At 37.9% G+C, this 65,825-nt stretch overlaps 4 protein-coding genes across 4 annotated transcripts in view; 1 reads left to right on the top strand and 3 right to left on the bottom strand.

Annotated features, from left to right (window-relative positions):
* Positions 1 to 5,805: 5,805 nt before the first annotated feature.
* LOC139708721 (NAD(P)H azoreductase-like) lies at positions 5,806 to 9,463 on the bottom strand. Its single transcript, XM_071620655.1, has 4 exons — positions 9,169 to 9,463; positions 7,350 to 7,507; positions 6,560 to 6,773; positions 5,806 to 6,116 (listed from the first exon to the last, which is right to left on the bottom strand). Exons 1-4 carry the CDS (start codon positions 9,461 to 9,463, stop codon positions 5,806 to 5,808), a joined length of 978 nt encoding a protein of 325 aa, XP_071476756.1.
* Positions 9,464 to 15,507: 6,044 nt separating this feature from the next.
* On the bottom strand, positions 15,508 to 22,618 carry LOC139708720 (endoplasmic reticulum-Golgi intermediate compartment protein 1-like). Its single transcript, XM_071620654.1, has 7 exons — positions 22,519 to 22,618; positions 20,991 to 21,115; positions 19,804 to 19,911; positions 19,301 to 19,361; positions 17,841 to 17,941; positions 17,005 to 17,127; positions 15,508 to 15,824 (listed from the first exon to the last, which is right to left on the bottom strand). Exons 1-7 carry the CDS (start codon positions 22,616 to 22,618, stop codon positions 15,717 to 15,719), a joined length of 726 nt encoding a protein of 241 aa, XP_071476755.1. The 3' UTR covers positions 15,508 to 15,716.
* A 19,942-nt stretch (positions 22,619 to 42,560) lies between these two features.
* Positions 42,561 to 54,749, bottom strand: LOC139708742 (aspartate aminotransferase, cytoplasmic-like). The gene is made up of 9 exons (XM_071620675.1): positions 54,593 to 54,749; positions 51,747 to 51,928; positions 50,214 to 50,322; positions 49,283 to 49,392; positions 46,804 to 46,908; positions 46,243 to 46,393; positions 45,600 to 45,765; positions 43,589 to 43,731; positions 42,561 to 42,787 (listed from the first exon to the last, which is right to left on the bottom strand). The coding sequence occupies exons 1-9, from the start codon at positions 54,732 to 54,734 to the stop codon at positions 42,633 to 42,635; spliced, it is 1,263 nt and encodes a 420-aa protein (XP_071476776.1). The 5' UTR covers positions 54,735 to 54,749; the 3' UTR covers positions 42,561 to 42,632.
* A 5,122-nt stretch (positions 54,750 to 59,871) lies between these two features.
* Positions 59,872 to 65,825, top strand: part of LOC139708719 (condensin complex subunit 3-like) — a 21,054-nt gene continuing 15,100 nt past the window's right edge. The window contains exons 1-5 of the mRNA XM_071620652.1: positions 59,872 to 59,922; positions 63,558 to 63,720; positions 64,350 to 64,556; positions 64,929 to 65,157; positions 65,816 to 65,825. The exon at positions 65,816 to 65,825 is cut by the window's right edge and continues 136 nt beyond it. Coding sequence (XP_071476753.1) covers positions 63,613 to 63,720; positions 64,350 to 64,556; positions 64,929 to 65,157; positions 65,816 to 65,825 — 554 coding nt within the window. The 5' untranslated portion in view covers positions 59,872 to 59,922; positions 63,558 to 63,612. The remainder of the gene's footprint in view (positions 59,923 to 63,557; positions 63,721 to 64,349; positions 64,557 to 64,928; positions 65,158 to 65,815) is intronic.

The following is a 65,825-nucleotide window of genomic DNA, read 5'->3' as shown; positions in this document are numbered from 1 at the left end:
AACGAGAAGGAAGAACTCATATCTTAAACATATAGCTTACTGAAACATATATTACTATAATTACTATTATCATTATCATTATTATTATCATGTAGGCCTGATCTATGATGGTAACAGTAATAGTTGAAATTACGTTTCTCTAATGCACTGTATTTTTGTTGCCTTTTCTTCATTCAAAATGTGTTTTTCTTCACTTTGAGATCATCAACGACATTACGACAGAAATTTGAGTTTATTTTCTCCGTTAAAATAATCAGGGAGTAAGTCACCATATTGGTTTATGATAACCAAAGATAGATATAATTGAAAAGACGTATTTCCCTACAGAATTCCTTCAACAATAGTTCTAGAACAATTAAATGTTATTTTTATCCACGCACATTCTCTAAAATATCCTTTTTCAATGACATGAATTGATGAAACTTACGTTACCAAAACTAGAAACTTACGTTACAACATTAATGCAGGGACCTGGTCCACTAGTTTTGAAGTAGAGATCTGTGTAATCTCTAATTTTATTAGCTATTCATTGAATTTTCTTAAAACAATGTTAAATTCATTGCTTATACTTGAAATATGACATCATTAAAGCCAAGTTGAACATCAACGCCCACCAAACGATTTTTTTAAAAGATACTATGATTATGTCCCCTTTTACTGCATCCTCCAAACAAACAAGAACATACAGCTGTAAATGAATTTGATATGTTTTGACGCAGAAATTCATCAACATCTGCAACAATTAAATTGTCTCAGATTAAACGGGCTTTTCCGTAGATTGTCTGTTATCAACATGACAACATCTTGAAACTTACGTTACCAAAATTTGAAACATACGTTACTTAATAAATTGAGTGATTTATTTCAAAAGAATAAGCCTGTACAGCAAAGTAATTACTGGATTTTTACGGTGGAATATACTGACTTAATAAACACACAATAAACAGAAGTAATGCATGATTCTATGAAAAACAACAACACATTTCCAACAATCAAATACTTACTCAGTTTTTCAACACATCATGTAAAGGTATTTTGCGCGCTGCCAATGCTCAAGATGCCAGTAAAAGAGGTTGCTGAGCTATCCCATGGCCTCAAATCGACGGCACAGATTCGAGAAATATACATTTAGGTAGTAATTAATGGTGTAATTAAGCTTTCTGTCATTTGGTGGTAACGTAAGTTACATCACGTATGTAACACTTGTGGATTAAATCGTATAAGTTAGCAACATAATAATGAATCTTTTGCCACCCATGGGTATGAGGACAATCTACTCCATAAGTCTCAACTCTAGAACAATCATTCAGAGCCATACACCTTCATACTTTTTACAAAGATGGTAACGTATGTTACTTCTCTTAAATCTACCTTTTTAATATCTATATTTGCGAGATTAGCAGTCGCATGTCTTTTGAAGCTGAGTGATGAAATATTTTTTAACATAAACTTAGACCCCTTTTGGTCAGAAAAACAATACAATTGTGTAGTATTCACTGTAATAGCATTACCAAGTTTGCAGTACAAAGATGGTAACGTATGTTTCAGCAGATCTGGCGACACATTTCCATCAGGTATTTTGTTGTTAAAGAATGATAAGCTTATAAAGTTGTGTTAGGTTTTCATAGAACGTTCGGCTACTTTTCTGAAACTGTGAGTAAGCTTCTTCTTTATGCTCATATTTTCCCACAAAGTTGAGAAAACATAAAAAATCATCGTTGGCGACATGCACTTTTGAGCCTGTTGGCCGAACTTAATCCTCCACCAAAGGCTTAGTGGTACAATCTCGCCTTCGAAATGATTTCAGTTTTTGTCTACATGTCCCTTGGCATCACATAAAATCACAGGAGCATTTTGAAAGAGCTTTTTATCTCTCCTAGGTGAGAAGAAACATAAGCGACACGATTTTTGACCAATTGCGCCGAAATAGTGGTTTTGGGCCATTCATCCAGATCCAGATCCAGACCTACTGTGAAAAATGCAAGAAAAATGTAGGAGATGAATTTCATTAGTACATGGTACTCGAATGTAGGAAATTGTTAGTTAAAAGGCAACATTTTGAAAATTCATCCACCTTCAAGCAAGAGGTAAAGGTTTGATTAATTTGTGCGGATTTATACTTTATGTAGGCCCTATATATTACCTGGTATACTAGGAATTTATCAATATCTAGTTCATCTTCCCATGACATTTATATATAATTTCCCCTTTTTGATTTATTTATTTTTGTTGTTGGTTGCTGTTATAGTTATTTTTGCTATATTGTTATATAGGAATTCCATGGGACCATGATGAAAATCATCTTGTGTCAGTTGACCTGTGGTGCCTAATGGAAAGGCAAGTTAAAAGACTGTAAAGTGTTTGATCAGCAGGGTCACCTTGGTGTCAACATTTTTTTTTTTCTGAACATTTAATGACAAGGTTTCATTGCATAGTAGTTTGATATCAAAACATGTTATGCTGTTTATAAACTTCGAGATTGTTACCATGTTCTTGTGCCTTTAACTACGTTTTGAACAATAAAGAAACTTGAAATTACTACTCCCTGTGAACAGGGAGTTGGAAGAGGAGTGGTATCCGCGGATGTTGTCGCTAGCTGGTTTGAAAGGCTATGCTAAAACGGGGTTACATAGAGCCTATATTTCCTCGCAAAAACAAAACAAACAAACTTCAAACGTACAGCAACAACTAACTAGTGTGCAATCCGCACGATGGGTGAGGAGAGGAACAGGCTATATAGTTGAATAGTTTTTGCTATCATCGATCAGTGGAAAAGGTAATAGTTTGACCAACCTATACTCCCATTGACTCCCCGGACCTATTCCCATGAGAGAAAAACAACAACAATTAAGGAACTTACAACAACAAGGACGAGTCGATAACAAAACAGAGTGGAAAGTATAGGCGCCTCTCAGGCAAAAAGATCAATCAGTGCAAATGCAAATATTTGTACAGAATTAAGTTATCTTTCGTCCAAAGGGAGAGAGAGGGGAAAAAAGAAAAATGATTGCATCGGATTGACAAATTGCACAACATCGAAGTAAATTACGTCGATATAGGGCAATTTGTCAATCAGTTGCAATAAGAAAAACTCGATGGAATAGTTTCATATTGAGGGAAATTATTGTTCAATGCGTCTTGTCTCGTGGTTAAACTTGTAAGTCACAACGTAAATCTACAAGTCCTATTACACTTGAAAAATATATTTTATGTGATAGTATACGCCCTATTGCTTTGTAGTCTAGTTTATGCTTTGGAGTATATTTTCCTTGTAAATATAGAGCACCGATCATTTACCCGAACTTGACGAGACAAGTACAGCGAGCAAACGATTGGCTGTCCTCTAAATGTTGTTAATTTTCTGGCTCCGTCTTTGCTTGCTTGAATGTAAAGGTTAGTAAAGTGGTCTAATCTTAGCGAGGAGCTGATATTGGCCTTGATTCTATGATTGAGTGTGTCCCCCCCCCCCCACACACACACTTTTAAAACACCCTCCCCCCCCCCCAAAAAAAAAAACCAAACAAACAAACAAACAAACTACAACAACAACAACAACAAAACAAAACCAACAACAACAAAACAAAACAAAAACAAAAACGGAATTTGGGAAAATTTTTATACATGATTGGCTGAAGGTATGTTCTATCATAATTATGATAATGACACCCAATGTCAGAAAATATATAATGCTTAGGTGAGCACTGCCCACCTTTGTAAAAGACATGAAAAGTATAGTTAGAATTGCCGCCATGAGTGGACACCCATTGTTCACTTCTCAATAAAACCCATTCACCAACACACGCGACATTATACTGCAAGCTATATACACACATTAATCCGAACAACACAAACACCATAAACACACACTAGTCAACGAGGTGTTGAAAACATAAGTACTTATTGCAGATATATCAAACGCCTTCCTTAATACATTAACCCACTAACTTCTATCAAATAAATGATGGAGAATAATTCAAATATAGAATAGACACAACACAATAAAATTCGATTTCTTCAATGATGAATTTACAAATTAGATTTTAATTCCAGCACGAAAAATGATAAAGCCCCCAAATACCATCACAATTCTCGTACATTGTACACACATATATATACATATGTATATATATATATATATATATATATATATATATATATATATATATTTAATATTTTTATTTATCATTGCACAATAAAAAATAACGATGTCAGAAATGACAATGTAATATTAAGAAGCCCACTCTGTTCTTTTCACGACTCCATGATTGATAACAGTATCTTAAAAAAACAACAACAAAGATCTCATTGACAATACTTTGGTCATTTTGCTGTAAGATTGATATCTTGGAGAAATCTTGGCTATGATGTTTCCCTTTTTTTACTCCTCTTAATTAACACGTGACAAATACGTATACTTACAGTAATTAGTCAGATATTAGATCAACAATAACGATGTTTTACAGGTCCCATCAAAATATAGTTAAGTAAAATGCTGAGAGGGATCCTGGATCATTTAGTGATGACTGATTGTCGCTATAGGAAAGTATGTGATTATCTATATATATTCAACCAAATTGACGAAGTTTCTCCAAACTTTAAAGAATAATTTATGAAGAAATAATACATTCATCACAACTAGTGCCTAGATCAGGTGTGAGGTTTATTTTCTGACTGACTTCAATAGTTTTACTATAGCACGAGTGATGAATTCAACTTCACACAGCTGTAAGATTTCAAGTAAACTAACATTTCGGCAGACAGTCCGGCTTGAACTTTCATACCGGGGATGTACATAATAACAGGAAATGTTTATATACAAACACGCTCTTTCAAGCTCTTTTCTTTCTTAACCCTTTTGTTATTTCTTGTGATCATAAAGTTATGATTCGTCGTCGCTGTTGTTGTTGTTGTTTTGTTGTTGTTGCTGTTGTTGTTTAGAGACCCAGAGCCACCTAATATAGAATTGACTATTCTTTGGTGGTTAAATCGTCAAGACTGTCCGAGGTGTCTATAGTGATCTATACGTGTAAACAGCGTGTTATGGTATATTATTCTAGGATACTCAGGCATCAGTAAGCAGTAAAGGTGTCAAATTTAAACGACATCCCCATTTTGTTATTTTATCCTATCAGCTACTCGGCATCTCGTTTGTTTGCCCCCCCCCCCCCCCTTCATCATCAATCTATATATATACGATGCCTTTGTACAATTTGTGCTCAACAACAACAAAACGGGCGAAAACGTGAAGATAGGGAGATGTGATACTATTTCCCCTAGCAAAATATAAACAAGACAAAATGGATCCGCAACGATCAATGAATTGCTGTACAAAATCAGGGTAAAATATGGGCTTTGTGTCGCAAAAATCAGATTTGACAAATCTTCAAACTTATGTCATCGGCAGTAACAGGTTGGTTATGTTGCTCAGAAGTGTTCTTAAAGTTGTACATAATATTTCCTTGCATGACATTACATTGTACAACAATGATATAGTTTTACATCTCCCTTGTCCCTCGATCTTTCACACAGATGCACATATACACAAACGCTTACATCTAATCTGTTCGGTTACAACAGTCTCTGTCATTCACGCGCACACAAAGGATAGATGCGTGGTGACGAAGATTTAATTCGTCGCTTTCATTAGGCGTACGATAATTACAGATGAGCAAAATGGTCTAAATGTTTTTAAAACATCAATTTGGTTTATATTATAATGCTTCCAATTTACCTTTCCTCTTATGAACAAACATCATCGTCAAGAATATCAAGAACCATGTACATCGTTCTTGATATATCTTTCTTTCATTCTGCCGCTTGAAACTCGCTCTTGACGCTCGTCACCCAAATCTTCAATTCTGTCGGCTCTTCCCCGGTGATGCTCTTGAAATCTCCCGTCTCGGCGATGTCGGCCTCTGGAGCGCCCTCGTCGATGAGTTGCATGACTTCGACGACGCCGGCAGCCTGCCAGTCGTCCATGCCCGCATTGATGAGGGACTGCTTGCTCGACTCGTACGGCACGCGCTCGTACTCGATCTTGTGTTCGAGCACTTCTCCGAGAATATCAACGAGTTCGCCGTAAGAGTGACGAGGGCCGACCAGGTTGTAGGTCTTATCTGTAGAAAAAAGTGACCCAAACAGAGAAATAAACACCAGAGAAAATAGAAAAAGGGACATAATGAAAGAAAGAGAAGATAGGATGGACAGTGACGAGAAAAATACAGAATACACATGAATAATATTGCTTGAATGCATATAAACCACATGCACTATTATTATCATCATCATCATTATTATTATTATCATTATTATTATTATTATTATTATTATTATTATATCTATTTACAGATTCCTCAGCTATCGACATGCTAAATTATGTCTGTTTCCGTCAAATTGTAACAATTCTGACAATATCTAATAAATGAACAATTTTCATAAATGACTAATCGTGGCAAATCGAATAAAGTCTAAATAAAGATCCCGTAGTTCCGTATTCAGTATCTATATTCGTCAGTATATATTTCAATTTGCGGAGAAAAACACTTCCCCCGTATTTTACCAGCGTGTTTCTCAAACGACGACATGATGGCGGAGGCAGCCTTTCCTACGTCGTCGACCAGGACGGGACAGTGCGACTTTTGCGGATCGACCGGACAGCAGATCTTGGATTGGTTGACGATGCCGTCCTTGAAGCCCATGTAGCTGTCTACGAAGAGAGGAAGTCGGACGACGGTGCAAGGGATACCGGATTCTTTGACCTTGGACTCGATCTCCTGATGGAGCGAAATAAGATTGAAAGCGAGTTCGACACTTGGTATACCTGCAGTCACACGCACGACATAACGACCAACAGGAATATCACTATGGCAACGACAAGATACAAAGAACTGGTCTTATGAATTATAACGATGCACGAAAGGCTTAACAAATTTCAAACTGAAAAAAAAAGTGGTTTTGCTGGCCTGTGTAAGCACATGATCACAGGATATTTGCAGGGAGACCTTCTAAATTGCAGGGATATTTCACTTTTGTTTGATGATTAATCTCATTTTCTCTCTTTTGGGTAAGGGGTAATAACTATTTTTTCACTCCTCTTTCCGTGTGTTAACAAATTAAAGAGATTGAGGAGAAGAATGAGTATAGTATTAGTTTTCAACGGCAAACGATAATGTGGAACAATGGTTTTCCATTTAAGAAGAATATAACAAAATAAGTTTTTACTTTCATAACACTATGGTATTTCTTTCAAAGGTCAAGACTCAATTACTCAACAACAAAGCAATGACAAAAACAACGGTTTTTAAAACCCCGGAAAGAGTTTTAGTTTTGGGAATCTGCAATAAACCTACTCCACACTGTTTTCCGAAAGCGATGTCGAGACCAGCCGACGTCGAGGATGCGATGACGACTTGATTCACTCCCGCCTCCTTACAAGCTTCCAAGGCGCCGTCGATGACATCGACTCGGTCTTCACTTGGGGCCAGGGTTATGAATACAACACCAACACCTATGTATCAAATTGTGAAGAAAGCATTGGTTTGACCATGACGTGAAACTTACCATTTTCGGCAATTATAGTGGCGATAGTTTTTTTTCTTCCTTTCCTGCGGTTCTTTTTCCCTTCTCTGACAAATTCAATAGTTACTTTCTGACAGAAGCAAGCCGAACATAAAAGGCCGCAAATATTATTTTTCTTGCATTACACAATAATGTAGGCCTACTAACCTTCACTGCATCAAGCTTTTACAGGTAAAATTAAAGGGATGGTACAGTTTTGGTTGAGATGAGAAATAGGCTTTCGAATTTTTGCAAGATACCAAGAAAACACTTATGATATAGCACAGAGCATACCATTTTAAGAGGAATTCAAAGTTTATTTGATGAAAATCGGGTTTGGAATAACTGAAACATCCAAAAACAAAGTAAAACAAAGCGATCGTTACAAAGTGTGGGTCCCACACTTTATTAGAATCGTTCTTTTTTGGATATCTCAGCCATTTCAAAACCAATTTTTATCAAATAAACGTTGAATTCCTCATAAAATTGCATGATCTTTCATATTTCATATGAGATTTCTCATTATCTCACCTAAAAATGTTAGAAACCTGAAATTAGGTCTCAACCAGAACTGTACGATCCCTTTAAGGTATTGTTCAAGTGTCCTTAGCAATAACAAGTTCTACTAATGACAATTATAACGTTTGTTGTTGATGACGATTGATGCTGATTATTGCAATAAAAGTGGTCACAGAGACTCGATGATGATCGACTTTTATATATAGCACTATAGCTTAGCTTTATAATAAGACGAGAGTAGCTGAAGTTACACTGTGGTGTGCGTACGATGACCGCAGACAAAAGTTACTACACTCACACGTGGGTAGCGAATTTCATTGTCATTACTGTGATATTGAAGCATAATGTGCACTTGATATACCAGGACATAAAGACTGACCAAGTTCTTTGGTAATTGAGAGGATGGGAATTCAGTCAACCTCCCCTATCTAGTCGAATCAAAAGTGTCGGCTTACGTGAATTTCGATTCACACAATAATATTTTGTGAAGAACATCTTGTGTTAATTATATCATAATTAACACAAGATGTTCATACCCATCTGTGTAAAAGATTTCTTCGATTTAAGTCATATTATTTTCAACTTGTGCGAGTTGACTTGGCGAGGGTAACTGTACATGGGTCCTACGCAAACTATCATTATGGGGCTTTCAGAGAAGGGAAAGGGTTAGTATGCACAGAATACACCTTAGAATAGATTGATGTGAAAGTGATACGAAGAAGCAATTAGTTTGGCTGACTCTTTTCTTCAGAAAAGTACCCTGAATAAATGATATATGCACTCCAAATACCATTAATTTCGATCTTGTGTAGACTTAATCTATGATAAATGATGCTTTCTATACTGCGTCAAATCTATTTGAAAAACATAAGTTTCGATGAATTAAAAACAGAAATATACATATAAAAACTTGCTGTCGGATGTTGCTTCTTCAAGCCTCATATATCACTGTATTCGACGAATAATTGGTTTTGGGAAGTGTTGACTCAATATAGTGCTCACTCTCAATCGCAGAAAATAATTCCGGTTATACACGTCATGTGCGTCAGAAGAGAGAGAAAGAGAGAGAGAAAAAAACTACATAAAGTCTACCTTCGAGTGCGGTGCCGAGACTAGCTTTATCGGTCATGGTAATCGTCACTAAGGTGACTCCCGGAAGCTCCCCGAGCGGCGCCACCTTTTCCTTGTCGCTTTCCTTCGCTCCTCCTCGGATGCTGACCGTGTCCCCGCATTTTCCGGAAAGGGCGCGAACCGTGGCCGAACCAACCGAGTCCGCGCAGTCCAAAACGCAGACGACCACCTTTTCCTGCTCCCCATCACCATCCCCCGAATTACTTTGCTCGTCATCGGCAGGAGCCGTCGCATTTTTCCCTCCACAATTTCCCATGATTCCGAAATGAATGTACTTTGTTCACTCCTAACACTGGTGATGATGACTTCTACACTTCAACTGATAACATTTTGCTCCCCTTCCCCCTTCTTCTTCCTTTTTTTTGTGTGTAAAATTACCTGGCGTATTATCAACTCGCTGGCAACGCACTCTTCTGTTGGTTCATGAAATCAAGTTTGTCGCATCTGCACATTTGATTTGCGCATTATTATGATTGACACAATACACGGCTATAGGCAGATGAAATGTTATGGGTTTGTTTGCTGTGGTTTCGAGAGAAGTCACTGAACACAACGTTGAATGAAACTTACGCCGTGCTTGCACTTACTGAACTATTATAGCGATCGATGTTTTTCGGAACATCAAAGTAAATAAAACCAGGACAAAGACCAAATGTGGAAAGCAATGTCGAGCGTTATACCGAAAACATAAGCAATTGAAATCACTCTAAACATTTCCAACGCGAATGTGAGATACCAAGATAATTCACAATGCTAGTGAAACAACCTTAATTGTTAGAAAAGAAGCTAACGTCAGGACATCTATGATGTAATTTCTCCTAAAAACCTAGAAAAAGACATATTTCCACATCAATGATGCTATGATGAATGCGATGTTCCTTTCACATACAACCACCTCGTCAATGAGAAGTGAGCATTATAATGACAAGGCATGGGTATATAGGGAATAACAATCTGTCATCTAGGCCTATAAACGTATTAACAGCAGAGAGAGGCGTATGTCTCCTCACTCTGGGCAGTATTTCGTGAGCATTGTAACTAAAAAACAGCCAGGCATGATTCGGCGATCGCTATTCGTGGTTGTTGTGACGGGATTTTATATGTCTTACGACTCCAGTTCCTGTTTTGGTTACCTCCACGGTAACAATCCAAATACCTGTCAGGAATGGCCGCAAAATTCCCATCTCAGTTATTGTCGTTATGGAACACATTCGGGAATAATATTGTGGCGCTGCCTAGCAACCTTTGAAAACCAGCGACGAGACGAATGAACACAGCGAAAGAAAAAAATGTCTGTCTGTCTTCTCCTGATAAATCCGAATGTTGTCATTCGCAAGTTCGCCACAAAAGGAACAACTCGCAAACTCTACATGCCAAGCAGATGTAATTGTTACGTGGATCATCGAGCAGCAGCTCCCATAATCATCATGGTATTAAGGTCAAACCATGACGGCCATTCTTCAAATTCACGGGTACATTGAATTATTACGTTTCGCCAGTTACAATGTCAACACATTCGGCAGACTTCACGCTACACTTCCCCCTCCTAACTAGGTGTGTTCATACCCCCCCCCCCCCCCCCCCCCAATTTTGATACAAAAGGCAGGCGCTGTATATTCACTGCATGGATTTTTATCATACTAAGATTTTCCTTTTTTTTTCTTTTCTTTTTTTGTACTAATTTGCACTTTGATCTAAAGTTAATTCACTTCAGCCAACATCTCGCTTGTACAATGAGTCATGCTCCGTTGGTTCCTCTGTTTTTAACAGTCATGTTTCTTTCCACCACCTGCCTGATCGCACACTCAAAAACGCGCCGCGGAGCGCTGTATTTCAAAGAGCTCAATCAACCGACGTGTGATTTTCTCAGAACAATCGATAAAAATGATACTGATAATTTACTGATTGCTTCGGATCAAGGTTCTATAAAATAGTGGACGAACAAATAACATGAATTATTAGATATCTCAATATCAGTGACAGATCACAGTTGAAGATGAGACCTTCTACACTGCAAAAAGTCTGGTGTTAAATACATGTATGAAACACCGAGCTGGTGTTAAATTTCCGATGCTTATTTGTGGTGCTGTACAATTGTTTGTTGTTGTTTTTTTTAGTTACTTAGTTTCCATTCTTTTTGTTGATTTTGAACTTCAACAAGACGATCAAGAATTTTCCTAGAGTACTTGATTTTTGAAAAAAGAGTGAGAACACATCTACACAAGAGTAACACCAGTTGGTGTGGTCTCCTATTGACACTGGGAGGGTGTTATACCATTGACATTGACACCAGCAATATCAAATCAACACAATTCGGTGTCATTTTGGATCTACACCAGTGCAGTGCCAAAAATATCACCAGCTACAGTTTCAAATTAACACCACAAAGTGCCAGGTGAACACTTTCCACACTATCACAATACTTTCTATACCTGTGGGTGGGGTACTCTATTGACACTTAATCAGTGTTAGATTTAACACCCATGGTGTTGGTGTTAGATCTAACATCGATGTTTTTGCACATCTCCTTGTGCTTACTGTGCCATGTGGTGGATATCAAATGGCTGGAAAAAAAAAACCCCAACAACAAACAACAACACTCTGCCACAAAAAACAAAAAATTTGTGAACTTTATGCTGTCACTGCCAAGATACAAATGTACCTATGAAAATGTCATCTTGCCTGTAAATCATTTATGAATTCCTTTATCTTGTTTTTACTCCAACACAACTGTCTCTTTGAAAAAATGAGGAAGGTGATTCTGACAACTCACTTACATATTTTAACTTTTCACAAACATTTATCTATCATTGCAAACAGCAGTTTTGTGACTTCATTTTTCCAAACATCAGAAACACTTGTGGAACACAGGACCCTGCAGCTAAGATATCTAAATCTTAAAACATTATTCAAAGTGCCTTTAAAGTGAGAAGTAAACCACACTTTTCTGTGGATTATACGCATTGTATGTGTACACACAGTATCTACCTCCCTTCTTACGAAATATAGGCCTAGTATAAGCATGTACATCTCTCTCTCTCCCTCTCTCTCTGTCCCTATCATAATGGCAGTAAATAAAGAGGGTGCACAGGTGATTTATTATAATCTTGAAAAGAATTTATTATCCCAATAACCAGTCCCAAAATACTCTTGCAGAAAAAAAATAAAATAATGGTAAAGAATATATACACTTTTGCACATAAACTGTCTTCAGAAGGCAATATACTGCAATGTCATCACTATACACTAACTGAGCTATCAAAATGTCTAGACAAGATAAATTACAATAAGCAGGACTGCCATATAATACGGCAAAATAGACAAACTTTCCTCATCCCACACACACTAAATATCATTTTGATTGTGACCTAATGATATTTTTGCTCAACATGTAATTGCATGTTTTCCCATGTGATAAAGCTATCAAGTAATGCCACAAAAGATTCCTAGTGTGTGTAGCTGTTTCATTTACATGTGTATCATACTACATACACGCCATCAAACATGCAAACCCATCCGGAGCATATGTTTCATCCCTTTCTTTCCTGAATTTCAATCTAGACACACAGTGTATTTCTTACTTGGGATTGCAAATGAGAAGAGAAGGATTCTTCCCACATTACATAAGAGTGGACTTGCAAATCCACTTTCCTTTTCCCAATGAACAATATTATCCCTCTAGAGAGTATCAACAAATATTGCAAAAGTTGTTTAAGATGGTCAAATACACGGTTGAGCACTGAATTATCACTGGTATCAGACCTTTAATCAATCACAGCTGCCCGTGATAGAGGCTACTCTTTCGCTTGCTTCACTCGTAATGATGAAAAGTTTCTTTTTCCAAGCAATCAACACAGTGGGTAAGGAAGGCAAAATCTCTAGGATATCCCTCAATCAAGACTGAATAACACCAACCTGCCACAATTTCTAGCAAGAACACCCAACACAAACCTCTCACATGACTTCAGAGAGGAGAAAGGGTTTAAAACATGTAGAGTTAACAGTTGCATAGGTAGTAGACTCAGTAAGCTCTCACTGGTGATGTTGACTACAATTATTGGTGTCCAAAATTTCAGAAAGAGGTTAAAAATACAAGTGTTTCAGCCATGATTTGCTTTGCTAACTTTCCCTCTGAAAAGTACCTTGAAAGGTGTAGGAACATATCTGCTTGACAATCAAACCTAACAGAACATTCTGCTGACTTCACAGAAAGGAAAGCAGAAAATGCCACTATACTACTTCCATCAAAACTTGATACAGTGTATCACTAGACTTTGAGACAAAACAGAGAGTTGCTATCTACGTCAGTATTCTACAGTGACATGTCATTTTCTCCTGCGATAATTGCTACTGTCTTATTTACTCCAAGGCCTTCCAGTTAGGTTTTGGGTTGTGGTAGGGCTTTATGTTTAGTTTGATTTGAGGATTAGGGTTAGGGTTATGTTTGTGGGTAGAATTTATGTTTGGCTTAGCGTGCAGATATTTCATGGGAGCAACTGCCACAGGTGCAAATGTCATGGAACATAATCTACTCATGTTAACCTTCAACTTAGTAACATGTAAATAGTCAACGCTTTATGAAAACAAAAGAATTTGTTACATGAATACACATATTTCTGGATGCAATAACAGAAAACAGAATCAAGGGAAAGTATATATCACTAGCCTGCAATGAAAAAAAGAAAAGGTATTGAGACAAAGGAAACATTGATATATTCTTTACATAGATATGTACGTAAACTAATTTTGCAAACTATTTGTATTCCTTTGGGGCAAAGGTATAAATATTACATATAGTTTAAGGATGATTCTTCCTATTTTTCAGATCCATTTGAAATACTGTATACAGCACTAGAAACATGCTAGGAACATGCATCTTTTAAACAAAATACATTTTACTTGCCTATCTCAGAGTGAGACATTATTTGTTTGCATGCTTGTATAATTCGAGCTGAGTACATTCGCATATCATGTACATATAAGATTATTTTTTAAAGCCACTTTACTACTAGTAAAAGGGTAACATTCAGATTTCAGGAATGTGCAAATATCATCAACACTAGAAACATAAAAATTAAATCACATTCCTAGTTGATTCACTTGTCAATACCTTGCCAAGCAATAACATTACAAGGAATTACCAAATCAAAGTAATACAGCAGTAGCAATGCAATACAAAGTTATCATGATGTTGTAAACCCAAAGTGTAGAAGAAATATAACTTTAAGTTGAAAACTAACATTGAATAGTAAAGTTTCACTATTTACATTTAAATTACATGACAAATATGTTCCTTAGAAAAGCAAACAATTATTCTCAATTTGAAAAACTGAGATAGATTTGAAATCTGGGATATACAAGAGCATCAATGACAGTACCATGGACAGTTCATGGAATGTGGAAATGGTCGTATGAACACGTGTGGTAAGCCACAAAGATACAACACTGCTTGGCTTTATCATTATTTTATCATCCATAGCCCAACACAGTACATTGTATACAACCTTAAAAGGAAAATTTATCAATGACTTCAATGTATGTATTCATATGTCTGAGTTATTCAATTTTGTAAAGATTTTTTTTAAAGAACAAAATTGAAGTGATCTAGCTAAATCAGAGAAGCAGTACAAAAACAGAAAAGAAATGAAAATTCTTTTCATTGTCAACTTGTGATTTATCAAGATAAAAACAAAACAAAAAAAAAGCCTCAGAAGGAATTGAAATAATAATCAAAAGATATTTCCAGTTCTTGCATGTCAGTTGATATAGCTGAAGTAAAAACTGACTTATTAAATATGGAAGAGCAAACAAACAGTAAAATGAACAAAAACAAAATAACAATAAAACTACAGACCTGAGAACATAGCAACAAAACACACAGTTGGAAAACTGTGCCATTACACATTTACGATAGTCATATCAACATATCAGATGGTAAATTTGTTTTTAAAAAAATATGTATGTTTCCAGATTTGCAAATAATACAGATATTATTTTTCACTTCCCTATGACATAACAGCTGCCTTGAAACTGCAGAAAATTAATTTTGTGACTAAAGCTGGCAGTTAATCTCTATATTTGTGGGCATTTTTGCTCATCTGCAACCATAATGGAATTTTGAAAGTATGGCCCAACCTCTCGGCAAAAATTATTTATTTGACTACTTTGGATGGTTCTAAAATGCTGACCATGCAAGAAAACTGTAAACAAGGACATAAACAAAGCATTGTACACAGACTGTGTCATACCAAAAATACCCAATATATATCCCCCTCCCCTTCCCCCCCCCCCCCACAAAAAAAAAAAGAAATGAAAGAGAGGAAAAGAATCATAACCTAGGTGGCTGCTAGCAGCATAACGGACAAGTGAAGACGTATAAACTCAACAAGGGAAAAAAGATGGTGACAATGAAACTGGGTGATGATGATGATGATGATGATGACTACGATTTATGATGCAGACAACCAAGGCAGAGGTGGAATTACACACAGATTGGTTTACAGGGGCCATTAACTCAGCTTGCCCAGCTCTGCCTTCTTGAACACTTCAGCCGCCGTGAATATGAATGAATCAATAATGCCTGCTACTGTAAATGTTCCTCCTACGATGGCACATATCTGCAAAGAAAAAGAAAAAGAAAACAAACATACACACAAACAGAATAATTCATTGATCTTAGAGAAAATTCACTGGATTTATCAAATGAAACTCGGTTGGTATATTGATGGTGTGAGCTGTGTAATCTGTGACCACTTATAAACATAAGCACACTTATTCCCTGACTTCCTTCAGAACAAATTTTGTGACAAGCAGCCCTGATCATTTAGCGGGAGAATTTTAATACATGTAGTAAGCTTAGGATGGCTGAACATCATGCTAATATTGGGCTTAATGAATGATCAGAGAATGTAGTACATAAAAACATGTTATCATGTGTGGACAATAGATGGCAGTATACTCATTTGATTTTGTCTAGCCATGAGATTCAGAACTGAGGCAAAGAATTGCTTGTACATGACTAGACACGTACAGACATCATCTTGCAATAAAGCCATCTCTATCACGAGAAGCTCACAAGTACACACACATGCATACACACACACACATACACACAAGCAAGCAAACAAACATAAAATAGGAAAGGATGTGTAACAGGTTTTCTATATGCAAATAAGATTTGGATATGATAATTGCTTGAGGGCTAACATTTTGACGATTCAATTTTCCATGAACACAAGTAATCACACTAGTCCCACATATCTACATACCTCTAAGTATTCTGTAGTGAACACAGGGGTTCTGGCATACATTTAAATTTATCTCCATTTTTGTGGATTTGCTTCAACTGTTATATTTCTCTTTTAAATTGTTCAAATGATCAAAACTATGCATGAGATTTGAATACTGTAAAAGTGGTTTCTTTCGCGGTGGTTTTATTTTCGCGCTTTTCGCGCTTTGAGGTTGAACCCCGAAATTAACATCACGCGAAAATGTTTTTGAACTCGTCGCTTGTACAACGCTATCATTACCGACCGCAAATTTAAACACATGCGAAAAAGTCCCCACCGATGAAAACCGCGAAAGTTTCTGTACGCGAAAGAAACAACTTATACAGTAACCAACAATTCTGACCACTATCATGCAGCCAGCTTTCTCGTGGAGTAGATTTATCAATGCCACAACTTAATCAGGGGTTTCATGACCACGATAAAAACAGCGACATCCTTGGTCATTTGGTCTTTTGCCAAGAAGAGCAAAAGACAGAAGGACATTTTCATTTCTTTTTTTTTTACTCACAGTTGTAATAAACGTGTAGAAAGGAGCTCTCTTCTCGTGGTACTTGACGGTGATGGGAGTGATGTCATATCGGAACCAAATAGCCGGGAGGACTCGTCGGCCGTGGCCATATGAGGTGTACTCCTGCCAAGGAAAGAGGGCGCTAAAATTCATCTCTAGAAGGCAGCAGGGTTCGGAACGATTACTGTCCCTCCGTGAGCTATTTCTCCTTAGTCTTTAGACTTCACAAAGTCAATTGCACATTAAAAGGTTTTAAAATATCTACATTCTGCAAGTGTCCTGAGGGAGCTAGCACAATATCTCCTTTTGTCTCTTTTACCTTTATGCTGATAAATAATTCATATTCATGCACACATGATAAACATACTCTCACAAGTGATAAACATACTGTAAAACGAGAAATGTTCGCGTGCATTTTAATGTAGCGAATTTCACGAGTGCGAAGATTCGCGAAATTAAAATGCACGCGAAAGTTCTTGTCTACACTATATGCACTGAATACCAGCTCCAGTTCGCGAAAATTTCATGCCGCAAAAAAGGCCGTCGGCTCCAATTCACGAAAAATTCATGCCGGGAATATATCATGTTTTACAGTACTTTCAACTGTGGCATGATAATTCCGGCAATAATACTGTCATGCTATTTTCTTTTTCTCATTATTTGAAAGTGTTTAAAATCTACAAAGTTGGTTGGAAAATTTTAGCTCTATAACAATCTCAAAGGGAGTATTGCCCCTTGACAACACCACGAGCAATTCCCCCCCCCCCCCCCCCGACTCCACTTGAAAATGTTCCATAGCCCCTGCACTATATGGGGTTACTGATGGAAATACTCACTTTATACGCATATGTGTACTGGTATGAGACATTTTTGGCTCCCCACAGATCTTCATACACTGTTGGGACAATCTTCATGTAATAATCATGAGAAGCTTCGGCTGCGGAAAAATGAACACACATGGAAACAAATAAACAGTAAATCAATGTGCAACATCCATATCATTACTTTCTATGCTCCACAATGTGTATGTGTGTGGGTGTGAGAGAGAGAAGAAGTCTGTAAAATAAAGATGCACTTCAAAAACTACCCTATTTAGCCTTTATTCAGATTAATTTCAAAGTAATATCCCCAATTTAAATCTATAACAGCTTTTCAATGGAGAAAGAGAGGATGAGCAAGAGGGAGAGAGATACGGCACAATCCTATACTTTTCTTATTACATAAATGCTCAACAGATACTGTTAAATGCGTTTGCAGTACAGTATGTCCCCCAAAAAATTACAATCAAATTTTCGCATTGATAACATCCAATATGATTAAACTGTCTAAATGCTACTTCAGGGTCTTAAAATATAACATCTTAGCTCTATTTTGCAGAAAACCCCATTCAATTTGGTTAGGCGGTCACAGAGAAATGTGGAATGTTGTAAAGCATGTCATGAGTCTGATTCTTCCAAGTTTAGCACTTCGATGCTTTTGTGTGTAAATACAATAGACAGAACTTGGAGGGAAGAGATACTTGACATCCTTTACAAAATTCCTCATTTCTCTTTGACCACTGAAGCAAATCGAATGGGGTTTTCTGTAAGATGTGGGACATGAGTTATAGTTTCATACCCTGAATTTGTATTTGGATTGATTCACTACTTTTAAAGATATCATTGCAGAGGGTTCCATTGAAATTTTTTTTGGAGACATACAGTACAGTTCTCAATGTCTGCCTGTGCAGCATGCAGCTAATACAGGGATCATCATCCACTGCATGCATTGGATCTCGGGGTGTCTTTGTCACCAAGAAGTATACATGAAGGTGAATCTCATGAAATATAACCTCACCCAGCAAAAAAAGTTTGATCAAACTACTGTAGTGTCATCTGACAGCACACACTAAGGCAAAAAGGGCTCCTTTAATCTATAATGGATGAAAATTCTGCTTTTATAATTGTAATTGGTCACATCTCTTTGCAGTATCTAACAGAGAAAATGTAACCAAGTAACTTGCGCATTGCAAAATGAATGATAAAAATGAAAACTTTGCATCCTGACTTCAAACTTGAAAAACTAAATTGGTGCATAAATGTGCATATAAAGCCTGCCACAAGAAAATGCTACATCAACTAAATGTCTCTTTTTCTTTTTGGTTTTGGTGGCTTATTTTCACAAATATCATAATCTCATGATGTCTATCAAGGACACTTTAAATTGACTGAAACAGATCTGGTTCCTTCTCAAATTCAGGGTCTTTAGACCCAGATATGTAAATACATCTGGAAGTTGGTATATGTGTGTGACTTACGTTTACTTGTGGTCCTGTCTCTTCCTGCTAGTGGATTAAAAGCGGCACCCAAACTTTTATTCTGCAAAGGTGGGAGCAAAAAGAGTGAAACACGGTACCAACACATTACTTCAAAAGCAATGAATGATAGTAGATGCAGAGAATAAATGTTATCTTTTTGTACACTAAAAGCATTACAATGTAGATTAAAATATGTAAGAAGTCTTGGGTAGAAGAAATAAATAAACTGACCAGAAACGACAAAATTAGGAGAATTTCACTCTTCATTTGAAGGAATTTATCTGGCTGATGCTATGAAAGACTACTATACATTTGCTGAAAACATTCAATGATCACCTTAACTATCACCTACTGAAACCATTTACTCGTTGAGGAAGGGCTGATTTTGCTACAACACGCATTTCCCATAGACACTTGCCCAAGTATACTCAGGACTTGCCTTTAACACGTTAAGGATGATTTTTTTTTTAAATTGATGAAAATATTGAAATTGATTAATTTACCTTTAAGTCATCTCCAAAAGATACTTCATGGATTACATGTGTAAAGTCAGGCTGTGTTGGTTGATTCATTCCCACTGCATGTGTTGATACATGAAAATTTCCAGGCACCTATTCCACAGAAGACAAACAAGAAACAAACAAGAAATGTACAAATCAACTTACAGGCATTTTTTTTTCTATTCTTCACACAAATCATTATAGAAACTGCACAAAAAAAGTAACTACATATCTATGACCTATACATAAGAACATAAAATGATAGTAAAAGATACACAAGGAAAATTCATACACTTGTAAAGTGTACAAAGACAAAACAAAAGACAACAACAAACACTACACATTAGGTGCATTTGACATTGTAACATTACAGAAAATTTCTTTTATCATTTGGTTTCATTCAACTTTTTGAATGATATAAAGAAGTGAATTGAATACGAAACCAACAGAAACAGACACTGCAATGGTGTGATGCTGCTCAAGTCCAGTTAAGTGTCTTATATGCCACTTTTGATGGAGAATTCACTGACCTTTTGGTTTCAGCCACGATAAATCACTGTTTAAGAGGTTCTAAAGTGATAGATGATAAGATGGTGGCACATATCAAAATCAACGAGCAGATCATTTTAACCCGTTGAGGACGGACTGATTTTGTTATAACACGCATTTCCCATAGACCCTTGACCGAGCATACTCAGGACTCGTCCTCAACGGGTTAAGGACCACACTCATCAAAGAAAACTCTGCTTGGTGCATTGCAAACCATAGTGGAGTTGGTATCAGTTGTTAATCTATGCATTTGTACACAACAGTTGGGAGGGGGCACATACATCACCCAAGGATGTATAATTCACCTTTGACCCTTAAATCACGAATGAATTTTCCCCCTATTCCAATCTAGCCTGTGCTCTCTGCAGTCACAAAGTACATTTGTGGTGCCCTTTTGGTGACACACTACCAATGATGGACATCGCTGAGTATTCACTGATGGACACAAGGATAGGATTTAGGCTAAACCGATATACTGCTGCCTCATTCTCATTCTCATGCTATCAAAAAGAGCATCTTGAGAGACATGAAGAAGGGGGGAGAGGGGTGTGGAGGAGCAAGCTGTAAATTCATTTCTAACTTCAACACTTCCACTAAATCCCCACCAAAACAAATAGACAAAACAAACAATAAGTACTCACTTTATTGATAGTGAATTCACTGTAGAATCGACAACCTTTCTTGTCATTGACTGGTTCTTTGTTGGTGTTGTCCACGTAACCCACTTCATGCCTCCCCATATCATCTTGTATATCTAACCCAACAACTGGAGACATCATTCATAATGCAAAGAGAAAAGAAGATGTAGATCATAACAACAAATCAAAGCCAGAGTGAGTTTTGGGATATGAACAACATGAATATCTTTAAGAAAAAATGAAAAAAGAAAAAAAAAAGGACAAATACTATTAAGATATCAGAGTAGAGCTCAAATGGATGGTATAGTTTTGGTTGAGATGGGCTGCATGTTTCCAATTTTTGTGATATGATGAGAAGCCTCTTATGAAGTATCAAAGAGCACAACATTCTAGGGGGAATTCAAAGTTCATTTGATGAAATTGGTTTTGAAACAGCCGAGATATCAAAAAATAAAGAGGCCCTAATAAGAGGTGGGACCCACCTTTCATTAAAACTGCTATGTTTTACTTTGTTTTTTGATACAGTTGTATCTCAGCCATTTCAAAACTGATTTTCATCAAATAAACTTTGAATTCTCTCTAGAATTTGTATGCTCTTTAATATTCCATAAGTGTTTTCCTATGCCACTGATATTCAAGCTGGCAATGCAAAATGCACGGCACATTTAGAATATCTAAGTGTGGAAAACCATCGTTAGGTGCCTCTCCATTTGCCATACTGTAAATCAGTTGAACTGGGAACATTTATATAGTGTTGCAGAGTGAGAGTAAAACACTGTAGCCTTGTCCCAAAGGATTCACCATGGGACTTCATGGACAGCAAGCTAGTCTGTTAACAACTCTGACTAACAACAATTGTAATCACTTTCATTATTTGACCATAATGCCACATTTCCTTCTACCCTGCATCTCTTTCTCACTCTATATTGGTTGAATTTTATGTTTTTATTTTCATTCTCAGTCCTAAAAGAATGAGTGCATACATTCAGCTACAAAATATAGGTGCAGTACCAATCCCCCTTTCTAATAAATTATAAATGTTGAATATTTCAGGGTGTTGACATTTGTGCAAATTTTTTATGTTACTGAACTAGCACAAAAATAACACACGACTACTTCTTTTGAGATAGTGAAACATGTTAAGAAATAATTTTGCTTGAAAAAATTGCGGACAAGTTCACTTAAACTGGTCTAGAGTAGATGAAATTGCAATTAATTGTTTGAAAATTTCCACTCATACAATAGTGGATAGAGCCTTCAGCTACTGCTATGAGCTCCATAAACCAGACACTGTCAGGTTGGGTCTTGCATCAATGGCAAAAACAAGTTTCAACAAGATGCTTTGCTTCCGTGTGATCTAAAATGTGACCACATAATTATCACATCAGTTGACAATATGTGTGCCAGTGTTTTGACAGAATAGTGCGTAAATTGGAGACCACACCACAATGCAGACATATGCAACTATGGGCTATACAAATTGAATACAAAGAGTAGGTGGGCTACAGAGGCCATCTATCACCAAACTTACCATGACAACTGAGCCTGGGCAGTGTGAGGTTGACCCGTACGGAGAGTCGCTCCACTTCGCCTGGGTTGTCCACGTATAGCTCACTGACCCTGTTGTACATACCATGTGATAAAATCAATTTGTTGGCTTTGGTCAATACTCAGAAAGGATGATAGCACATGTTATTGGTTGGGTGGGGGGGGGGGGGGGAGGGGGGGGGGAGGGGGAGTAACAACCACATCAAAGTTCAATTGAGTCAGCAACAACTTTACCCCGCATTCACATTAGTCCCCGCGATGTGGGGGGGAAGTCCCACGCAGAGGGACTTTCTCCTCAAAAACCACAATCTGATGTGAACGCTCGCTGGGACTTGTCCCCTCTTCCCCTCAAAGCAAGTGGGTACTGGGACAAGATTTGGAGGGGAGAGTGACCTTGGGGCGCAATTGATAGTGACCTTGGGGCGCAATTTATAGCGTCCAGCTGTGGTCATCAATTGTGCGCATGCACGATGCCTGGTTTTAAGTGGCAGCGCTTGCTCCAAGCCCCAAATGCCCCCACAGCTCGGGGACAGATTAGATAGCAGTGTGGACGGTCAGTCGTAAAAAAAGATAAGATCTCTTGTGGCTGTCCCCCGTGTCGTGGGGACCAATGTGAATACAAGGACAGATATACTGCCAGAGCTGCTACCTCACTGTTATTTACATTACTATCACTACTGCCACAACAAAGGAGCTGAAGAGAGGGTGAAGAAAATTATGATGAAAGTGAAAAAACAGTTGCAGTAGAAATAGCATTAGTAGTAATAGTGGTAGTAATATTTTGCAAAGTAAGAGTAGGAAAAGTAGGAATATCAGCAGTTATGAGGAATATCAGCAGTTATAAGGTTGTACAAGAGGAATAATATGGAAAGGAGAAGATAACATCATAACCACAGGCACATTGACATACTAGATATAATTCATTCATTCATTTTTTGTTTCATTTCATGCAGAAACATATAAATATTTTACAGAAATTGAATGCATAAATTACATCACAATGTATAACAAAATAATATGTACAAGTTTGCAGAACATTAAGTATACAGAAATGCTGGAAATAGGGAGGTATGCTAAGAAGCAATGCTTGAAGGGTGCATTCCCCCCCCCCCCCTCACACACGTAATACGACAAATCACATGGTAGATATACTGCTATACATAAAAAGTGGAATTACGAAACAAACTAAGACGTGGAAACTTAACTAACCCGAAACAAGCACCATGGACAAATCCCTACACTAAGTCGCTGTCATGCAGTCAGAGAGAATGAAGAGAGAAAGAGAGTGAGAAAAACTAATTATGTGGTGTGAAGATCCAAAGATAGAGGACTATAACAAGACGAGAATTACTGTATATGGCAAATATTTCATGAGGTTTTTATTTTCGCGAATTTCGCGAGTCAGGTGCTTTTCGTGAAATTAAAGACACGCAAAAATATTGACTCTGATCCCGATGTGAATGTGGGGTACATGTGTACACTTCTCTGTTCAGTACAGGACTCCACCATCGCGAATTAAACCATCCGCGAAATCGTCGAAAATTTAGACTCGCGAAATACAATACTGTACAAGTTGAAATTTTCGCGAATTGCTACTTGGAGGACATTTTTGCGTGTTGTTAATTTCGTGGTTGCGAGGGTCTAACTGAACTTAGTTATTCGCGCGTTGTTATTTTCCCGTGTTGTTATTTTCGCGGTTCAAAGGCGATTCGCGAAATTCACGAAAATAAAACCACCGCGAAAATTTCAGCTCGAACAGTATATGGCGTATACAGTAATAGATGGTAGGAGCCGCTCAGCAACAATTGCTTGATTTCAAGATTTTTCTTCTTTCTTTTTGTCACAAACTTAAAACTTGTTTACTGAGGTCATAATACATTCAAAAGGAGGCATAGGTCTTCTTTTCTCAGAGTTAAATGTTTTCACTCTACTATTTACCATTAGCTGATGGAGAAACAACAAAACTTACACATCTGGCCTTATGAAGGAGGTGAATTCTGACAGTAACAGGAATGTGATGAAAAGGCCACTCAGTATTGACACTGAAAAAAAGAAGACAGCGAGACAACAGCATTGTTAACAGTAACTGAAATGTTTTAGAACTGAGGAAGACCAGTACTAAAGGTCGAGTATGAATATATAGTTGTTTGTTTTATTAACGAGACATCAGCGATGGAATCATGTGTTTTGTGTATATTTGCTTGTGTATTATCATGTAAAAGTTTAAACATGTACATAGATTTTGTGTAGTGTCTGTAGGGGGGGGGGGGGGATAGAGAATGTGATATGTAGCCTGTAAGCTCAAGTTTTTTTTGTTTTTTTTTCCTTCTTCTTCTTCTTCTTCTTCTTCTTCCTCACCTTCTTCCTCTTCTTCTTCCTCTCCGTCCTTTTCTTCAGTATGATTTTGTGTATTATGACGTTTTTGTATTACGTGATGTAACTGTTGTTTTTTTTTTTTTATCAACATGCACGGACTTGTTGAAAAACAGCCTGTGGCTGAAATAAGTGGCTGTGTGGAAATAAAATAAATGAATGAATGAATAGAAGACAGCTCAGTATTTTCATTCCCTCCATAGTTATTAGCACTCAAAGGTACGGAATCATTCTTAGAATCATTGTTTTGTACTAAGCTATTTCCAAGTCCATACTGTCATAGCAAGTGCTTTGCTTTTTCCTGTCAATGCCTAAACAATGCTGACTTGCAAGCCTTGGACCATCTATGTAAGAGATCGAGGTATGACACTGCTACCTTCAGTACCTTCTTGCTATACAGTTCTAACTATCAGAATTTGCTGATCCAGTCACAACTTCAAAACATGCATTTTTTAAAAGCAAAATTGACATTTCTTTTTAACAAAGTACTTTCAACATACATTCCCCTATAAAAAATATCATAAATCTTACCAAGCGCTCCTGCATAAGTTGGCTGTGTCAGATCCTTGGGGATCTTGCGATACACATCCAGTCTGCAAAAAAAAATGTACAAATTGTATATCAAAATGGAAACGAACTTGTCTTGATAGCACTGGGCTTGAGTGGCAGTATCAGAATAAGTCATGAATTTATGTCCGTAGCAGCCTGATGTCATTAAGTCAATCACTCAAGTTTGAAAATTTTACTCATTTGCATGATAAAAGAGAAAATGTACAGCAAGGTTCAATATCACAACTCATCCTCTCTATCGTTTGGAAACTTAATTCATTTGCATTATTGGCAGAAAATGATATAAATATTAGGTTTGTCTAATTGTAATTAATTTATCAAAGCCAACTTGAACATACAATCAACAAAATTTTAATATAAAGTTGTTCAAGGTAAGAACTAGCAGATTCAACATTACATCTGTGTAGGGTATGCATTGTTCTAGGCATTCTTCCCTCCCCTTTCCCAACCCCCTCCGTCACAACACGAAAACAAACAAAACATGAGTAAAGGGCAGATATTGGTTGGTCTGTTCACAGAGTAAACAGCCAAGCTCCAGTCAATATCGGAATTTCATGACAAAAGCCAGTAAAACTTTCTAATCTCTGACATACTGTGCAAACACATCAAACACCAGAGCAATAATCCAGTCTAGATACTTGAGCGGTCTTCACAGTGTTTAAACAGCAATTTTCCTTCCCAGCCATCGAGATCTGAACAAACATGAGGCCTTTTGCCCTTTCCTGAATCAAATAAATGACTATGAGGGGGCATTTTAATCAACACCCAGTGAAAATGTTGTGATAATGCATTGGAACTACCCAATGTAAAGTCTGAATGTGCTGAATGAGAAGGAAAAGACTCATGCAACAGCTGTAGGTCTTGCATCTACAAGTGATACAGAAACCAGATTACAAATGCCACGTCCCACACATTTTCACACTTATTTCACACACATTTTTGCCTCTAATTTCAGACATTGCACACCTCAAACAAACCAGCAAAATAAATCAGATGTTTCTATTCTACATAATTATCATAATCACTCCATAAGATGTCTGTTTGTGCAGGTTCATCCATCTCTATTATGATACAAGTGGCTGTTGGTTTGTCATTTCACTATCAGCAAAATCAATGAATAATGGAAATTCTTTGGCAAAAATGACTGCAGTGTGCAGTATAAGGCATGGTTAACTGTTTCTATCTCACCCCCATTGATATGGAACAAATTTCCATTTCTCATTTGATGAGCTTAACAAAACCCACAGCAACCAAACGGTGTACTGATAACATATGCATGATCGATAGCCAGTTGGTTGCATTAGAATGATTAACTTCATTGTTTATTAATCTCAGGGGGAAACTTGTATAAAAGACAAGAGACCCGCGGGTCTAGCGCTCACCTGAGTATCGCAAGTTCACCTTTCACGCAGTCACTAATCTAAATTATTCACAGCTCTACCCAAAATTTGACGAGGCATTCTCAAGTGGAAGATGAAAATGTACAATAAGGGTCCAATTTTTTCAAGATTCCTTAATTTGGGGGAATTGGGGCCCCCTGGGGCCCTCTGGGTGGGGCATGGTGCCCAGTTTGATAAATTGAGATCCTGACCACCTAGGGATGCTACCTGCCAAGTTTGACAAAAATCCATCATGAGGTTTTCAGGAAGAAGATGAAAATGTACAATTCAGGCCCCCATTTGGACCCTTCCAACCACCCCCCCTCCCCCCTACCCCCAAGAGGGGCACCCCTGGATCTCCTATGAACAAACTTGAAACTACAGTCATTAATGTACTCACTCATAGTATTATCTCAGCTCTATAACTTCTGATTCTAGAGAAGATTTTTAAAGATTCCTTCATTTGGGGGGTTTGGGCCCCCTGGGGGCCCCCTGGGCGGGGCATGGTGCCCATTTTAACAAATTGAGATCCTAACCCCCTAGGAATGCTACCTGCCAAGTTTGGTGAAAATGGGTCATGGGGTTCTCAAGAAGAAGATAAAAATGTACAATTTAGGCCCCATTAGGACCCCTCCTCACCCCACCCCCCCCCCCCCCCCCCCCCCCCGGGTCCCAAGGGGGGCACCCCTGATTCTGCCATGAACAAACTTGAAACTACAGTCATCAATGTGCTAACTCATAGTATTAACCTAGCTCTATCACTTCTGGTTCTAGAGAAGAAGGTTTTTGCGGATTCCTTAATTTTGGGGGGTTTGGGCCCCCTGGGGGCCCCCTGGGTGGGTCATGGTGCCCATTTTAACAAATGGAGTTCCTAACCCCCTAGGGATGCTACCTGCCAAGTTTGGTGAAAATGGGTCATGGAGTTCTCAAGAAGAAGATGAAAATGTACAATTTAGGCCCCATTAGAACCCTTCCCCACCCCCCTCCCCTGGGTCCCAAGGGGGGCACCCCTGATTCTGCCATGAACAAACTTGAAACTACAGTCATCAATGTACTAACTCATAGTATTAACTTCGCTCTATCACTTCTGGTTCTAGAGAAGAAGATTTTTACAGATTCCTTAATTTTGGGGGGTTTGGGCCCCCTGGGGGCCCCCTGGGTGGGGCATGGTGCCCATTTTAACAAATTGAGTTCCTAACCCCCTAGGGATGCTACCTGCCAAGTTTGATGAAAATCGGTCATGGGGTTTTCAAGAAGAAGATGAAAATGTAAAAAGTTTACGCACGACGCACGACGGACGACGGACGACGGACGACGCACGACGCACGACGCACGACGCACGACGGACGCCGGACGAAGGGCGATCGCAATAGCTCACTTGAGCCTTTGGCTCAGGTGAGCTAAAAAGTCTATAGTCTGGCATGTATCATACTCAATGCACCATCCAATCTAACTGTTGTAATGCTAAGCATATCATGTTCATATCCTTTTTTGGATAAAAGAAAACAGTGTTCACTTATATCAACAGCACAGCTATCTATGTCAGTACAGTAGTAATGGTATCCTCCCTACATAATGCACAGATTGAAATTAATATCATGTCCACAAAAACGTTAACTCTACCCTTTTGCTCACGAGAGCTCATACATAGAGCAGCTGTTTACATAAATTGTCTGGCCAAAAGAGCATCTGGCTTGGTTTGCAGGGAACGTGTGAGAACATGTAATTGATTTCAAAGCCTCTTCCTCTCAAATTGGTAGTCACACTACACTGTCATAACAGGCTTGTACACTTGGCAGTCAACCCAATGTCTGCACAACGTAAAACTCAGATTGATTGCGAATCAATTCCCTGATAGTTACTATACATGTACCTTGATGATGATATTGATGACGATGATGACGACGATGACGATGATGATAATAATAATAATAGTAATATTAATAATACTAATAATACTAATAATACTAATAATAATAATAATGATAATAATAATAATAATAATAATAATAATAATAATAATAATAATGATAATAATAGTAATAATAATAATAATAATAATAATAATAATAATAATAATAATAATAATAATAATAATACCGGTAATAGCAATAACTATCCAAACAATACAAATAATCCTAATCATCATCATCAACACCAGCATCATTACGACACAAGCAATAGGAGCATCAACAACAAGACTTATAAATAATGCTAAAAGTCCTTCTCACATCCTGTGGATGTATGTTCTTCAGCACAATAACAAAGTGGTTCAAGCTCTTACTGGCACTGTAAACAGTAAAAATAGTTTCGACCGACTTTCTCTTACACAGTTTAACTTTGATCTCTACACTGTAGTTACTGGGTGTATGGCAAGCCATGACATACCCTCCTCTCATGAAGTTTCTTGTCTAGTTTTGTCCCTAGATTAGTTTTACTAGGCATGAGCTGATATCATCATCTCAATAGGTATACTTGTTTGTCAGTTTTGTCCTTACAGATTTTCTGAATTCTTTGGACACAGAATTATTATGCCCTTTGACAGAATATCCAGCTTAAAGACCCTACAGCATAGGGAATAATGGAGTGGGAAGGTGGGCCTGGTTCGGGTATAAATATTCGAGAATCTCTGTAACAAATTGTGTACGGTACATTTAGCTTTGTCTCTAAGTGGCTGGGCGTTGTGGCGTGCACTTGTCATCCAGCTACTTTGGAGGCAAGGGCGGGGTTGTGGCTCAGTCGGTAGCGTGTCTATCTTCATATGCAAGTATCAGGTTCGATTCCCAAGTCTCACTGAGCAATGTTATTCCCGAGTTATTCCTTCCCATCTAGTGAGAGGCAAAACACTCTGTCCATTGAATAGGACAATAAATGCAGGTCCAGTAGAGTGTGTGTTAGCCACAACAAACGAACGTAAAAGATCCCACTTCATTCATTCATCCCAAAGAGCAGGGTGCTAACTGCTAACCCAGTGAAGTGAATCCCCTACCCACCCACACAAGAAAACAATTACCCAAGAAAACAGGCGAATGATGCCGACCCCTCGTGGTTCGCCCCAAGCGACTAGAAATACGGTAGTCAGCAAACAGTATCAACCAGGCACACCGTGCCATACGCTTGAATGAAGGAACTGATCTTTATGTAAGTACAAATATAAGTTTGCACACAGCTGAAGAATCAAGAATGCACAAATTTGCTGACACGTGGCTGACAGGCGCTATTCATGGGTTTGAACATACCCTGGTGGGCAGCGAACGTAGACCGATTCAATTGGACCTCCCATTGATCTGAACAAGGAGGTTCAGGAGATGAAGTTACGACAGTCTTATTCTCTTTGATCCCAAGTTTGATGCTGCCATTCAAAAATAAAGTGTAGCCTATGTGCCAAACAGGAGCTGCCCACCATTTACAGGGAAGACAATTGATTCATGCGTCACTGCATAATGACCAGCCATGCTCTAGGGAAGATATGTCTTTTAAGTGGTAGTTACTTTTCGCCATCCCTTCTTACAAAAGATGAGCAGTACGTTATGTACTGGTACAGCCACAGGGACGAGTGAATAAGAATTATGCAAAGATTGATTGAAAAAAAAAAATCAAAATTACTTAACTTTACATTTCTTAACACAAATCTGAGACATAAATGAAACTACAAATTTGTCGCTATGGCAACTGGTATGTCTCTGTCATATTGCAAGGTTCTCTGAACAGGTCTATACCAGTATTACGACTTGACAATGTGAGACAACAGTTTCACATGAGAGGTAAAAAAATAAATGACATGTTTGAAAGTTTTGGCACAACCACAAATGTGTTGAGTGCTTACATTCCTTGAACCACATTTCATTTGGATGGCTAAATGAGAAGAGAGCAAGTATTGGCAATGAGCATTTTCACTTCATAATCCTTGCCCTTTGACCCCATAGCCCACAACTTTCTTCAAACAATCACTAAATTTCTGGCGACATCCATCATGACAGTACTTTGAGCAATTTTTACATGGAAAATAATACATTCTAACATTTTCACTTGATCTTTGACCCCATGGCCAAAATCCCTCCCTAACTACAGAATTAGTAGTGTGCACTGTAATGCTTATAAATATTTAAGTGGGCATTTCCGCGAGTTGTGCGACATGACCACCAAAATTTTACCCGCATATTTCAGGACAACTGATAATCTTACTTTGTTAGCCATAGTTTGAAGTGTGTGAAACCAACTTTACCTTTAAGAAAAGTTCCCTTTTGTGCATTTTATACCTTTTGAATCCAGAAAGCATTTTTTGACCTAAGAATCCCTAAAAATGCATTTTTGTTGCTCTTTGTGATTATTTTTTATATTTGAGGCTCAAATCAAACTTTGTTTGTTTTTACAAATCAAAAATGTATTAATTTAGCAGAAAATAAAGTGGAGACCTCGATATAAGATATGTACTTCGGACACCAGCGTGCTCTTACATAGCTCGAGAAGCTGCTGTAACGTGAGTTACCGAAACATGAACTTTTTAACCTAGCAATTTTACTATGCCCAACTGAGACATGGTATTTTGGATTATCAAATAAGTATGCAGCACACATCCAAGAAATATGATGGGACTTATAGTCTTTGCTTCAAATTCTCATAACAGAGGTCTTAAAATTGTAACGTGAGTTACTATGTAACGTGAGTTACCACAATGTAACGTGAGTTACCGACATGATTTTTCTTTAATACCAAGAAATGATATGAAGGTTGTGATTGTAAGTAACCAATGAGTACATGATTACTGAACTCTTGTATTAAGATTCTATTTCCAGTAGATTGTTATTCTCTTGGTCTCTCTCTATCACCAAACCAACTGGTCTACATGTACAATGGATTAATTACACATTTCATCACATGTTAACTTCTGAAAGAAACTGTTCCATATTTACTATTTGATATTACAGTGCATATACTGATCTGTTACGAAAGTTGTTAAAAGACATTTCTTCTAAAGCTGCATGGACCTTGTTCCAGCAAATTATCAAAATTTTGTGATAACTATTAATAGCCTCCTGACTGGGATAATCACTGCATGATTACTCTTGAAAAGTTCTTGTTTTTGTAATTCAAGTGATTACTATTTGACATTTCATAGTTTATACCTACCTGTATAGACCAAAGCCATTGTTTATGAGGCTGAAACATTTACATATATGAACAGAATTTTAAGATTGGAGCTCGCTTCCTGCTGTTTTTTCTGAGATTTTTGAGAACTGAACATTGTGAATTTGACACGCTTATGTGTTTTATACTATTCTACTCTGAGGTTTTAGCTATATTGTTGCAAAATCCTACAATGAAACTTTTCCATGTTTACTATAATTTACTTTACATGCTGATCTATTACCAAAAACTTGTTGAATGTGAATCTCATTATCAGACATTTTCTTTAAGAGCTGGACAGTCATGTACCTTAAAGCAAACTATCAACTATCAACATTTTGTGATATTAATAGTTAGCCTCCTGATCACAAAATATTTACTATTCATGGTTTTCATTGGGATTTACTGCTTCAGTCTGCTTGATTACTCTAGAAAATACTGGTATATACTTTTTACATGTATGTACAATTTAAATAATGGCTACTTGACATTTCATAGACCAAAGCCATTGTTTTTTAAGGCTAAAACATTTATGAACATGTTTTATTAAACTGATTAATACTGGTAGCAGATAACTAAAATTTATCTGCAGTTTCTGTAATTCAAGTCTAATTTCTGTACCAGTTTCGTATAAGAATTTGTAAACAAATCAAACACACAAACAATTGATTATTGAGTAATTCAAACAATTATCAAATAATTGGAATATAAATTGCATTGTTTAAAAGTTAAAAGATTTATTGAAATATTTCATTTCTGAACCTTTAAACTCTCCACAGACTACATGTACAGGTCTCTAGTCTCGTGACTCAGTGTATTAAATGGAATAGTTTATGGATGACTTGTTTTATCTAGATAGCCTGAAATCCATTTAAATCTAGTGAAATAAAAAAACAATCAAATCAAATTCTCAATCAAATCCTCAATTTCTGATGCATTTAACTGGAAAAGAGTGTAATTTAATGAAATAGACTCTGTTTCATATCATTTTGTTGAATACAATTTTTGTCTCAGTACAAATGAAAGCTTGGAAAACGACTCAATTAAAAATGAAATTTATCTTCAAGTTGGTATTCTAAATGTAAAGTTTCCTGCCTTTTGATAATCTCATGGATAAAATGGGATTAATTACTGTCAGATCAATGTTCAAATCAATTGAGATTCTTTATTCATGGAGTTTGTTTGTGAAAACAAGTTGTCTTGGTAAGTTTTCTTTGGATTATTAAGACAAAAAATCGTCTTGTGATCATGCGGACAAACTGTAACGTGAGTTACCGTAACGTGAGTTACCGCTTCACATGACGATACCTGGAGAATGTAAGACAATTTGAATTTTTACCATACTCAGTGATGTATGTTGTTAGTCCATGACTTTGACACAAGAGACTTTAAAGTCTCTCTGTTTCTTGTTTGAGGAAACTTTTGAATATAAGACATGCCAAATTTTTGCATGTCCAAATTATGTAACGTGAGTTACCGACATTTGTAGTGTTTTTTCTCATAGTTCTCATAAGAGTCTGTGGATGTAATGTTTCTGTGAGGTAGGATGGAGGTGCATGATACTCATTCACATATAGTAACTCATATCACTAATTAGGTTTTAAGGATATTGATCTCAACAACCTAATTTTGAGTTCAAAATGTAACGTGAGTTACCGTGGAAATGCCCAAGTACATTAACCTATGCATTAAGCAATTTCAAAGGTGTGTAGAAAATAGTGTAATTTCTGCATTAAATAATAGACTGTTGGCATTTCAAAACCTTTGACCCATGACATTTTACCCCATGACCCAAGAGAATCACTGATGGACAGTACAATGTACATTTAAATTCAATGAAGATTCCTTGAGCTCTCTTTGACATTATGTGACTGTGCATCACAAAATGAAAGATAGGTTGCACCCAGAGGGATTTTACACGAGGACTCACAATAAAGGTGAAATTGGTCAATCTTGAGTTTTTCATATTTTCTGAAAGAGCTATCCTTCTTCTACATTATTCTTAGGTTTGGGATCATAACATGAATGGGAAAGTGTGTTTTGAGCAGTTTTTCTCCAACCCTTTTTGGGTGGAGAGTAGAATGATGAAGCTACATACTGTATGTCTTAGAGGTCCTCTTTCATTCCTTGAAATCCTTTGCATACTCTTCACTTTCAAGTCTAATAACTTTTAAAAGGATACTACTACTGCTTTAGAAGTTGGCATAAATTATGGACAGAATGTGTTAATAGACCATGCTTAATTTCAGCGTTTCTGATAATCCTTTCATTCTTGTTGTTCCAGCTGTTTACATCCTGTGTTTTGTCCCTCTAATCACACAGCTAGCATGGCTTGTAATGATTAAGTGCTTGAATAGACCCTGTACTTCAGAGCCTCTTCTCAGTTCACACTTTTCTAGAGTGTGTGCTTTCTTTCCAGTATTTAGATAGGTTAGGGAAGTCCATTTGAATTGAGCTCTTTCAGAATCTACCCTGAACATACATGTACAATCCATTTCTGGTGACTTTTTGTTGATTTTGTTATGCAGGGTCACATTATATGGAGAAACTAGAAATGTCGCTACAGCAACTGGTGTATGCCTCCGCCATAATGCATGGTTCTCCTAATAGGTCTATAGTACAATGTCTTGACAATGTGTGATGAAAGTTTCACACAATTGGCAAAATATTAAAATGACAGGTTTGCCACAAATGTGCTGAATGTTCACTATCCTAGAACTAGGTTCAATTGGATGAATGATTAAAACGTCAGAGTGCAGGTATTTGGGGGAACTGATGATTTTTACTTGACTTTTGACCCTTTTATAAGTTTATGCATTGAGTAATTTTCAAGGTATTGAGAAAAAGTATAATTTCAGTATCAAATGGTAAAATAGTATTATCTAAACCTGGCCTTTTGCCTTTGACCTCACAGTTCCAAAGAGAATCACTGTTAGGTAGAACATGCATTAAGTTTCACGATAATACCTTGAGTTACTTTAGCATTTTCACTTGACCTTTGACCTTTTGACCTTTGATCTTTTGGCAAGAAACTTCCCACAAAATATATATTGGGTTATACATGCATACATCAAGTTTTTAAAAAATCCTTCAGGCATTGCATAAAATATAAGGAAAGCAGTGATATTTTGAGGAGTTGACCTTGACCTTTGACCCCTGACCTTTGACCCATGACCCCCAACTTCCCTAGATAATCACTGCCCATCGGTACATGCATATAAACTAAGTTCCATGAAGATACTGTACCTTGACCCATTTGCGAGATATGGAGAAAAACATGAAATTTCAACCTTTTTTCACAAAATAACCTGTGACCTTTGACCTTTGACCCCATGACCCTAAAATCCAAACAAAGTATTATCCCCCCAGGATATACCCTCATACCAAGTTTGATGCAAAACCACCTCACGGTTCTTGAGATATCGACAAAAACAAAATGGGACGGACGTACAGCTGTACGTACGGACGGACGTACGGACGGACAGACGGATGGACGGACGACCCGAAAACATAATGCCTCCGGCCACTTCGTTGGCGGAGGCATAAAAAGTGAAATTTTAGCTTTTTCATTTGACCTTTGACCCAATGAGCAAAAACTTTCCCTGGAGAATTTCCAACTGGTAATATGTACAACTGTATGTACAGAGTTTTCAGAAAATCAAATCGGCAATGCAACAAAATGGGGGAACAGGTGAAATTTTAAGAATTTAACATTGTGACCTTTGACCTTTAACCTTGAGCTTGTGCATACATCATAGGTAAAACTTTGTCCATTCATATGCAAAGTTTCATTTGGATACAGCTGGTTAAGTTATGCTGTCCACAATATTGATTACAATGAAAGGACGGACAGACGGACAGACCATCCAAAAACATACCTGGCCTCTGGCGACACTTTGTGCATAAAATGTAAAAACACGAAGAAATTCACATTTTACCTCAAATTTATTGTTGAGTGACCCGCACCTCGTCATAGTTAATATTTATGCATGTTTGAATCACATTTCATGACTGAAATTCTATGAAATCCCACTCACATACACTTCATACAGGGTAAACGCTGAAATTTCCATCCAATAGAGTCTAGAACCAAGGCAAAAGTTCACTGATCGATATTGGAAATTTGTACCGGGTAGCTATCGTCCTTAAGCAAATGATGCAGAATAGTTGTGCGCTATAGGGGCCGCAACTCGTCACCCGCGCCTGCAGCTCCCATAGACAAAGCATGTAAAATAGAAGTTGTTGATTTCTCACAAGGTTTTATTGCGTGAACTGTTCGAAATGTTCAAGACAGACATTTTGATTTTTACTGTAAAATACTAAATTTGAGCCTCATTTGGCAATTTTTTTCTTTGTCATCCGCTCGGTGAGCTGGTGTAGGGCCTGTGGCGATTTGTGAGATGAATTGTGATTCTGGTGCAAGGAGTCTAGGTGCAAAAGACGTTGATTATTTCATTGCGAAAATCGGTAATTAACAAGTTACAATGCGATTTTGCACTGCGCAAAAAGACAACTTTTTTTAGATTGGTATGTTTGAAGCATATTTTCTAAAAACTGGAGCAAACAATTGACATAAGTTGGCTGAATTTGTAATTTCCAGGAGTCTGTGAATTAGTGGTGTTATTTTTAGCCGAAATTTCATCCTCTCAGTACGGAATTCAAAGCCACAAAAAAAAAAAAGCGTCCGGTGATCCGATACGATCTACTCTGTCCTACTGTTGCCGAGTTCACACCCAATTGGCATTGATAAACATAACTAGATTTTTATGGTGGCTCTAAATACTTCAACAGTACGTTAGACAGGTAGATCTATGTGTGCGCTAGATATCTATTACAGTAAGGATGCTTTTTGATCATCTTTTGAGCCTTAACCTATCGAACATATGTGTTTCTAATCACACGCCTGGTAGTGGTCGCGTCCCTCAGTTCAGCTCCTAAGCTTTGCAACATACATGAAAACGTATGGGACCGAGGACTTTTCGTGTTCTCACTCAGCAAAGAAAGACATACAAACTAAACGTTACACAAAGGACCAGAAACAACAGTCAACATGGCAAATGTGTGTTCATCAACAAATTTCACGAAACATTCCTACCTCCTCAAATCGAATACCATGTTGAGACTAATATCAAGGTCAGAGTACTCAAAAGAAGTAATGGATACTCCTTCCACGATCAGCAACTCGTTGAGTGATGCCTTTAGTGCAGATAGATAACCCGACCACTGCACTGTGATATGATGGCACACGCGCAATCTGTCCAGTGCATGCTGCGTTGCGTTGAGATCAAAGAGCATGTTCTCTGTGTTGATGATCGGGAAACCGTGCACGATTGCCGATGCGATAAGTTGAGATCGTCGGATCGCTCAATCGACACACATGGGATCGCGTATGATCGTGGGCCCGCCCACTTATCGCACATGTTAGCAGGTGATTGGCCAAAATGTGTTCCGCATCGATTGGCAAATGAAACTTACAAACTCGAGTTGTCTAGTAACTACTCGAAACTTAAACTTGTTGTACATGTACCTGCCATTCGAACAAAGTCTTATGGGGAGAGGGCCTTTTTCTTTTGCCGCACCTACTTTATGGAATTCTCTGCCAGACCCACTGAGAAGTCAGATGCCAATAGACAATTTCAAACAAAAACTCAAAACTTATCTATACAAAGTAGCATATGATTGTTAAATTTGAAATCATTAATGTAGTTATCTCAGATATACTGGCAACTCTGACCTTTTATGTAGGCCTACGTATAAGAAATAGTTATTGTAGAGTTATATAGTGTGTTTAGTAAGTTTTAATTTTGTTCTTATATTTTGTGTTATGGTATGATTTGTTTGTAAAGTGCATTGGAATTCTTTTCAAGTCTGAAATGCGCTACTTGAGTATATAAGAATTTGTTATTATTATTGTTATTAATGAAAATGATAAAATATGTTTTTAATTTATGTATCGGAATGTCAATCAAGCCGTAAACACGATGAAAAGCAAACACTAAGACAATGTCTCATGAAGTAGACGACAAAGAAAAAATGCTGCATTTTTATTTCTGAACACAAACAAACAAAATTGTAGCCCGACCAGATGCTGTGCGACTGGGCTGTGTATTAGTTAACAAAATTGTAGGAAGCCCGAAGCATGCTTTCACGATAATTGTTCAAACTATATGTACAACTTTCACCGGTTATACTGCAAAGCGGCCCTGCTAAGTCTCAGATATTCACCAGCTACAAAGCAATATAGCTTCAGAAAACTTGTCTTATATTCGTTAGATATGCAATTATATGTACGATTGTACTTTGAGTCCTTGCTTTTCCCACTCTGGCCTGTCACTATAGATTTCGCAAAGGCCAACTTTGTGATGAAAAGTAGGGCCGGCCTCTAGCTTGCTTGCCTCCCAGTCCATCTATGAAGTCTCATTTAAATAATGAAGATTTTCTTTAGTGAGTTTGACGTGACAAAAAATGATGTCAAGTATCAAAACTCAATGTGATCGTAAAATTCACTTTGTGTTTGCTCTGTGTGGTGGGCTGCTCAGGTACGATTTATACAGCAAACTGATCTGTTTGACCATCAAAAATATGATTGAAGAGTGGGATGGAGCTTGTCTTCTCTCTACTGTCCATTCTGCCAGGGTGACGGCAGCTGCTTTTGTAGAAAAGTGTATCTTGAGTTGTACGACTTATGAGACAGATGGTGTATGGATATAATTTGCTTAGAGGTCTGCAAGCACAGTCTTTTCTATTTCTGGATGGCTTTAAGTCCACCTACACATGATTACAATAATGTTTCAGAAATTTACTTAGAAAAAATGTTTGCAATCTGAAAGCCCTCAACAAGATAGTTTAAATTAGATTTGATAGATAGATAGATATAGATAGATAGATAGATAGATAGATAGATAGATAGATAGATAGATAGATAGATAGGTAGGTAGATAGATAGATAGATAGATAGATAGATAGATAGATAGATAGATAGAAAGAAAAATAAATAGATAGAGAGGGGAGAGAAAGAGGGAGAGAGAGGAGAGCAAGCAAAGACTTTAAGAACTACTGTAAAGAGATGCAGCAATTTTCCCACTTCAGTGATTTTATTGCCATCAAACTTGTGCAAACAGGGAAAGAGAACACAACAATCACATTTTGGTTCATGCTGAAATGCTGGTACTTAGGATTCACATCCAATGCCATGAATGAATTGTATGAATTATAATCAGTGCTTCATCAAGCCACATTCAAATATTTCACATCAAAGACTGTCTCACAAGATAGATACAATAAACACAGTAATTTCAGGGGTCTCAATCGGGAAAAACAGGATCGGACTAAGATGCAATTGACTTTACCAAAGCAGAGCCTTGATAGTCTCTGTAAAAAGGCTGTGGCAAAGTCATGTTTGTCTCGTTTGTTAGTTGTAATGATGCAGCCACTGTTATGTAAGTCCCCAACATGAAGATACACATCTTGATTGAGATTTTCAACTATCATTATCATATAAAGGACTCTGTGCTAAATGTCTGATCTGTCCCCTTAAAAAAATAAAAGAAGATCCCCCAAATCTTGAAAATCTATTCAATATTAACTCATTTGTCATCTATCATAATACCCATGTACACAAAATAATGCTGGTTTAAAGCATGTGCTACATGATGTAGAAATGGAAGCAATGGCTTCTACACAGTATTTTTCCTGATTTGTCCTACAAATGCATACTACATACAATGAACCCTGTGTCTAAAACACTCTATGGTTACTCTGAAACTTTCTTGTCAACAACAAATATTCTGCTGTCTCTGTCTTGGAAGATTTAAACAACATGCTTAATATGCATGTTGGACTCCCGTTACCGAAGCTCAAGAATGATAGAGCATGTCCATGAATAGCTATAGATGCACACGTGTATCATTAATACATTTTTACACCATTTCTTTTTTATATATATACAGTTTATTGTACACATAATAATATGCTATGGAAAGCGTCCATTCAGCACTTCCAAACTACACCAGCCGTTACATAATTACCATTTGATGTTGCAATCATTTAACATTCTGTAGAATCACATTTGCCACTCCACATAACAACACGTGTTGGTAAATAAGTGCTTACACATCACACATTATCACAGAAGTTAGTCTGCAATTTTATCACATTTTTAACATAATCTCCTGGTAAATGACACAGGAAATATTTTGGCACAAAAATACTGTAAACTTCTGAGGGTATCAATTTTGCACCATTTTATGGACACAGAAATATGAAGACAATATCCACCCTGTAAAGTATTCCAAGTTTACAGTAACTGGTTTTTCTCCTGTTGTGTAATAATCATCAGCTTTCAAAATTCTTATTTCAGTTTCAAAATCTAAAATACTCTTGGCATCATAATTGCTCCGCAGTATATTGATATACATTACATTCACCAGCATTGATAAATCCTTGTATTTTACACTTTATATCTCTATAAGTTCTGAGTCTAAAATTTGTGTTTAATGATCTTTTCAGATCAGACAGGAAATACCTGGTGTTATACAATACAATGTACATTCACATTACATCACAACGAGAAAAAAAAAATGGAACTAAAATAAACATCTGCTCCTAAACCTACATTGTATTTCTATTTCATACAAGAATAAAGGTGTTACAGGGAAAAAAAATGTCAAGCTTGGTTACAGGAAATTGGTTCATGTGCATCTTGATATATTGTACGTTTTGGGCAATATAATTTAGCATTCATGCTTGAAGGTAATTTGCTCTTTTCTGAATATTGATAACTTCAAGACACTGCCCAAGTGGACATCCCATGGCTAATAAATGATAATCTTTGCAGAATTTAGTTGCCCATTATGAAACCCAGCTGCATGTCCATCAAAGGACACTTCTGTTTGGTGCAAACTTTTCACTCCAGAGAAGGGTGACTACAAAGTGTAAAATTATGTCTGACCTTATTCCCTCATTTTCTATTGATTCCAAGGGTACCATCATGCATGAAGACATATGTGTGATATAACCTTTTCAAGTTTCACAATATAACTGCAAACATTATCTGCTTTTCATACATACCGATTAGAAGGGCAAGATTAGAAAGTGATACCTTTAACATACCAATGCCACCATCGTTGAAAGAGCAATCTTGATTAAATGGCCCTGATAGGGTAAAACTTCATCACATTCTTCATCACAGAAAAGCAGTTTCTTTTTTATTATCTACATGATAAGTAAATATATCAACATGAGAAGTAAAGTATTTGACAATTCAGACGCTAACATGTACATTCAATTTCAATTTCTCATTCACATAAAAATTTAAAGAAGTTTGAAGAGCTAAAAATCCTGCATGCAAAAGGTTACGCTCTTTGATTTGCAGTAAATTTGAGAACATACTAAAGCAATAGTCAACAACCTGATTTAAAATACCAACAAGTTTTAACAAGATGCACCATGTAATCTAAATGAAGCGAGTCATAAATGTGGCTATTTTCTACTCCAATATAATTGTTCACTTTGGTTTGTTGAATTTTGGAAGCTGATTCGGCTCTGTCAAAAGAAAATGCTTGGCAAAATGAGGCTTCCAGCGAGCTATTCCTGACTTTGGTATGAAATGAGGAGGTAATGATGTGAAGCATTTTTTAATTTGAATACTGACATTACAGGAACCATAGTATTACTCCTTTATTTTCAACACAGCAGAATATTTTGTATACCGCCATCACATCTTCTCTTCAAGCATTTGACAAATATCTACTAGCAGCCTGTGTGTCCACACGACCATCTTGAAATTCCCCCGTGACCCCACGAAAAGTGTGGATTCAAAAGCTTTACAAAGCCCATCTATAGAGTATGACTGCAGCATGTCTGTGAAGCTCATCAAAATGTAAAGAGCATGTCTGCACAGATCACAAGATCCACACATGTACGTTACATACATGTAAGACAAACGCCAAAATAACTTGGCGTATAATGGGTACTTATCATAGCATGATTATATAGTTATCATAATGCCCATATGAACCCTGATTCTTGCTTCTTATAAAGCAGTCAAACTTTGGTTTTAACTATATCTCCGATGGTTTATTTTCATTCATCAATCTTTTTTTTTCTGATAACATAAACTTCCATCAAACAATAATAGCTACATTTTGAACACTACCATTACACTAATAAACAAGTCACCATTTTTTCAAATAAATGAATATAGATGTCAATCAGTCACGCCACCATCTTTTCCATCAAATAGTTCAATCTATATGTAAATACCTTCAGAAATGATAATGAATAACCAGCAGGTAAACCACAGCAATGAGGGCCTTTACCTCATCAAACAACAGTAACCCAACCACAGCTGCACCCAATCTAATACTATGTGTCCCATCAATTACTATGCTCACAGAAGAAATCTTACGACATACATACTTAATGAATGATATCTCAAGTAAAATGTGCACCTAATATAGACAGTGCGGATTCGGGGGACGTTTTATTTCTAGTTCCTCACTGGCATCTCTTGATTGTCGAGAGGGACCTGCATGTCACAGAGGTAATATTTTCCCATTCAATGGCGATTTGGTAATTGAGGAATCTCGAAGTCATACTTCCTCCCAACATTGCTGGAGAAGGCGTCGTATGCACAACCCGAGCTCCTCTACAGCTTGGGGTCTTCTGCTATTGTCGTTACGGCTTCGTGGATTGCCTTGGCGACGTAGTCGCAGTTCTTCGTCGTGATGGCGCACATGTTGATGCGCCCCGTTCGCATTCCATAGATATGGTACTTCTCCTTCAAGAAATCCATTTGTTTGGCTGTGATCAGATAGAGAGTGAAAACATTATGTAAGCAAACCCTTATCATTGGCAAAACACAGGGAAGGGTTACATTTTTTCATGTAAAAGCACAAACATTGCATCTACCTGCAGTGCTACAAATATTTGAGGAAGTCCTTGGTATAGCACCTTCTTCCCACAATATGACATAACTCAGTGATACACTGACAAAATTACACAGTATGGATAGTGACTAGTAACCACAACAAAAATTTGAATGAAGTGCAGATTGCAAAAGTTATTGAGGCTAATTCTGAAACTAACATGGGTGCAATGCTCCCATATTACACCCATACAAACCTCTTTTCTGGCATATTGACCAGTGAGTCATCATTTATGCACTTGGGACTCAATTTCTGTTTGGAACTTTCCTTCAGGCACACACACACATGTACAAGTCAAGCACATATCGTCCATATGCCCAATTCTATATTGACAGTAGTAAGAGATACAAATTGCTTTGTCAGTGTGATCACCTCAAAATGCTACTTTCATCATGTACAAATAAGCTGTTGATAATAATTACAGTCTGGAATGGCAGTGGTAACTCTGTTTATCACGTCTACCGGTTGTTTGTGTAATCAACCTCTCTGGAAAATGTCTACCTGTCTGTGTAATCAACCTCTCTTGAAAATACTTTCACATTTTCAGAACCTTCCATGGCCTATTGACCCGAGTGAACATAGGTACGATAACCTGCATGCTACTTAGAATAGAGCTATTTAAGGACATAATGTGTTTGGCATAAAGCAAGTGACTGTGGTGGTGAGGATTACTTACGGCCTAAGCCGGTGTAGCTGAACATTCCAATCTGGTTGATGATGTGGGTCCAGGTGCCAGGCGTTCCAAGCTCCTTCAGTTTGGAGTACAACAGGTCTCGCATGGCCACGATGCGATTTGACATTGTCTTAATGTGACCCTCCCTGTGATCCAAAACAAAATGAAAGGGGGAGGGGGATGGGTTAGGAATACTGAAGAAGGGTGTTTTGAATGACATCACACATCTGGAGCTAGAGCATTTCAGCTGCAGTTGAATAACATAAACCTGCCATCACAAGTCTTTACCCTGTTTACTGGTCAAATGTCCTACAGCTGACTTCAAAAATCATTACTGCTTTCCATCCAAAATAGGCCCTTCATTGCATGTCACCAAAGTTGATAAATTCTGATAAACTTGAGAATTGACCCTTTGTCTGTTTGCATGAAGAAAATGTCTCCCATTTATTTCCATCCTTCTTTGCAGATTACATTTCAATATGACTTTCCCAGCTGCAGTTATGGATGGAAAATCACATTTACTTTAAATGAATGCAAATGTGTAATGACCTTTGCTCTTGCCCTCTAACCCCTGTCATCTGACCTACATCATTGCTTATTCTTTCAATTCCTTCCTACCAAAGACAATTACCAGTGGACATTTTGAATTGATACAATGGCAGGAAAATGGGTGATTTCCCTTAGTTAAATGACCTCTGACCTTTACAAGTGTACATTCAAACAATCATTCATGATACATTTACATTTCTTGTGATAACCTTTGACCTTATCTTGAGCGATTTTTATCCAAATCTAGTCGATTTAGCTACACCTCAAGTAGCACATTAGTCTCTAGCATCTAAACAAAAATATATATATGCCTGAGAATTTTTCAAAAAATTGCAGTTACAAGATCTTGGGCAGGTGGATGGATGGATTGATGATCAGCCACAAGCCATAATACTTTGGACTCCCTTTGGGATACATGCATAAAGAAAGACAGCCATGCATGCAAATTCCTGTGACTCTGTTCACCCAAAACTAAAGCTATATGTGTAACATAGTAGGAAAATACATACAAAGTACAGTCAAAGCTGTCCATACTAGCCACTAACTGTAAATTTCAATGCAACTCCAAAGAAACTGACAAATCTAATAAATACAGTTACTGTATGCGCCATATATTTCGCGAGTCTAAATTTTCGTGAATCAGGAATTCTTAACGATTTTGCGAGTGGTTAAATTCGTGATCGTGGAGTCCTGCACTGAACGGAGAAATGTACGTGCATGCATCACATCCACATCGGGATCAGAGTCAATATTTTTGAGTTTGTCTTTAATTTCGCAAAGAGCACCTGACTCGCAAAATTCGCGAAAATACAAACCTTGCGAAATATTCGGCGTATACGCCTACAGTATATCAACATCGGGAGAAGGGTACTGTAGGCCTAATTTATAGAATGGGTAGCGAGAATCCTGCGATCTGATTGGTCGAGAGCTATGTGTTCATTTTTACTGGCCGCACGCTGAGTCACAGTGGTAAACATGTTATCGCGCACTTAGCAAGAGTATGCGTACTTGTAACAAAGGTTCGCGCACTAAAGCAAGCGTTCGCGCACTAAAGCAAGCGTTCGCGCACTCAGCTTGGCCATGCATCCAGTAAAAACGGTAAGCACGGGTATGCACGCCCGTTTACGGCAAGCCAAAAAGAAATGCATCCAGTAATTTTGTCATCGGGTAACAGGATAGAAAAATGGGTTTTTGACAAGAAAATTACCCATTCTATAAATCAAATGACGCACATGTCTTTTCGTGCGTCAGTCGGAATATAGTGTGCATGCGGTAACTATGGAATTTAGCCTAAACCCAATCGGCTTCGCCTCGTGGGTTAAGCATTCCATAGTTACCTTATGCACACAATTCCGACTGACGCACTCAGACCTGTGCGTCATTTGTATACTGTTACGTATGGGAAATTCATATCACAGATGCTAGAAAACAGAACAAATGTCAGTCATGATTTTCCTCCACATACCATTCTTGGTAGCGGGAGGGGTTACTGAGAACCATGGCGACGATCCGGGCTCCGTGATTGGGCGGGTTGGACCACAAGCAACGGGCAAGTTTCTCTAGCTGCGATTTGATTCGTGGTTTGGTGTCCGGGTCATTGACAACGACGGCCAAGTTTCCGACACGCTCGTCTGTCACAGGCAAATCACAAATATGCATGAATTCAACAAGAACTCTATCAAATCAGTTTTAAGCAGCAATGTCGGCTCTCGAAAAAGAGCAAGATGAAGTCAACTGATATGGAAGAACATTTTACTCCTTGATCTTTTTTATTCAATAATTTTCCACAGAAGCAACTTCATGCCACGCACCCTAATGGGCATTTGATAATCTAGACATATCCGTGCACAACCAATCTAATTTCAGTATGTACATGTAGGTTCCTTTTTTCCCTAGATAAAACAAACTAAAAATCGTATTCTCACAAAACACAGTTGGTGTCAACTCTGTCTGTGATGCTGGAATTAAGCAACATCATATCAGGCTATTACTGAATTGAATGTTGAAGACGATACTATTCAAAATAAAAATGAAGGAATAACGAACCAGAAAATATATTCACACAAACACATACATCCACCTCCAGATCAATGCTCCAAGACACTCACTGTAGAGACCAAAGTTCTTGGAGTAGGACTGGGCACCAAAGAACTCGAAACCCTGATCCACAAAGTATTGTATCGGCCACCTGTCTGTGTCCACATTGCCAGTAGCAAAGCCGATGTAGGCGCAGTCAAAGAAGGGGAATGCTCCCGATTCCTGCATACCGGTGTAATCAAGGAAAAAATGGTATGATTTTTCTACCGTAAGTATTTACTTGGACTCTCCATTAAAAAGAAAAAAAAAGTTAGTATCCGCTGGGTATATTAGTGCAAATAATGGAAAACTGAAAAATTTCTGGGTAAACATTTATTTATCTATTTCACATTCTCTGTTGCAGTCAGGTTAAATATGCTTGCATGATCACATTTTCAAGCTTCAAGAGATTACTCTCAGGATTAATCTTTGATATTCATTAATTTGATGTCAGGCATTTCCATAATGGTATGAATATAGGGACTTTGAACTTACAACATACTTCCATGCATTACATCAAACTCTTTGAGTGAAACACAATGTCTCCTATGAAGAGTGACAGACCATCTGAGATATGACGAGAGGTCACAAACCTTGATGGCTGCAGCGATTCTCTTCCAGTCTTCCCGAGATGCGTCTACTCCAGTCGGGTTGTGGGCGCAGGCGTGAAGAATGATGACTGAGTCGTTTGAGGCACCCTATACGACAAAACATGGAAGACTGCATATTCAGTGAGTTCAAAGGAGGGAGGTAACATTTCCAAAAGTGATGTTTGAAATAGGACAAGATTCTAGACTGTATTTATCACCTCGTTATTTCAGTTAAAAATACCCCAGCCAGGGAAATTCCGGGATTAGACAATTTTCTTGATATTGTAATGAAAGATGAATCACATCCGCTTCATGATGAGGTGACTGTAAACAGATCAGGTAGAATTAGACTTCCAAAAGTAAAGACGGAGAGGTTCAGAGGGTCATTTCTGATTGCAGCATGTAAAGCTTTCAATAGCAGATTTAATAGATGAGGTTATGTTTTTTGTTATTTATAGTACATGTCATATGTTTAAAATATGTGAACTGTTTTAATGATTCATGATTCATGAGTCGTATTTTAAGACAAGTGCCAGATGATTCGGCCCAAGCAGGGCTCTGACCTATCTACATGTACTGCATGTGTTGAGCTTAACTACCCCTTGTGCAATGTATTTGTGGTGTGAAAGTCCAGTATGTGTGCACTTGATGACAATTGTATTCGTTAGTTATGTTGAATTGTTACATATTTTTGACTCATTGCAAAATAATTGTATACAAATTTGTAAACAGCAGCAGTGTAATTGTGGATGAGTCAATAGTAGACCTGGGAAGTTTTGAGCTGCATGTCTTGCCAACCCTATGACCTATGACTGAATTGAATGTTTTAGATCTTGTGATGAAATATTTTTAATTCATTATATATTGTATTTGTTACTGGAACATACGCAGAAAAGGAAAGAAGAAAAAAGAATTAAGAGAACTTTTAAACAAAATACAAATATGATAACATTATTGAGCATTTGTAATACGTCACACTGCCTGCTATATTTTAGTATGTTGTATGAATGTCTCTGTCTTTTTATAGCCTTTGTCACGCAGCAAATTCTCTTTGAGATAATTTACTGTCTCCTATCCTTGCCCAGGCTTTTTGTGTGCTGGAGCGCTCTTTCACGTTGATTAGGTGATAGTTTTGGTGTATGTGTGTGTGTATGTATAAGTTTATATGGGTGTAACTCGCTGGTGTGGATATGTGTGTGTGCGTGTGTGTGTGTGTATGTGTGTGTGTGTGCGTGTGTGTGTGTGAGTGTGTGTGTGTGTGGGTGTGTGTGTGTGGGTGTGTGTGTGGGTGTGTATGTGGAAGTGTACTCTGTGAGAGTTGGGGGGGGGGGGGGGTAGTGGTGGTGTGTAGAACATGTGTTAAAGTCTCAACTGAAGGAGTGCTCCGGCATATGGAAGTGCCTGGATGGGGCGAATGGGGCGAAGGAAAAAAAAAATATGCATATTTTATGTACCCTTATTTTTCTCCTGCTATATTTCAATTTTTTTTTTTTTTTGTATTAAATGTATGTATTTTATGTATGTATGGTATAAAACTCATGTTAAGTTATTTCATGATTTATATTCTTCATTTATGCACCTCTATCTTTATGTACGTCCGAAAACAAATTTTATGTATATTTTATACATGACAATAAATTATCTTGAATCTTGAATCTTGAAATCTTGAATCTTCAGTCACTTATAACTTTCCAACAACCAGACACCAAGAAAGCACATAATTCACTGACCTAGTCTCATTTTACAAAGCTTTGAGTGGAAGCTAATAAAAAACTTCTTTAAGTCATAATCTTTAGTAAAGTACAGCATCATAGATTGACATATTCATACAATATGCACCAGGTACAGATTGCACTAGAAGGGGAAAAGTTGATTAAAAAAAAAAAAAAATCCCAAGAATCAGCGGTCTTCTTGCTTGTGTTTTCGTTTCAAATCACAATACATGTATATTACAAAACAAAATTTTGATTTCACCAGAACTTCACTTCCCCAACATCTGATAGTTTTGGCAATGATTTCCACCAAATAATGTGAAACAATCACATATGGTGTCAGCAAGACTACTTGCTTTAATCTTTCTGATGTACTGTAATAGGAGTACTGGAAAGAATGTCAGAGAGGGCCTGAAAACCATCTGTGCAAGGCTATTCTACACACATAAAGGCGTACAAAGTATTCAATCACAGCCAAAATACACATTTGGGGCTGAAACATGGCATTCCTGATGGTAAGGATGGATTGTTTTTTTTTTTTTCAGAATCAATATTTCTGACTCAGTTCAGAATAACGAATGTCCCATATACTTGACTGAAGATGTGCTTATTACTACAGTATAAATCTATGTGGGATAACACCCTGATCAACATATTTTTATCTTTGCATTGGTATCATGTTGGACCAAAATACATAAAAATTGCCACCCCATAAAATATATCAAGTTCATGCTGGCATAAAATGCTACAAAAGAATTAGTACTGCTTACCTTAAGATCTTCAAGCATGCCCTCTATATCTAAGCCCCGGGTGGACTCATGGTAGTACCTGTACTTTCGCACCTCAAAGTCGGTATTATTCGCAATACCAATGTGATTGGCTGGAAGTGGGGAGGAATCGGGACATCATTCATGACTGTCTCTGGCCAAGAGGGTCTTGCTGATTAGCATAAATTTTATTTTTGTTTGTTTTTTATCATTAAAAAAAAAACATCCCCACCTTAGTTAGCTTTAAAGACAGTAGTGATAGTCAATATATTGCAATTCAGCATATGACAGTTTGCCATAGTGTGTTACCACAATGTCATTGAATGAATACACAAATTCTTTTCTTCTTTGGTATGCTAACAAACAAACAAACAAACAAACATACATACATTACATCTCTTAACATCACCTTTTTCTTATGTTTATAATTCTAAAGCCAGTAATGTGCCATTTCATATTCAGGTGTAGCCAAGAAACCACCCATCCAGTGCCAGCTTTATTTGAAGACGATAAGATAAGTATTGGCAAACTTGTCTTCAGCCAAGGACCTAACAGGCAAGTGAATAAGACTGGGACAGTTGAGTGGGGGATATTCTATCTACGGAATCTGTCATGTGTAAAATACAATCTGCTATCAAAGATGAAGAGAACAGACAATAACTGGTTTCTTATCGTAGGCATTAACTCACTGAGGACAAGTCCCGAGTATACTAGGGCAGGTGTCTATGGGAAGTGCGTGTTGTAGCAAAATCAAACCATCCTTAACGGGTTAAAGCATGAACACGGTATGATGGGTTACATTTTACATTGTTTAGATTCTTTACGAGAGCATTACTATCACTTCTTTCAACGGTGTTAAAATGTCTTATATGATTCTCTAGAACCAAGAACAAACAGGTTCATGTAAATTTCTGGATGGACACTCTTTACTTACGCCATGTTGGCTCTGGTACGTAGATTACTTTGTAGTTCGCCTTCTTGGAGAGAAACTCGCACCCTAGGCGGATGGCTCCTGTTCCACTCAAAGCTTGAAATCCCAACCACTGGAAGAAAAATTACATTTTTCTTCTCATTATTTGGCAGCTTCCGAGATGATGTATCTTGAGGTTGGAGGAAGATGATGAATCATTGATTTACTTGTAAACAACAAAGAAATATCTGAGACCCAGAGAATCTTAACAACAATGAAACAAGCCTCAAACTGGAATTTATCTGTTACATGTAATACTCCACTAGTCTCACTCATCTACATGCATTGACACCTTTCCCCATTACAATCCAGCTACTCAAGGACCTTGTTTGTTATAGTCTTTTCGTTCCTGAACAAGTTAGCCAGAATATCTGTTTCTCTCTATTACAGTACATCATATTTTTAGTGCTCTTTTTTGCAAGTTTTGCATTTCTTCTTTTAAACTTGTATTACCCCTAAACCCCTAATACATCTAATTTGCAATTGCCTATGAGGTTCTGATATGTTACATGTAACCATCTTCAAAAGGATAATATGGATTGTTGGTATTTCCTTCAACATTCGTTCAAAGATTAACCTATTTATGAATGCCTGAAATTATCTTTTATACTATTTATGATATCAAATGCTTCAAGTTCAATATGGATGTACTAACCTGGATGAAATATAGTCAACATATAATACAAAACTATTACAGTATCAAAACAGTTTAGAAATCAGTTTCTGTTTGCTTTCCCCAAGTGATGCTTGAGAGCAAACAAAGAGAACAAAAGAAAAAGATATGACAGTTTATAGTTCAAGATGCCTTTATTCAAGACAATTGACAAAATTTGACTATCATTCTTTCTTTTTTTTTTTTTTTTTTTTTGATGAACACTTCGACCCCATCAAAAAACAGTTTGATAAGATCATAATCATCTACTCACAATGGCAATTGAGGTTTTTCACAGGAGGCAAATGAAACTTGCAGATTACCCATCCTAATCAATCCTGTTCCAGATACTTGCTTAATGATCTCCACATGATGTATTTTGGAGCTTTCTCTATGTAATGCATGGTATCAGTCCTGATGGTATGCACTACAAACCCCAACTGTAGTGTTGTTGGAGTACAGCTATAAACGCAAACATTCATTATCTACTAGATAAATCTTAGATTACTTTTTGTCCCCTTTCCATACCCACAGCCTGGTACAAATTGTAGTGGTTAGTGCATTTTGAGTGCAATGAGTCGCTATGCCGATACGATAAATATATCTTACATAAGGAAAAAATACCCACTGCTATGCAGCCTCAATCAACTGTGCTGCCTAAAGAGGTGACATTCTGACAAAGCCAAAGCTTTTCTCTTTTCTTTTTCTTTTTTTGAGTTCACAAAATGATGGAGCCCTTGACATCACACAAAAGAAAATGAAATTGACAACAACCTCATTTCTATAACCGCTATCTTTTTTAACATTTCATACAGGAAAAACACTTTAATTTAAAGCAACTTTACCCTGTTTTCCTTGATAGCAGGGCTATCATCTCCAAGGATCAGCCGCGTAGAGACAGATGTGAATTCGGCAAGTCCTGCGATGGGTAGATATTCATGGTCGAGAGTCAAATCTGCGGCCATTTCCTGCTCCACTTTGCGGACCACCGGTAGCACCCATGGCTTGCTTTCATCTGTGCGATAGGCTATGGGCATGGGAAAGAGAGCAATGATTTAATTAAAAAGGTGATCTGAAATTATTTAGAATTTCTTTAAGTTAAGTTTTCATGACTGTACTTACTGGGTTAATGCAGCTATAAATGTAAAATGTGAACTTTTGTCAATGTGTGTTATTTAGCATTCAAACATCAATCTTTTGGCTTTATTCATTCGTGCCTGGAAATGCTGATCAAAATTAAGTTTAGAATCAACCACCACTCCAAAGTCCTTACATGTAGGGGATTATGTACATTAACAGTTCAAATATTCATAGTATAATCATGCTGTTTGTCTGTTTGTGATAGGTAAAAAAAAGCAAGGCGCCATAATGCCAATAATCTGACCATAATGCCGCCCCATTCAAATTTGACTGCTGGATGGCTACATGTAGAAACCTATGCTGTCAAAATTTGGCATGGGAGGTCGAACCTTGGTGCTGATTTAAGTGATGGGGTTGGACCTTCTACAATGTATATAATACTTCACACAATGTATCTGTTTTAGTGTTTGTTTACTGACTGACTCTGCCTAGACTAGAGTCTGTAAAGATTGATCTACCTGTACCTGACATGTGAAAACTTTGTTAGATTTAAATTTACAGATTTAAGCTAGTTAGAATCTGATTGTGTAGCATTTATGTTTCAAGATTAGGTAAATATGGTGCTAGTGTACTTTCGCACCTGTTTGTCAAATAATCTCCAAACAAGCACAAACTCACTCTAAATATCCAACAGCCTCGAATATTTGCATCTGAGTGAGATTCCAGGCCAATAGAAAAGGAATTTTCACTGTTTTGACAGTTTTACACTTGTCGGATTATGTCGATCGCAGCTACTTTATTCTGCAATAACTGCGTTGCACAGGAGCAACTGAATGTAGCTCTCTCAGGACGATCATAGCAAGCTCTTCTATGGTATCCTTAAAAAGTTAATACTTTTTCCGCCTTTCTCTCAGCTTGTACCGAGTCGCGGTATGATTGAGGATTGGAGTTCTTCGTGTTGTGTGTGTGTGTGTGTGTGTGTGTGTGTGTGTGTGTGTGTGCATGTGCGTGTGCATATGTCTGTCGGTGTGCGTGTGTGTGTGTGTGTGTGTGTGTGTGTGTATGTATGTGTGTGTGAATGAAAGAAGATTGTGAAAATTATGGTTGTAAGACAAGGGTGAAAGAAAATAAAGGTTTTTGGATACGAAAAAGGGGAAAAGGAAATGAAAGAAATTATCCCCCAAAAAATGGAAAAATGAAACAAAAGGTTTACAAAATATAGAGTACACTAAAAGATATCAATGGAAGAAAAGAAAGAAGAGAAACTTGCATTATAAAGGAAAGTAAGGGAGAGATGGATATGTATGAAAAGGAAAGAGGAAAGCAAAGAGAAAATCTATAGAAACAGAAACAGAAAAGCACCACACCCAGGTAGAATAATAGAATGAGAGATGAATCAAAACTGGATAAAAGCAACAATGAATAAGAAGCAAAGAATTATACAATGTACAGGTTGAAAAGAAAATAAAGAAAAAAATTCAAGACACATAAGAAAAAGATATTGGAGAGGATAGTTCTAAAGGAAAGACCTTTGTAGTTGGAGGGAAAATAACCCATGAAGGGAACCAAGAACAATTAGGTATGTTTGTTTGTTCATTTTAGAAAGTACAGTTAAATAGGAAATTGAGAAAGTTAGACAAGAGGAAAACCACAAAGGAATGACTGATAGGAAGGAAAGGGGAATTAAGGTATAGATTCTACCTGAAAATGAAAGAAGAAAAGATAGAAAAGAAAGAGAAAGATATAAGTGGCAGCACACACTCGTGCACGCGCTCAACCGCTTTGAAGCTACAACTGCTAACACAAGACTTGGCCAACTAGGAAAAGAGAAAAATAAATATTAGCTTTTCAATGACACCATAGAAAAAGCCGCTGTGTGTGGCTACATTAAGACCAAATGATCGACCCTAGTGCGTGCGCTGACCGTATTCGTACTGTGCTTGTGTACAGCTCAGCATATCAAGCGATCAAGATTTTCCAATAATTTTCCGGCACTTGTAAATACTTAAAGTGTTAAAACTTAACTACCATTTAACTTTGGAGACTTGATCAGATGCAGGTATTTTAGGTTACTGAATAACAAAGGTGAGTTTGTGCATGTTTGGAGATCATTTGACAAACAGGTGCGAAAGGTACACTACTAGTATATTTACCGGCGCTAGGCTAGCGCCGGTAAATATAATAAACATTAATATCTACCTAACTTAGTTTAAGGTTATCTATTTTACATTTTTTGGAACAAGTGAAAATTCAAAAAGCTGCTCACTCCCCTCAGCTCACCTCGACCAATAAATTAGTAATTACCAGGACCATCTTCAGAACTTTGAAAGTTGAAGGAATGTGTTTCTGAGGTTGTTCTGATTTTATAAACTGTTATAGTCTTTATAGAAAAGTAATTTAAAGATATTTGATGACACACTCCCAATGCCCAACTCTGTGATCATGCAGGCAGCAAGGACCAAGGTCAAGACTGTCTATATTTGAATTTGAATTTGAATAGGTCAAGGACCACCAACTTGTATTAAATTGTAAATCAACCAACACTGTTGGCAGTACGTGGGGCACCACAAGTCTGCTGACCCGTGTTGCTTGCTTGCTCGCTCCAACTTACTTCCAGGTCCCAGGTTGACTTTATTCGGATGAGGATCGTTCTTGAATATCTCCATAAGCTTGAAAACGGCTACCGGTGGAGCTTGCTCGATTGAAGCAAACACTGACTGCCCAATACGTGGTTTCTTGACTTGATCGTCCATTTTCTTTGAACTTTGACGACGATGACCTCCCCGAAAGAAAATAATACTGTAGTTGGCTTCAAGATTCTTGAAATACTTGTAGTACGTACACGCACTGTCTGTATGTAAAGTACTATTGTACGCTCACGTACGTCCGGCGTCCGAACGCCTCAAGCTAGCTAGCTGGCGACGCTCCACTGACTGCACTGCACTGCACACGTACTACCACGCGCATACACCGTGCTCTTATTGGTCGATACCGGTCTCGAGTCAGCTGCTCAATCGGTGGGGTGGCCCCTGGGTCGATATTATCAGCAAGAAAATCGACAAGGTCGATTAAAGCATTATAAAAGCATTATTTTAAAGCATTATTTTAAAGCATTTCATTACGTTATTGCACAGCTGGCGGTAACGAATGGGATCGCCATACGATACGAAGTGTCAGGAGTCCCTCATCAGGGCTCGTGCAACGGATTTATTGCGGTTTCTTTCCAAGTTTCAATTTATTTTCAATTCAATCTATAATTGAAATAATCATTCGTTGATTAATGCAAAATATGGCAATTATGAACAGAAGTTTGATGTGACAATCAAATTTCTATAAATTACTGTGCATGTTTATAACGATAATAATAATAAATATCATTCATAAAGCGCTTATTACGAAAGATTCTAAGCGCTATGAGCGTCTCGTAATGGAGAAAAATTAGAAAGGATGCTAAATTATCATGAAATCATATCATATCATTTTTTTTTTAAATCTGGGCCTCTCAATTGTGGTGCCCAATCAGTTGACAAGCCAAAAAAAAAAAAAAAAAAAGAGAGAGAGAAGAAAATAAATAAATAAATAGATAAAGTCCTAACTTGTATGTAGGTAATTGTTGTACTATTGATATTTTATTTGTTATTGAAACTTGAAATTAATCATTTCAGTTATAATCTTTAAAGGAATTATCATTTGACTGGAAATGAATAAATATTATTTACAAAAAGTGACGAGCAAAAAGAAAAAGGTCCTCGAATTCTATGGCTCCCCGCAAGTGTGGTGCTAATCAGCTGGCAAGCAATACCCCCCCCCCCCCCAAAAAAAAGGTCTTCTGATCACAACTGTTTACTTTCAATTTCATCAATAGATCAGATGACAAACTAGCTAACAAACAAAAGGAATTAAGCTAGAGCTTAAAAACATGCAAATTATGCCTAACATGATGCTACCGGATGCGTTTTTTTTTTTTAGACGACACAGATTGGGACATGGGGCGTATTAAACATGTGGGAAACACGTTGAGCTAGGGTAAGGGTTTAGGGTCAGGGTCAGGGTTAGGGTTATGGTTAGGGTTAGGGTTAGGGTTAGGGTCCCCAATCTGTGCCGTCTAATAAAACACGCCTATCCACCGGATGCTGAAGCGTCAAAAATTATGCCAGAAGCATGATTATGCCAACTCTGGCAACGTCGTTTCATGCTGTCTCGCTAAGTAATCTCAATCAAGTTGATCCTAAGACTGGAAGAAGACGGATTAATCCAGTTTGCAAGAATGACGCCTCGTTGACATTGTATGAGTGACTCATAATGAATCAGCGGTGATATGGCACAAGATTCAATGGAGGCCTAGTTCCGTTATTTGGACTCAACACATCTATAGGGTCTTCATCAGCATAAAGAAAAACAGAAGTCGGGGGAGGGGAAGCTGAAGCACCCCCCCCCCTTGCAGCCGCCGCCGCGCCCCCATCCCTTTATTATGTACATAATTTTGGCTGAAAAATCGAAACAACATGATTTCCGAGGGTTTGATCCACTGAACTAGAACACAGTGGTTCGATCCTCCACCCGAAAAATATAGAAGCTTTGACCCTTAACTCAACCAACTAGGCACTTTAACCACTGAACTATATTTAGAAAGACGTGCAGTTCAGGGCACATGCCTATAACCAAACGCTATATACCCTCTCCCCCGGTCGCAACCCCGCCTCCATTCACCCATCCAGCGCCGCCCCCCCCCCCCCCCCCATCGCCGAAAAAATAAAAGAATACCGCTGAATCTGGGAGCACGCAGACTGTGCGGAAGCTCCAATACAATCATGACCAGTGGCGGATCCAGGGGGGGGGGGGGGGCGCCCCCCTTTATTTATTTTTTATCAAAACAAAAGAAATAAAAAGAAAAAATGGGGAGGGGTGCGTGCCCCCCTTTAATTTCGTAAAGGCGCTCCCTCTTTACGGAATTCCTGGATGCGCCTCTGATGACGATTCATTGTCTGCAGTGAGGTTTGCTGAATATACACTAAGAAAACAGAAGCAAAAATATTAATGATTTATAACACAACCGAACCGAATTCAAGAAAAACAAATAGATAGGACCTAATGAGCAGCTTGTATATAGACTCAATGCAGTCCACCTGTCTCCATAAACTACACGACAAATCGAGACCATAATCTACATCTGATATAGAAAAGTTAAAGCTCAAGAAAATGATATTCAAGAAATAGAAAAAAAATGTTGTGTTTAAGCATGAACATGCATGAGGGGTTGGGTTGTGGCTTTGAGTTTGCTTGTATACGAGTTTCACGGGAAACACGAAGTCGGTCACACTGAAAACGAATGAATGTACATAATTATAGTATTTGGCCTCTTATAGCTAAAAGGAAAAACAAAGGCGGTTCTGTAGACCCCTTATAGCAACATGTCAAACCCTTTCCAGAACACGGCAACTTAATTTTATTTTTCATGCACAATATTATCACTGACATTTCAGTTATTCCTATATTGTATACTCTATCAAAGTTTATGGTGTGTAAGTTCAAATCACAGATATAGATTGCACATGATTATAGGCCCTGTGTCAATATAATTTTTGTGAAAATTGTTTACTCAGTGGAATTAGATAAGATGGAGTGGGCGTGGCGGGGGGAGTTAAAAGTCCCTTCTGAGAAATACTCGTCAAAGATCAAGCACAATTAATGTGCGGGTGTTGCACGTTTTCGTATCATGGAACGACACAGCTTTTAGTTCCTATATTCAGCCTTAGGAAGAGTGTAGTTGTTGTGTTTTTGTCCCATCGCTTCACTCACTCTGTGGGAGTAGGCCCTGCATATTTTATATACAATGTAGTAATATATTCCATTTTTTCTTGACAGGATGAATATGAAGCGATGATATTCGCCAAATAAGCGAGCACCGAGTATCATTGGTGACATTATAGGAGGAGGGAGTATGGAGCCATGATCAGTGTACCAAAAAACACTCTTTGAATACAACCGGCCAATGTCCTTAAATGGGTGCGCTCAGAAATATATAATAATCTATATAACAGACAGAATGATGCATATGTTTACTAGTATTTAATTCGAATATCAGTGAGTTTTATGTACATCGTATATATGTTTTTGAAATGTAATCCCACTCGATGTTTTTGACTTTGATAAATAGAGTAAACAATAAACAAACAAAAGTCACAGTCATAATATAGGACCTATTAACTCAAATTTTATAATAATACGAACGTTATGTATTAAGCAGTTATGAGCTGTTCACATGTTTTGAGGAAACAAATCATGCAAATTTGATAATCTTCATCAAAATTCACCTCTTAGTTTTCATGAAATTAAATTCTACCCACCACTTTTGACTGTGTAATCGTAATATACCAATAGGAACAATTACTTTCAAAGGAGAGAGGGAAGTTTAGCACTCTCGTCATTGACCACGGGTGTCCTTGTTGTTGTTGGATGCAAACCACTTAGACAAAAGTGAGGTGCATCTATATGTCACTGCTTAATCTGCATGGGTGCATCTTCATGGCGGTTTGATATTGTTTTGTGAAATCTTGGGAATCCGTAAAATGTTGTGACTTGTACTGCCCTAAACGCCAACCATTATACAATGTTTAACTTTCATAAAATCAACATCAACATGGAGTAGGCTTGAACGTTCATACAATAATGTCATTGATGTTTTCATGCCTGAAAATTTACGGGCGTCCGTGCGGTGATACTGGCATGATTACTGATTTTGAGATACTGAGATTTCTCTAAAAAACTGTAGACTATTAGTCATAGATATTATTGTCGTACTAACATTTTTTTTTTCCGGATTAAAGAGACAGGGAAAAGTTGAGATCACCCCTTTGCAATGTGTTTAAAATCCCCAAAATAATTTCATAACGTCATAATAGGCATTTTTATTCTGTTCCAAGTAGTTTAATGTTTGTATATAGCTTTTTACGTGACCCTTTACTGTTTCAAGAAAGGAATACCTCAAGTTCACCACAAGGAAGTATTGACAGTTTACCTATATAAACTACTCCTTGCTATACGATATAGCACTCTTTCAGCTATCGTAGGTTAATCTAGGGGAAGTTTTTCCCAAACTCATTAGCCGTGAATTAGTCATTCGAGATTATTATACAGCAGACCTGTATTATTGAAAGTTTGACGAAAATCGATGTCAAAGCAATACTAGTAATACTAAGTATATCATTGTGTTTTAATGTTCCTTTCATTATTCTATATCAGTTTACAACTGCAGTGACATCGCGAATTGTTGAAGGGTTCCCATTTAGAGAAGGAGGCTCACGACAAGAGGCCATATTACACAACTATGGGACAAAATGATAAGTGCTTTGTATCTTTCACTTTGCGTTTTCTCTTTTTTTATCTTTCAATTTTGTTAGACGACATCAGACAAATATTACAGGAATCAACTACATGATTATACAAAAAAAGGAAAAAAATAGCGACAAAGCTGCTTATAATAACCATTTTTCTTTAAGTTGTAAACACTAAACATGAATAATTATGACCAGCACTTGAAATAGAAATCTAAACTGAAACTTCGCGATCCCCCCAGCGCAAATTCCACCCCACCCCCTCCCCTGCATGTACAGTGTACTATGAAGAGGCGCGCGGGTGCGTTCCATTCATTCGCTATGCGACACGTACAGTGACAGGTGTATACGAGTGCATTGTACAAAGGGATATGTACCCACACGTACGCACGGACGAGCGGGCGATCGCGAGGCGGGTGTTTTCAAAACCACCAGCGGGCCTCTAGCATAGCTTCTATGGGACTTTGTGTGATAGCGCAAAAAACCGTCACATTTTTGTACGCGTGGGTACCGTACGTGGTACACATAACATACTAGTAAAACACAGCGTAACATACGTCGCATCTGAAAGTGTTGGGTGACTGGACGTCGGCTAAGCGATCAAAATGTGAGTCATTTTTTCTTCTCATTTTGTATTTCACAAGGAAAGTTTGACAGAGATGTGTCGTGGCTTACCTCACTCACTGTTCACGATGGATGGATGAGATCATGATGTACAAAATACACAATAATCTCACTCCTCTTTCAGCACAGGACTATATCATCAAACAGGCTACTCAGTTAACGAGAGCCTCGCAACCACACTCCTATCAGGTACATTCGAGAATAGACAGAAAGATCCGTCTGTCCGGAGGACTCTTTTATATTTTGCCATTAACGCTGTCCTCCGTAGACAGACGGAAGGTTGTAGTACCCATTGCTGTGTGGATGTTCTTAACCACGGTCTCTATGGAAAATTGGGTGAGGTACCTCACCCTTCTCGATTGCGTCTAATTCACGGCCCTAGGTCGGCAAATTTAAGCTTGAATAGTTAAATCAACTATTCAAGAATAGACTACACTCACCAGATTAATGAATAATCCAATATTTTAGTAGAATTTTCAACGTAAAACACAGCCTGTCGCGTCGTCACGTTCAAACTGCAGAAACACACACTATGAATCTCTTAGCCAATCACATGCGAGGTAGCTTCTACGTGTTTGTTTTACTAAAACACGTACCTCGCATGTGATTGGCTTTCAATGGCTTACAGATTAAAAATGGCGACTTACTGCTTGCGAACGGCGATGTTGCGATATCGATAAAATTTCTGCGTTATAACCGAGTAACTGTGAGTATTTCGATTGCACAATGTGAGAAATTAACCCCAAATATTGCTGCATAATGTGTCATGTCATGTCAAACTTGTTTGAATGTAAAATAGCTGCCTGAAATTTGGTTAATCGTAACGTTTGATCTGTGCGCTATTGCCACACAGGAGCTGGCATCATTGACTTCGGTCTGTATACGGAGGGGATCCGTGAAGCCAGACGTAGTCTCCGCGGAACATTCCCCGACGGACAGATACAGACCGATCTTTCGGTCAAATTCGAGAACTGAATCGCATCGCCATTCGTTCTTCCCAAGAACTGTAAGGAACTGGAATTCTCTGTCGTCAGAAATTGTTTCAGCGTCATCTGTGGGATCATTTCGAAACCGACTAACGGTTGATCACAGTGGCTAGTATTTTCGTCAAATTTTCTATGTGTTTGTAATGTAGTATATATCTGTAAATAAATTGTATTATAATGAATGTAAATAGCACCAGTCTGCAAGAATCTTCAGTCTATTGAAGGAGGCAGACTTAATCAGAAGAAGAAGACATTGATGTTGATCATGCTAAAAAACCGTTACAGCGACCTACGACAGAGTCTCTGTCAGAGAGAGCTAGTTACTTAGTAGTATACGACGATAACCGCAGCAGCGACCCCATACGGACAAATACGTTGTTACTGTGTTACAGCGCCCCGCGACGGGGTTAGTTATACGAGAGCTGTGTATATTCTGTACAGCGACAGCAGTGCCAGTCAGTCAGTACACTAGTTAATAGTATCTATTGTACTATTTAAACGGTTACCCGTTCGGGTTAGTGGCCAGCGACAAGGCTGTTTTTTAAAGGAGCTTCACATGTGTACAATGTATAACAGGGAGGTGGTCTCTAGCTCTTCCTACCTCCCTGCAGGTACATGTAACGGTTAAATAGGTTGTGTGTAGACCCCTACGCTCTGTAATACATGCTCTAATAGCTTTACTTGATTAATAATACATAGTCATAGGGCTTCTTCAGATCAAGTAACGTTAAGTCAGTAAGTGTTCTTCAACAGTTGTTGAAATGTTACATCGCTGAGTGAACAGTCATTTAATTTTGAGTTTGCGTAGACTCTATCTGTGCTTGATTTCATGCATGGGTTTGTTGGAGTGAAAATGTGGGGGAAAAAAATGGCTTTTGAATTATTTGCTTGCCAAATTTGTTCAAGCATTTTCCCTCTTCCAAATCCAATTAAACGCTTCCCAACTTGATTTCAGACAAGCGCTTATTTTTCTTATTGCACTTTCACTTGCGATATTTTGCTTGTATACCGTGCAATGGCATATGTTCACTTCTACTATCTCAGTATGTGCGTGCAGTTTATTGCTGTTTTTCCCATAGCCAAGTGACGTACCAATGACTGACCCTGCATCATTTTTTTATACCCCCGCCAAACGAAGTTTGAAGGGGGTATATAGGAATCAGCGGACGGTCGGTCGGTCGGGCGGTTGGGCGGTCGGGCAGTCGGTCGGGCGGTCGGTTGGGCAGTCGGTCCGTTGCAAATCTTGCGTCGCGAACTACTTCCTCAGTTTTCAACCGATTCCCATAAAACTTGGCACAGATGTGTGCCTTGGGTTGTAGATGTGCAAGACGTATTTTTTGACAGTACCCAAAAGTACGTTGCCATGGTAACGGCATATTATGGGCAAAAATGGGTACAAATCTTGCGTCGCGAACTCCTCCCAGAGTTTTTGATCAATTTTTATGAAATTAGGTACAGATGTTCATCTGAATATGTTAATGTGCAAGACACATATTTCCGCAGTGGCAAAAAGTGCGTTGCCATGGTAACGGCATGTTATTGGTAAAATATAGGGCAAAATGCTTCATGGCAAAACTGCTTCATCAGTGTTCTTCCAATTCTCATGGAATTCATATTGAATGTTTGTCTTAGGATATAGGTCAGCATGACACATTTCTTGACAGTGACAAAAAGTATGTTGCCATGGTAACAGCTCACATATTATGAGCCAAAATGATGGAAAATTTTGTGTTGCAAACTACTTCCTCAGTTTTTGCCCAATTTCCATGAAATTTGGTACAGATGTGTGCCTTTGGTTGTAGATGTGCAAGACGCATTTTTTGACAGTACCCGAAAGTACGTTGCCATGGTAACGGCATATTAATGGCAGAAGATCAAGGAAAGATCTTGCGGATTTAACTACTTCCTCAGTTTTTTGACCAAAGCTTATGAAATGTTGTTTGGCGGGGGTATAACCAGTTGCTGTAGCGACATTTCTAGTTTTGACTGACATTGATGAGATTTTGACGCACCCCTCGGTCAAAAATCTGATGATGGATGGACATACCTGGGAAAATGATGCACACTTAGGTCCTAGTACGTAGGTCACAAATTTTGTCGGACAAACCTTGGAAAATGACGCACACCTGGGTCACAAATTTTGACGGACAAACCTTGGAAAATGATGCACACCTGGGTCACAAATTTGACTGACCAAAGCAGGAAATGACACACCCAGTTTTTGTTTTTGTTTTTGTTTTTGTTTTTGTTTTTGTTTTTGTTTTTTTTTTTGGGGGGGGGGGCTTATCAGCCAATGAAACCCGGAAATGGCACAAGAAAAGAAAAAAATTGCATGGGGGAGTTTTTTTTTTTTTTTCTTATGCAGCTGATTAAACCCGAAAGTGGTCCACTTTTATAATTTTGAACCCCCCCCCCCCCCCCCCCCCATTAAAAATCCTACTTACAGGCCTGGACCCCAAAGTAATGCCCAAGGTTCTACCATGATTTTGAGGTGAAATTCTGGTGTCAAATTTCCTGTGAATTTCCATAACCTCATAAATATTGACCAAACTAGGGCCTACATTACTAACTTTGGTATATTGTCCTCTTTATTCAAATTTTACATGTGCAGTCTGTATGATTTTCACTCTAGCTAGCTCTAGACTATACTACAGATTGCCATCGGTGGTACACCCCAACTTTGAATCATGGCTCCCAGAAGGGAATACACTGTGAAGGAGGTGTTTGAGGAGTGCCAGCAGGGACTTCATACCCACAACAAGCTCATGACAGCCCTTCAGAAGACCTATGCAAAGGTGAGAAGAACAGGATTACAAACGACACCACCAACTACGGTATACAATGTAGTATTGCAAGTTTTCAGGGAAGGGTCTCAATTATAACTTGTGTAGATAAGACATTCTTTGATTTACACAACATATTGCACTATCACAGCAAAAGGACATTATACAAAATCAGCTTTTAAAAAGATGGTATGACAACAACCTAGGACACAATTGTTTCAAACATTTTATACCAGTGCACTTGTACCTGAAGTACAGAAATACAAGCCCATACATAGACAGAACCACGGCCGGTTGTCATGTTAGTACATGTATTACATTCACAGTAGTAGTGAATCATGACACAACTTTGAAGCCATTTTGCATTTTGTTTCAAGACAATTGGAAACTTTGAAGCATCTAAACAAAAGGCGGAAAATTAAATTGAAGTCTTTTACTAGAGTGCACTCAAGTTTGCAGTGAGATGCAACACACTAAACTGTTCTCTCTCTTGTCAATTACTTTTATCACTTATGGCAATTTCTGAAAGTGTGTGGGTCTGTTGTAAAATGAGGGCAATGACTTTTGAACAATTAAAACAACTCATCTACCTCCTTTGCTGCTATTGTTGATCTTTTTTTGTTATTATTGATGTTGAACAGGCTGAGGACAAGCACGCACTCAATGAAGAGTTGATCGGCTTTCTCAAGTACTCCATGGTTATCTTCAAGAGGGAGGCTGCTGTTGAACGCACCCTGGACTTTGTAGCCAAATTTGCTGCATCATTTGCTGTGGAGGACGAGGCCAAGGAGAATGATGCAGACACAGACAACAACTTCTTGCACTTCCTCTTCAATTTTCTCCTGAAGGTACGGGTAATCTCATTCTGTGTGCCATGGACTTTCACCTCAAATAATACTAATATCGTGTAGAATCCAGGTTAAATCTCCCAGGCACTCTCAATTGAACTGTGGCAAACAAGTTCAAGTGTATTGTTGGGGTGCCAATATCTCTCATTAGTAATTTGCTATTTTAAGATATGTCTTCATTGGCAGCTCTATACTCTGAAAGCCATTTTGTTTGGTGAAAAATTAAAATCTTCAGAGTACAGGATTGTTAGCATGCACTAACATGGTTCTCCACAGTAAACATGTAGTAGTCACCAGAGGTTAGCGATCAGCGTTGTGGTGTAAAGCTTAAACACAAAGACTTTAATGCTCTTATCTGATCTTATATTCTAGTCGCACAACGGGCGGGACCGAGCAGTGCGTTTCCGGGCATGCCAGATGATCAACAAACTGCTGAACAATCTCGGGGAGGAAGCCCAGATCGATGACGACCTGTATGACCGCATCTATCGCTGCATGCTGACCCGAGTGCAGGACAAGTTCCCCGCAGTGCGGGTCCAGGCAGTGCTGGCCCTGGCACGGCTCCAGGACCCTTCCGACCCTGACTGCCCAGTCATTAAAGGTGAGATACATGCCAAGGTCCCTGAGCACTTTCATGTGTTATAGCTGGTTCTAGTCTTATCAAAGTTCCCATGAACATAGAGACAGTTTCAATAAAAAACGGACAAGATTCATTTCTTGTAATTGGTGTACAGATGCAAATGTTAAATATCTTGTTATAGTTGTTAACCTGTTGAGGATGTGTCCCGAATATACTTGGGCAAGTGTCTATGGGAAATGGCATGTTGTAGCAAAATCAGACTGTCCTCAATCCATGGGTTAAAATATATTTATGTTGAGAGGCTTTGAAATTTAAGTATTCATTATTTCATTATGAACACACTGTATTGCAATTTATGTGTTTTCTAAGCAAAATGATAAGATCCTTGCTTGAAAGAGAGACCATTGACAGGTCAAGAGATCTTGCTGTAGAAGATGTATCTTCTTTTAATTGTCACTTTGCAAAATACATTGCTACATTAAGTTTCTTAAGGGCATCTTAGTATTCCTGTCATGACTTGTACATGGCTGAACCTCACAGAAGTATGAAATTATAAAGGCATCATGCATATGTATCGATGATTCAATTTAAAAGAAATGATTCCTGGTGTGGGATGCAAGTTGCACTACCTCTACCGTGTGTTAATTTGAATTTATGTTGGTGAATTGTTCTCCAATAGCGTACCTTTA

The sequence above is a fragment of the Diadema antillarum genome, unplaced genomic scaffold (genome assembly GCF_040938485.1).
Source record: "Diadema antillarum isolate AM-2024a unplaced genomic scaffold, OU_Dant_1.0 seq00001370_RagTag, whole genome shotgun sequence".
Taxonomy (NCBI): domain Eukaryota; kingdom Metazoa; phylum Echinodermata; class Echinoidea; order Diadematoida; family Diadematidae; genus Diadema; species Diadema antillarum.
Note: the sequence above shows the minus strand (reverse complement) of the source record. Positions and strands in the feature narration are given on the sequence as shown.

Excerpts from the sequence above, each read along its gene's own strand:
- LOC139708721 (XM_071620655.1), bottom strand. The coding sequence starts at position 9,463 with ATGGGAAATTGTGGAGGGAAAAATGCGACGGCTCCTGCCGATGACGAG. Across the intron at positions 7,508-9,168 it reads TCTCGGCACCGCACTCGAAG|GTGTTGGTGTTGTATTCATA; the intron begins GTAGACTTTATG and ends TTTGATACATAG. Across the intron at positions 6,117-6,559 it reads GTCGTTTGAGAAACACGCTG|ATAAGACCTACAACCTGGTC; the intron begins GTAAAATACGGG and ends TTTTTTCTACAG.
- LOC139708720 (XM_071620654.1), bottom strand. The coding sequence starts at position 22,618 with ATGTACAACAGGGTCAGTGAGCTATACGTGGACAACCCAGGCGAAGTG. Across the intron at positions 19,912-20,990 it reads GTGAATTCACTATCAATAAA|GTGCCTGGAAATTTTCATGT; the intron begins GTGAGTACTTAT and ends TCTGTGGAATAG. Across the intron at positions 19,362-19,803 it reads CTTTTGGAGATGACTTAAAG|AATAAAAGTTTGGGTGCCGC; the intron begins GTAAATTAATCA and ends CCACCTTTGCAG.
- LOC139708742 (XM_071620675.1), bottom strand. The coding sequence starts at position 54,734 with ATGGACGATCAAGTCAAGAAACCACGTATTGGGCAGTCAGTGTTTGCT. Across the intron at positions 50,323-51,746 it reads CTGCTATCAAGGAAAACAGG|TGGTTGGGATTTCAAGCTTT; the intron begins GTAAAGTTGCTT and ends TTTTTCTTCCAG. Across the intron at positions 42,788-43,588 it reads CAGCTACACCGGCTTAGGCC|CCAAACAAATGGATTTCTTG; the intron begins GTAAGTAATCCT and ends ATCTGATCACAG.